At 41.2% G+C, this 72,089-nt stretch overlaps 3 protein-coding genes across 8 annotated transcripts in view; all 3 read right to left on the bottom strand.

The window, feature by feature from the left end:
* Positions 1–17,176: 17,176 nt before the first annotated feature.
* Positions 17,177–36,699, bottom strand: ZNF35 (zinc finger protein 35). 5 transcript variants are annotated; one of them, XR_013448606.1, is made up of 6 exons: positions 36,575–36,683; positions 34,233–34,545; positions 33,123–33,267; positions 25,108–27,432; positions 23,439–23,496; positions 17,177–21,032 (listed from the first exon to the last, which is right to left on the bottom strand). XR_013448606.1 is itself a non-coding variant. In XM_036077001.2 (4 exons), exons 2-4 carry the CDS (start codon positions 34,422–34,424, stop codon positions 26,186–26,188), a joined length of 1,584 nt encoding a protein of 527 aa, XP_035932894.2. In that variant the 5' UTR covers positions 34,425–34,542; positions 36,575–36,699; the 3' UTR covers positions 21,576–26,185. The 5 variants fall into 5 exon arrangements, 2 of the variants coding, with proteins under 2 accessions (XP_035932894.2, XP_035932893.2); XR_013448601.1 differs by having other exon boundaries at positions 23,439–27,432; XR_004912432.2 differs by lacking the exon at positions 17,177–21,032 and having other exon boundaries at positions 21,576–23,496.
* Positions 36,700–37,121: 422 nt separating this feature from the next.
* ZNF197 (zinc finger protein 197) lies at positions 37,122–62,879 on the bottom strand. 2 transcript variants are annotated; one of them, XM_036076990.2, is made up of 6 exons: positions 62,765–62,879; positions 56,071–56,549; positions 54,701–54,860; positions 54,240–54,331; positions 53,831–53,957; positions 37,122–43,103 (listed from the first exon to the last, which is right to left on the bottom strand). In XM_036076990.2, the coding sequence occupies exons 2-6, from the start codon at positions 56,467–56,469 to the stop codon at positions 40,786–40,788; spliced, it is 3,096 nt and encodes a 1,031-aa protein (XP_035932883.1). In that variant the 5' UTR covers positions 56,470–56,549; positions 62,765–62,879; the 3' UTR covers positions 37,122–40,785. The 2 variants fall into 2 exon arrangements, with proteins under 2 accessions (XP_035932883.1, XP_035932884.1); XM_036076991.2 differs by having other exon boundaries at positions 56,071–56,540.
* Positions 62,880–72,000: 9,121 nt separating this feature from the next.
* The window catches only part of ZNF660 (zinc finger protein 660), a 13,025-nt gene continuing 12,936 nt past the window's right edge, over positions 72,001–72,089 (bottom strand). Inside the window, exon 4 of the mRNA XM_078074131.1 lies at positions 72,001–72,089. This exon is cut by the window's right edge and continues 5,924 nt beyond it. The gene's annotated coding sequence lies outside the window, so the exon portion shown is untranslated.

Raw genomic sequence — 72,089 nt, 5'->3', positions numbered from 1 at the left:
TGAGCGCACTGCAAGTGAGTCCAGACCCATTTTCCGTGTGGGACTCAGGCCCCGGCAGAAGGCAGAACACGACTCCCCACTTGTTTCATGAAGCTAGCACTGCGGCCCCACTTTTGCATGGAAGTCTAATAGCAAGCGTTCTTTTTTTTTATTATTATTAAATGTTTTTATTGTTATGTTAATCCCCATACATTACATCATTAGTTTTAGATATAGTGTTCCATGATTCATTGTTTGTGCATAACACCCAGTGCTCTATGCCGAACGTGCCCTGCTCAATACCCATCACCAGGCTAAGCCATCCTCCCACCCCCCTCCCCTCTACAACCCTCAGTTTGTTTTTCAGAGTCCATCGTCTCTCATGGTTCTTCGCCCCCTCCGATTTCCCCCCCTTCATTCTTCCCCTCCTGCTACATTCTTCTTCTTCTTTTTTCCTTTCTTAACATATATTGCATTATTTGTTTCAGAGGTACAGATCTGAGATTCAACAGTCTTGCACAATTCACAGCGCTTACCAGAACACGTACCCTCCCCAGTGTCCAACACCCAGTGACCCCATCCCTCCCACCCCACTCCCCACTCCAGCAACCCTCAGTTTGTTTCCTGAGATTAAGAATTCCTCATATCAGTGAGGTCATATGATACACGTCTTTCTCTGTTTGACTTATTTCGCTCAGCATAATACCCTCCAGTTCCATCCACGTCGTTTCACATGGCAAGATCTCATTCCTTTTGATGGCTGCATAATATTCCCTTGTATATATATATATATATATATATATATATACATATATATATATATATATATACCACCTCTTCTTTATCCATTCATCTGTTGGTGGACATCTTGGCTCTTTCCACAGTTTGGCTATTGTGGACATTAATAGCAAGCGTTCTAACTCGGAGAAACAACACTGAAGAGAAACCGTGCTTTAGCTACCGATGACCTCTGTGTGGGAGTTAGCAGTTTAGGGTGTACTGTGGGTGAGAGCCTGGGGACGGGTTCCGTTTCGTAAAATCGAGGGAGAGACAGGCCGGAGAGAAGGCAGCTCTCAACTCCCCCCATGGTTATGGGGCTAGTACCGTTGCCCCGGGTGTGTGTGCAGGCTTCATGAAAACCTCCTAACTCGAAGGAAAAACTCGATAGAGAATCCATGCTTCAGCTAAAAGAGCCGCTCCTGAAGGTGGACTCATTTTGTTGTGTGCATGTGTGAGAGCACTGCAAGGGAGTCCAAAGCTTTTTGCGAGTGAGACTCAGGCCCCAGCAGAAGGCAGAACACGACTCGCCATGTGTTTCATCAAGCTAGCACTGCGGCCCCACTTTTGCATGGAAGTCTCATCACTAGCGTTCTAACTCGAAGAAACAACACTGTAGGGAAACCGTGCTTTAGCTACCGTCGATCTCTCTGTGGTAGGAAGCAGTTTAGGGTGTCCTGTCAGAGGGTAACGGTTTTGCTAGAAGTGTGTTATTAGCTTCACTGCGGTGATGGTGGTTGCCCGTGGCGTGGCGTGCTTCTGTCTTCTTGGGGCTTTTGTCCTGTGACAGTCTTGGGTCCCCAGACCCGTCGTCCCTCAGGATTAAGCACTGGGGCCCGGGTAGGGCCAGAGCCATGCCTACGGCGAGGGTGAGAATCTAGGAGAGTGAAGGGACCTATCCGACGGCGGTGCGTAGATGTGCCTAGAGGGCAGAGTTGAGGCCTGGCCTTAGGGTGAGTCTCTAGCTTCCGGTTTGGCCTTCGGGAGACACTCTTAGTGTCCCTGGGGTTTCAGCTTTTCACTACAGTCATGGTCTTCATGCCCATCCCAGCGGTTGGAAGTCGCCGGCTTTCCGAATTTTTTCTCGCCTGATCGGCCTAGCACTGCCCAGGTGTCCACAAATCCACTAGACCCTCCCAGCTAGGGTTTGGGTCTGGTCACGGCCACATCCAGGGCCAGGGTTCAGCTTAGAGTCCTGAAGACGTTAGGGGCCAGTTCGATGGCAGTGCAGAGTCCTAGCCTGAAGGCTGAGGGGATGGCCAGCATTAGCGTGAGGCGCCGGATTGGAGTTCGGCCTCAGGAGGACTCTCCAAGTGTTGCTAGATTTGGGGCCTTTCGATACCATCATCTTCTCCAGCACCTTCTGGGGGTTGCAAATGGCACGGTTTCTCTAATCTGGCATCCGTCAGGGGATTCAAATCGCCTGCGCCCTCAGAACTAGGGTTCGTGCACCAGAACTTGCATGGTCACGGCTAGGGATAGGGTTGCCATCTGGGAGATGGCAGTAGGAGACTCTCCGCCTGGCATGATGGTTTCTTGTTTTAGTCTATGGCACTTTCCTCATGCTTCCGCACGCACCTTTGGGATCCTTTCTATCTTCCTGGGCGGGGCGGGGAGGGCTTGCGGTGGGTGGGGCGCACGTGGGGGAAGTGTGTCGGTAGTTGCCCTCTCCTCACCCTTCTTTCTCAGAGTTCAGCCTATGGCACTTCACTTATGTTTCGACACACACTTCTGAAAGTGCCCCTGTCTTCACGAAAGAAGGTGCTAGTGGAAAGTCGGGTTCTCCACAGGGTTGTTTCCTTGCAGTTCTTCTGTGCATGTGGAACTTTCCTTAGGCTTTGGACACGCAATTTTTCGAAAGGCTTCTATCTTCCGTACAGATGATGTTATTGGGAAGACGGTTCACCTCCCGTGTCATTTCTTGCAGTTACATATAGGGCACTTTGCTCACGCTTCCACATTTGAAAACACGTCTCTTCCTGAAACAAGACGTTCGTTGAAAGACACACCCGAAGGAGAACTGTATCTCAGAGTTAAGTATATACGGTATTTTCCTCATGCTTTCAGGCTTGCTGCCGCACATATATTTTGTCAACGCTTCTGTCTTCGTGAGACAGGATGTTAATTGAAACTCGAATTCTATGCCTTTGATGTAGTGCAAGGAAGGGGCACCTGCACCGCAATGGTTTCATAGCAGGAACGCCCACGATAACCGAACTGTGGAAGGAGCGGAGATGCCCTTCCACAGATGAATGTATATAGGAACATGTTGTTCCTCTACACAATAGGCTATTCCTCAGCCATCAGAAAGGAGGAATGCCTACCGTTTGCATCGACAGGGATGGAACTGGATGGGATTAGGCTAAGAGACAGAAGTCAAGCAGGGAACGACAGCTTTGAGGGAAAGAATGCTTTCCCTCCTATGTGCAACGTCCGGAAGAGTGCCAAGGACCACAGGGGAAGGGAGGGAGGGAAAACTGAGTGGGAAGACATCAGAGAGGGAAGGTAAGCGTGAGAGAGTCTGGACTCTGGGAAACAAACAAGGATTCCAAAAGGGAGGGGGTGGGGTACCCGTGTGATGGGTATGAAGGAGGGCACGTGTCGTGAGGAGCACTGGGCATTCCACGCAACTAATGAACCATTGGACAAGACATCGAAAACGAAAGATGGACTCTACGTTGGCTAACAGCCAGAGGAATAAAAAGCACACACAAGTTTCGGCTTTTCACTACAATCGCCTGGGGTTCGACCTCAGGGGGATTCTCCAAGTGTTGCTAGATTTGGGGCGTTTCACTAGCATCATCTTCTCCAGGAACATCTGGGGTTTGCAAGTGGCACGGTTTCTCTAATCTGGCATCCGTCAGGGGACTCAAATCGCCTGCGCCCTCAGAACTAGGGTTCGCGCACCAGAACTTGCACAGTCAGGGCTAGGGATAGGGTTCCCGTCTGGGAGATGCCAGTAGGAGTCTCTCCGCCTGGCATTGTGGTTTCTTGTTTTAGTCTATGGCACTTTCCTCATGCTTCTGCACGCACCTTTGAGATTCTTTCTATCTTCCTGGGCGGAGGCGGGGGCAGGGAGTGCGGGGTGGAGGGCGCGCTTGGGGGGAAGTGTGTTGGTAGTTGACCTCTCCGCACCCTTGTTTCTCAGAGTTCAGCCTATGGCGCTTCCCTTATGTTTCGACACACACTTCTGAGAGTGCCCCTGTCTTCACAATAGAAGGTGCTAGTGGAAAGTCGGGTTATCCGCAGGGTTGTTTTCTTGGAGTTCTTCTGTGCATGTGGTACTTTCCTTAGGCTTTTGACGCGCAATTTTTTGAAAGGCTTCTATCTTCCGTACAGATGATGTTATTGGGAAGACGGTTCACCTACCATGTTATTTCTTGGAGTTACATATAGGGCACTTTGCTCACGCTTCCACCCATACATTTGAAAACGCGTCTCTCTTCCTGCAACAAGACGTTCGTTGAAAGACACACCCGAAGCAGACTTGTATCTCAGAGTTAAGTATATACGGTACTTTCCTCATGCTTTCAGGCACGCTGCCGCACATATATTTTGTCAACGCTTCTGTCTTCGTGAGACAGGATGTTAGTTGAAACTCGAATTCTATGCCTTTGATGTAGTGCAAGGAAGGGGCACCGGCACCGCAATGGTTTCATAGCAGCAACGCCCACGATAACCGAACTGTGGAAGGAGCCGAGATGTCCTTCCACAGATGAATGTATATAGGAACATGTTGTTCCTCTACACAATGGGCTATTCCTCAGCCATCAGAGGAGGAATGCGTGCCGTTTGCATCCACAAGGATGGAACTGGACGGGATTAAGCCAAGAGACAGAAGTCAAGCAGGGAACGACAGCTTTGAGGGAAAGAAAGCTTTCCCTCCTACGTGCAACGTCCGGAAGAGCGCCAAGGACCACAGGGGAAGGGAGGGAGGGAAAACTGAGTGGGAAGACATCAGAGAGGGAGAGTAAGCGTGAGAGAGTCTGGACTCTGGGAAACATACTGAGGGATTCCAAAAGGGAGGGGGTGGGGTACCCGGGTGATGGGCATGAAGGAGGGCACGTGTCGTGAGGAGCACTGGACGTTGCACGCAACTAATGAACCGTTGGACACTACATCGAAAACGAAAGATGGACTCTACGTTGGCTAACGGCACAGAGGAATAAAAAGCACACACAAGTTTCGGGTTTTCACTACAATCGTGGTCGCCAGCTGCATCGCAGAGGTTGCATGTCGCCCAGTTTCCTTCCTGTTGCTTGCCCGATTAGCCCGGCACTGCCCAGGGGTCCACGATCCATCTGACGCACACAACTAGGGTTTGGGTCTGGTCAGGGCCACGCCCAGGGCCAGGGTTAGGGTTCGAGACCTGAAGACGCCGGGGGCCAACAATTCGATGGCAAGGCAGATTCCTGTCCTGAGGGCTGAGTGGAGGGCTAGCATTAGGGTGCGGCTCAGTCTTCAGCTTTGGCCTCAGGGGCATGCTCCCAGTGGGGCTGCGTTTCAGGTGTTTCACTGGAGTCACGTTCTCCAGCAATATCCGTGGGTGCCAAGGGGCACGGTTCCTTCTCTGTCCCTGACAGATGCGTCTGGCATCGACGCAGTGACCCCAATCCACTGCGCCCTCACAACTAGGGTTCGGGCACAAGAGGATGCACAGCCGGGGCTAGGGTAAGGGTTCCGTTCTGGGAGATGTTAGTAATCACTCCGCTGGCAGTGTGGAGACCCACCCGGAGGCCCGAGTTGAGGGTGAGCCCTAGGGGGACGCTCAGGCTTAGGGCTTGGTTTCAGGGACTTGGCACCTTGTGGGTCGGAGGGTCACGGTTTTGCTAGAAGTGTGTTATTAGGTTCACTGCGGTGGTGGTGGTTGCCCGTGGCGTGGCGTGGCATGCTTCCGTCTTCTTGGGGCTTTTGTCCTGTGACAGTCTTGGGTCCCCAGACCCCTCGTTCCTCAGGATTAAGCACTGGGGCCCGGGTAGGGCCAGAGCCATGCTTACAGCGAGGGTGAGAATCTAGGAGAGTGTCGGCACCTATCCGACGGCGGTGCGTAGAAGTGCCTGGAGGGCAGAGTTGAGGCCTGGCCTTAGGGTGAGTCTCTAGCTTCCGGTTTGGCCTTCGGGTGACGCTCCTAGTGTCCCTGGGGTTTCAGCTTTTCACTACAGTCATGGTCTTCATGCCCATCCCAGCGGTTGGAAGTCGCCGGCATTCCGAATTTTTTCTCGCCTGATCGGCCTGGCACTGCCCAGGTGTCCATAAATCCACTGGACCCTCCCAGCTAGGGTTTGGGTCTGGTCATGGCCACATCCAGGGCCAGGGTTAGGGTTAGAGTCCTGAGGACGTTAGTGGCCAGTTCGATGGCAGTGCAGAGTCCTAGCCTGAGGGCTGAGGGGACGGCCAGCATTAGCGTGAGGCACCGACTTGGGGTTTGGCCTCAGGGGGATCCTCCAAGTGTTGCTAGATTTGGGGCGTTTCACTAGCATCATCTTCTCCAGCAACATCTGGGGTTTGCAAGTGGCACGGTTTCTCTAATCTGGCATCCGTCAGGGGACTCAAATCGCCTGCGCCCTCAGAACTAGGGTTCGCGCACCAGAACTTGCACAGTCAGGGCTAGGGATAGGGTTCCCGTCTGGGAGATGCCAGTAGGAGTCTCTCCGCCTGGCATTGTGGTTTCTTGTTTTAGTCTATGGCATTTTCCTCATGCTTCTGCACGCACCTTTGGGATCCTTTCTATCTTCCTGGGTGGGGGCGGGGAGGGTGGGGGGTGGGGGGGCGTGCGTGGGGGGAAATGTGTCGGTAGTTGCCCTCTCCGCACACTGGTTTCTCAGAGTTCAGCCTATGGCACTTCCCTTATGTTTCGACACACACTTCTGAAAGTGCCCCTGTCTTCACGAAAGAAGGTGCTAGTGGAAAATCGGGTTCTCCACAGGGTTGTTTTCTTGGAGTTCTTCTGTGCATGTGGTACTTTCCTTAGGCTTTCGACACGCAATTTTTCGAAAGGCTTCTATCTTCCGTACAGATGATGTTATTGGGAAGACGGTTCACCTACCGTGTTATTTCTTGGAGTTACATATAGGGCACTTTGCTCACGCTTGCACCCATATATTTGAAAACCCATCTCTCTTCCTGAAACAAGACGTTCGTTGAAAGACACACCCGAAGCAGACTTGTATCTCAGAGTTAAGTATATATGGTACTTTTCTCATGTTTTCAGACTCGCCTTTGAAAATTCTTTTCTCTGAAACACTCTTTCTCTACAGTATTGTTTCTCAGAGTTATGCTTGTGGCACTCTCCTTCTGCTTCCACATATATACTTGTAATCACTTCTGTCTGCATGAAACAAGATGTCAGTGTATGTTGCATTCTATGCAGTCTTGTGTTGCCTAGTTAAGTCTATGGTACTTTCCTTATTCTTTCTACCTCAATTTGACAAAGCTCAATATTCAGGGAAGGAGACGTTAGGTGAAATTCAGCTTCTCTACAGTGTTGTTTAGTATAGTTTTATTATATGCCCCTTTCCTTATGCTTCTACACATACATTTGTCAATGCTTCCATCTTCGTGAAACCAAATGTTAGTTGAAACTTGAATTCTGTGTTTTTGACATAGTCCAAATAAGGTGCACCTGCACCACAATGTTCATAGCAGCAATGTGTATGATAATTAATCTGTGGAAGGAGCTGAGATGTCCTTCAACAGATCAATGGATAAAGAATATGTTGTTCCTATATACAATGGAACATTACTCCGCCGCTAGAAGGAAGAATACCTACCATTTGCATCGACAGGGATGGAACTGGACAGGATTATGCTAAGTGACAGAAATCAAGCAGAGAAACACAGTTATTGTAAGCTTTCACTCATATGTGGAACTTAAGGAATAGCATCAAGGACCACAGGGGAAGGGAGGGAAACCTGAATGGGAAGAATTCAGAGATGGAGAGTAACCATGAGAAAGTCTGGACTCTAGGAAACAAACTGATGGTTTCAGAAACGAGGTGGGTGGGTTAACTAGGTCATGGGTATTAAGGAGGGCACGTGAAGTAATGAGCAGTGGGTGTTGCACACAAGTAATGAATTGTTGAACAGTACATCAAAAATGAAAGAGTTAGGACTCTGCCTTGCCATCGAACTTTTGCTCCTGGCGTCTTCAGGACTATAACCCTACCCTGCCCCTGGGTGTGGCCCTGACCAGGACCAAACCCTATTTGTATGTGTCAGATTGATTGTGGATACCTGGGCAGTGCCAGGCTAATCAGGCAAGAACCAAGAAGGAAACCGGGCGATTTGCAACCCCTGGGATGTGGCTGTCAACCACGATTGTGAAAAGCCGAAACTTGTATTTTTTATTAGGTTCATTCAGCCAACGTAGAGGCCATCTTATCCTGAGGGCTGAGTGGAAGGATAGCATTAAGGTGTGGTTCAGTCTTCAGTTTTGGCCTCAGGGGCATGCTCCTAGTGGGGCTGAGTTTCAGGTATTTCGCTAGAAGCATGTTCTCCAGTTCATCCCTTGATTGTAAGGGGTATGCTTTCCCCGTGTTCCTGACTACAGTGTCCGGTTTCAGTCAGGTGACTGAATTGTTTTGCCCCTCCAGAACTCATGTTTGAGAATAAAAAGTTTCACAGCCAGGGTTTGGGTTATCGTTCATTTCTGGGACATAGTAGTAGTCAATCGATGGTTGTGTGGAGACCTGCCCTGAGGTCTGAGTTGAGCGTGAGGTGTCGGGTGAAACTCAGGGTTAAGGTTTTGTTTCAGGGACTAGGCACATTGTAGGGTTGTGGGTTAGGTTTTTGCTAGAACCATGCTATTACCTTCACTGTGGTGTTTCCCATGGCATTGCCTGCTTCTGTATTCTTTGGGTATCATGCAATGGTCTTTTGTCCCTAATCCAGTCATTCCTTAGAATTAGTATTTGGGGCCAAGTAGTGCCAGAGCCAAGTCTAAGGTCTCTCTCTCTTTGGTCCTTTGCTTGGATAATATACCCAACTGTGCTATGATTTTTGGTCTATGGCAATACTAATCCATAATCCAACCCCTGGACTTGCTGTTTTCAGCCGGCTTTTCCTCTCCAACAGTTGGGGACTGTACCACACTGTAGCACCCTCTTTCTTTTTGTGACCCTGGGATTCTAGGACCATGTTCTCCCATCTGGGGTTCCCTCCCACTTCACCACCTGAGGATCTCTCATGCAGACTTCTGAAGGTTCTGATTTAGTGCTCCACTGCTTATAACAATTTCCATTACCCCACTTATAGAGGCTCCCTCTCTCAGTGGTTGATCTTCCAACATATTACCTGGGATTTACTTCTCTGCACCTCCTACTGTGCAAAAAGTGGTCGCTTTTCTTTTCTTTTAAATATTTTATTTGAGAGAGAGAGAGAATGAGAGAGAGAGAGAGAGAGAGGGAGAGCATGAGGGGGGAGGGTCAGAGGGAGAATCGGACTCCCTGCTGAGCAGGGAGACCGTTGTGGGACTTGATCCAGGACTCCAGGATCATGACCTGAGCTTAACCATCTGAGCTATCCATGCGCCCCGAGTGGTCATTTTTCTATTTGTAGGATTGCAGCAATTCTTTTATCAGATCTCGGGCTGATTTCACAGATGTTCAGAATGATTTGATATCTAACTGAATTTCAGGGACCAGATGAAATTAGGGCCCCTTACTCCTCCATCATCTTAACTCCTGCTTGGTTTCCTTTGATACATGCCCATGCTGTCCTCCAACAGGAGCATGGCAGGCCTGTGCAACCAGGAGCCTTTTAATGGTTACAGTGTCTTTTCAAATCCTTCATTTATCTCAGCCTCACACTCAGCTTGGAGGGAGTGAAGGGATGACTGATGTTTGGAATGGTTAGGGTGGCGGTGAGAGGCACTGCCAGTCTAGAATGCCCTCTTACCTACTAGGAGGTTTGAGAGAATTGTCTTGTCCCCAGTAGTACAACCTGGTTCCTGCCCCACCCACCGAAGGCCAGAGAAATCAGCTTGGGCAAGCTCAGGTCTTAAAGGAAGCTGCCCTTGCTCTGGGCTGAGCCTCTCCTTCTCCAACCCCCTACTCCCCAACCCTCCACACCACCCCATCTGACCCCTTTCTTACCCACCACCTCCTCTACGTCTCCACTCTGCCCATCCATTGCTGATTCTCCCCCAGCTGGCCCTAGACCCACCCCCAACACTCCCTCCATCCCCCACCTCAATTGCAGACTACTCTGTCCCCTCACTGACGTCAGGCAGCAGTCCCCACTTCATTTCCTCTTCCAACACGCCCCTGCCTGCACAGTACTGAGTCCTCCCTCCCCCTTGCCCATGAATGTGGCCTCTCCTCTCCCACCCCTAGCACTTCTTTCCCATGTCACCCCCTTCCCTGTTATTCCTGCCCTCTATTAACCAGAGTGCAAGGGGGTGGCACTGGGGCCCAGTGCAGACCTTGGCTGACGTCAGGTCGGGTTGCTGGAATGTACCCCCCCACACCACTGGGAAGGAAGTACCCCGCTGCAGCCTTTCACCCAGTAATTCAAGGAAGCCAGGGGGTGTCTTCATCTTTGTGGTTCTGCAGCTTCGTTCCTCCTGTGGGGCCCAGAGGAAAAGGGGTGGGCAGTGGGACTAGGACCCAATTCAGTCGTTACTCCAAAATGAATTTCAAATGGACCTAACTCAAAGGACTAGGCGAAATCATGGGAGAATGTATAATTTGAAGAGGGGGAGTCTTGGATTTGACTTTAAAACTGAAATATGCAAACATTCTCCAAATTCTCGCCAACATTTGTTTCTTGTTTTAATTTTTGCCATTCTGACTGGTGTAAGGTGGTATCTCATTGTGGTTTTGATTTGTATTTCCCTGATGCCAAGTGATGTTGAGCACTTTTTCATGTGTCTGTTGGCCATTTGGATGTTTTCTTTGGAGAAATGTCTGTTCATGTCTTCTGTCCATTTCCTGATTGGATTATTTGTTCTTTGGGTGTTGAGTTTGAAAAATCCTTTATAGATTTTAGATACTAGCCCTTTATCTGATATGTCATTTGCAAATATCTTCTCCTATTCTGTCAGTTGTCTTTTGGTTTGTTGACTGTTTCCTTTGCTGTGCAAAAGCTTTTTATCTTGATGAAGTCCCAAAAGTTCATTTTTGCTTTTGTTTCCCTTGCCTTTGGAGACGTGTCTAGCAAGAAGTTGCTGTGGCCAAGGTTGAAGAGGTTGCTGCCTGTTTTCTCCTCAAGGATTTTGATGGATTCTTGTCCCACATTGAAGTCTTTCAACCATTTGGAGTCTATTTTTGTGTATGGTATAAAGAAATGGTCCAGTTTCATTCTTCTGCATGTGGCTATCCAATTTTCCCAGCACCATTTGTTGAAGAGACTGTCTTTTTTTTCCATTGGATAGTCTATCCTGATTTTTCAAAGATTAGTTGACCAGGGGGGAAAGATGGCGGAGGAGTAGGGGACCCTATTTCAACTGGTCCCCAGAATTGAGCTGGATATCTACCAGACCACTCTGAGCACCCACGAAACCAGCCTGAGATGTAAGATCTGGATCTCTACAAACAGAATATCACAGGCAGTTGGTTTTGAGGTACGAAGCGGAGAGCCGTGATTCTGCGGGCAGATATCGGAGGATAAATGGAGGCGGGAGGGTGCCTGGACGTGGGGACCCTACACCGCTGGTGAGTGACAGCCTCGCACGCTGCGGACGGGGCACAGACTCGCAGACTGGTAGCGTCAGGAAAGAACTTTAGGGCAGCCCCCGGGGTGGAAAACCAGACCGGCGGGGTCGCGCTTACGTGAACCGCAGGCTCCCCAGACAGAAACCGGAGCGACGGTCACGCACACGCCAACTGCAGCCTCCGAGACGGGAACCCGGTGCGCCAGGGTGGCGCCGGTGAACTGCAACCCCCGGGGGTGGAAACCCCAAGCGGCGGACTTGCGCGCGCGCAAATTGGGAGCGGCCAGCGGTTTTAGAAGCACAAAGGGCAGAGACGTGCCCTGACCTGGAGGCAGGACTGGGAGCACTGCGGAGGGGCGCACAACCCAGGACACTGCAGTTTATAGCAGCACGGACAGAAACGGAGACAGTGTGGCCTGGAGGGCTCACTGAAGAACAGACTGAGGTCTCTCTGCTCTGAGGCAGAGGGTTGGAAATGGTCTCTTCTGCTCTGACTCGCGGAAGAGATGCGGAAAGCCGCCAGGGAAAGGCGCCAGAGAACAAAAGCCCCAAAGACTGATTCCCACTGAGCCCATCCCCCGCCACAGGGGCCCAGGGCAACTCCGCCCAAACAGGGTTGCCTGAGTAACAGCGCAGCAGGCCCCTCCCCCAGAAGACAGGCTGGGAAAACAAGAGGCCAGCAACCCTAAGGTCCCAAGAAAACAGGTGCATCTTGCTTGGGGTCTGGTCAATAATTTCGACTCTATACATTCCCTCAAACACCCATCAACAGAATGACTAGGAGGAGGAGCCCCCAAAACAGAAAAGAATCAGAGATTATGACTTATGCTGCAGATTTACAAATGGATGCAGACATAACCAAGATGTCGGAGATGGAATTCAGGTTAGCAATTGTGAAGACAATGGCTAGAATGGAGAAATCAATTAATGGCAACATAGAGTCTCTAAGGGCAGAAATAAAAAGTGAATTGGCAGAACTTAAAAATGCTATCAATGAGATCCAATCCAATCTAGATAATCTAACAGCTAGAGTAACTGAGACAGAAGAGAGAATAAGCGATCTGGAAGACAGTATAATAGATAAAAAGGGAAAAGAGGAGGCCAGGGAAAAACAACTCAGAATCCATGAAAATAGAATCAGAGAAATAAGTGACACCATGAGGCGTTCCAATGTCAGAATCATTGGAATCCCGGAGGGAGTGGAGAGAGAGAGAGGGCTAGAAGATGTATTTGAGCAAATCGTAGCTGAGAACTTCCCTAATCTGGGGAATGAAACAAACATTCGAGTCCTAGAGGCAGAGAAGACCCCTCCTAAGATCAAGGAAAACAGGACAACACCCCGGCATGTAATAGTAAAACTTGCAAATCTGAGAACCAAGGAAACCATCTTAAGGACAGTTAGGGGGAAGAGATTCCTTACGTACAGAGGGAGGAACATCAGAATAACGTCAGACCTATCCACAGAGACCTGGCAAGCCAGAAAGGCCTGGCAAGACACATTCAGGGTACTAAATGAGAAGAACATGCAGCCAAGAATACTTTATCCCGCAAGGCTGTCATTTAGAATGGATGGAGAGATGCAGAGCTTCCACGACCGGCAGAAGTTGAAAGAATATGTGACCACTAAGCTGGCCCTGCAAGAAATATTAAGGGGGATTCTATAAAAGGAGAAAGACCCCAAGAGTGATCTACAACAGAAATTTACAGGGAAATCTATAAAAACAACGTCTTCACAGGCAACATGATGACAATTAATTCATATCTTTCAATAATCACTCTCAATGTGAATGGCCTAAACGCTCCCATAAAATGGCACAGGGTTGCAGATTGGATAAAAAGACAGGACCCATCCATATGCTGTCTACAAGAGACTCATTTTGAACCTAAAGGTACATCCAGACTGAAAGTGAAGGGATGGAGATCCATCTTCCATGCTAGCGGACCTCAAAAGAAAGCTGGGGTAGTGATTCTTATATCAGACAAATTAGATTTTAAACTAAAGTCTGTAATAAGAGACACAGAAGGACACTATATCATTCTTAAAGGGTCTATCCAACAAGAAGATCTAACAATTGTAAATATCTATGCCCCCAACATGGGAGCAGCCATCTACATAAGCCAACTGTTAACCAAAATAAAGAGTCATATTGATAACGATACGTTAATTGTAGGAGACCTCAATACTCCACTCTCAGCAATGGACAGATCATCTAAGCAGAAAATCAACAGGGAAACAAGAGCTTTGAATGATACATTGGACCAGATGGACCTCATAGATATATACAGAACATTCCACCCTAAAACAACAGAATACTCATTCTTCTCGAGCACACATGGAACTTTCTCCAGAATAGACCATATACTGGGTCACAAATCAGGTCTCAACCGATACCAAAAGATTGAGATTATTCCCTGCATATTCTCAGACCACAATGCTCTAAAACTGGAACTCAATCACAAGAAAAAATTTGGCAGAAATTCAAAGACTTGGAAGCTAAAGACCACTCTGCTCAAGAATGTTTGGGTCAACCAAGAAATCAAAGAAGAACTTAAACAATTCATGGAAATCAATGAGAACGAAAACACATCGGTCCAAAACCTATGGGATACTGCAAAGGCAGTCCTAAGGGGGAAATACATAGCCATCCAAGCCTCACTCAAAAAAATAGAAAAATCCCGAATTCACCAACTAACTCTACACCTTAAAGAACTAGAGAAAAAGCAACAAACGACGCCTAAGCCACGCATTAGAAGAGAAATAATTAAAATTAGAGCAGAAATCAATGAATTAGAAACCAGAAACAGTAGATCAGATCGACGAAACTAGAAGTTGGTTCTTTGAAAGAATTAATAAGATTGATAAACCACTGGCCAGACTTATCCAAAAGAAGAGAGAAAGGACCCAAATTAATAAAATTATGAATGAAAGGGGAGAGATCACCACTAACACCAAGGAAATAGAAACAATTATTAGAAATTATTATCAACAACTATATGCCAATAAACTGAGCAATCTGGATGAAATGGAGGCCTTCCTGGAAACCTATAAGCTGCCAAGACTGAAACAGGAAGAAATTGACAACCTGAATAGGCCAATAACCAGTAACGAGATTGAAGCAGTGATCAAAAACCTCCCAAAAAACAAGAGTCCAGGGCCTGATGGATTCCCTGGGGAATTCTACCAACCATTCAAAGAAGAAATAATACCTATTCTACTGAAGCTGTTTCAAAAAATAGAAACAGAAGGAAAACTTCCAAACTCATTCTATGAGGCCAGCATTACCTTCATCCCCAAACCAGGCAAAGACCCCATCAAAAAGGAGAATTTCAGACCGATATCCCTGATGGGGTTCCAAAATCCTCAACAAAATCCTAGCTAATAGGATCCAACAATACATTAAAAGGATCATCCACCACGACCAAATGGGATTTATCCTCGGGATGCAAGGGTGGTTCAACATTCGCAAATCAATCAATGTGATAGAGCACATTAAAAAGAGGAGGGAGAAGAACCATATGGTCCTCTCAATGGATGCAGAAAAAGCATTTGACAAAATACAGCATCCTTTCCTGATTAAAACTCTCCAGAGTATAGGGATAGAGGGAACATTCCTCAAACTCATAAAATCCATCTATGAAAAACCCACAGCAAATATCATCCTCAATGGGGAAAAGCTGAGAGCCTTTCCCTTAAGATCAGGAACACGTCAAGGGTGCCCACTCTCACCACTGTTGTTCAACATAGTACTAGAAGTCCTAGCAACAGCAATCAGACAACAAAAAGAAATAAAAGGTATTCAAATTGGCAAAGAAGAAGTCAAACTCTCTCTTTTTGCAGACGACATGATACTTTATGTGGAAAACCCAAACTCCATCCCCAAATTACTAGAACTCATCCAGCAATTCAGTAATGTGGCAGGATACAAAATCAATGCACAGAAATCAGTTGCTCTCTTATACACTAACAACGCAACTGTAGAAAGAGAAATTAAAGAAACGATTCCATTTACAATAGCACCAAAAACCATAAGATACCTCGGAATAAACCTAACCAAAGAGGTAAAGGATCTATACTCTAGGAACTACAAAACACTCATGAAAGAAATTGAAGAAGACACAAAAAGATGGAAAAATATTCCATGCTCATGGATCGGAAGAATAGACACTGTTAAAATGTCTATGCTACCCAGAGCAATCTATACCTTCAATGCCATCCCGATCAAAATTCCAATGACATTTTTCAAAGTGCTGGAACAAACAATCCTAAAATTTGTATGGAATCAGAAAAGACCCCGAATCGCCAAGAAGATGTTGAAAAAGAAAAACAAAGCTGGGGGCATCACGTTGCCCGATTTCAAGCTATATTACAAATCAGTGATCACCAAGACAGCATGGTACTGGCACAAAAACAGACATACAGACCAATGGAACAGAATAGAGAACCCAGATACGGACCCTCAACTCTATGGTCAAATAATCTTTGACAAAGCAGGAAAAAACATGCAATACAAAAAAGACAGTCTCTTCAATAAATGGTGCTGGGAAAATTGGACAGCCACATGCAGAAGAATGAAACTCGACCATTCTCTAACACCATTCACAAAGATAAACTCAAAGTGGATGAAAGACCTCAATGTGAGACAGGAATCCATCAAAATCCTAGAGAACATAGGCAGTAACCTCTTTGACACCACAGCAGCTTCTTTCAAGATACATCTCCAAAAGCTAGTGAAACAAAAGCAAAAATGAACTTTTGGGACTTCATCAAGATAAAAAGCTTCTGCACAGCAAAGGAAACAGTCAATACAACAAAGAGGGAACCCACAGAATGGGAGAAGATATTTGCAAATGACAGTACAGATAAAGGGCTGGTATCCAAAATCTATAAAGAACTTCTCAAACTCAACAGCCAAAAAACAAATAATCAAGTCAAAAATTGGGCAGAAGAGATGAACAGACACTTCTCTGAAGAAGACATACAAATGGCTAACAGACACATGAAAGAATGTTCATCATTAGCCATCAGGGAAATCCAAATCAAAACCACACTGAGATACCACCTTACACCAGTTAGAATGGCCAAAATGGACAGGGAAAGAAACAACCAATGTTGGAGAGGTTGTGGAGAAAGGGGAACCCTCTTACACTGTTGGTGGGAATGCAAGTTGGTACAGTCACTTTGGAAAACAGTGTGGAGGTGCCTCAAAAATTTAAAAATAGAGCTACCCTATGACCCAGCAATTGCACTACTGGGTATTTACCCCAAAGACACAGATGTAGTGAAAAGAAGGGCCACATGCACCCCAGTGTTCATAGCAGCAATGTCCGCAATAGCCAAACTGTGGAAAGAGCCGAGATGCCCTTCAACAGATGAATGGATAAAGAAGATGTGGTCCATATATACAATGGAATATTACTCAGCCATCAGAAAAGATGAATACCCAACTTTTACATCAACATGGATGGGACTGGAGGAGATTATGCGAAGTGTAATAAGTCAAGCAGAGAAAGTCAATTATCATATGGTTTCACTTATTTGTGGAACATAGGGAGTAACATGGAGGACATTAGGAGAAGGAAGGGAAAAATGGGCGGGGGGAATTGGAGGGAGAGATGAACCATGAGAGACTATGGACGTGAGAAACAAACAGGGTTTTAGAGGGGAGGGGGGAGGGGGGATTGGTTAGCCCGGTGATGGGTATTAAGGAGGGCACGTACTGCATGGAGCACTGGGTGTTATACGAAAACAATGGATCGTGGATCACTACATCAAAAACTAATGATGTATTGTATGGTGACTAACATAACATAATAAAATTAAAAACTACAAAAAAAAAAAAAAAAGATTAGTTGACCATAGAGTTGAGGGTCCATTTCTGAGTTCTGTATTCTGTTCCATTGATCTATGTGTCTGTTTTTGTGCCAGTACCATACTGTCTTGATGATGACAGCTTCGTAATAGAGCTTGAAGTCCTGAATTGTGATGCCGTTAGCTTTGCTTTTCTTTTTCCACATTCTTCTGGCTACTCGAGGTCTTTTCTGGTTCCATACAAATTTTAGGATTATTTGTTCCAGTTCTGTGAAAAAAGTTGATGGTATTTTGATAGGGATTGCACTGAATGTGTAGATTGCTCTAGGTAGCATAGAAATTTTAACAATATTTGTTCTTCCAATTCATGAGCATGGAATGTTTTTCCATTTCTTTGTGTCTTCCTCAATTTCTTTCATGAGTATTCCATAGTTTTCTGAGTACAGATCTTTTGCCTCTTTGGTTAGATTTATTCCCAGGTATCTTATGGTTTTGGGTGCAATTGTAAATGCGATTGACTCCTTAACTTCTCTTTCTTCTATTATTGGTGTATAGAAATGCAACTGATTGCTGTGCACTGATTTTATATCCTGCCATGTTGCTGAATTCCTGTATGAGTTCCAGCAATTTTGGGGTGGAATCTTTTGGGTTTTCCACATAAAGTATCATATCACCTGCAAAGAGTGAGTGTTTGACTTCTTTGCTGGTTCAGCTGCCTTTTATTCCTTTTTTGTTGTCTGATTGCTGAGGCAAGGACTTCTAGTACTGTGTTGAACAGTAGTGGTGAGAGTGGACATCCCTGCCATGTTTCTGACCTTACAGGAAAAGCTCTGTTTTTCCCCATTGAGAATGATATTTGCTGTGTGTTTTTAATAGATGGCTTTTATGATACTGAGGTTTGTACCTTCTATATCTACACTGTGAAATTTTAATCAAGAAAGGACCAATTCTTAAAAGGCTCAACAACCCAACAGAAAACTGCTAAAGAACATGAACAAGCAAATGACAGAAAAAAGAAACACACGACTTTGTAAACAGCTGACACAATATCCAGTTTCAGTCGTAATTGAACACAAAATAAAACATGAGAGAAGTTTTCACTTATCAGACCAGAAAACAATAGTTTTATAGAAGACTCATGGAAATGGGCATTTTCATACACATATTGGGAACTGCATTTGCAATTTCTATCAAAATACCAAATGTATCTACCCTCTATCAACTTATCCTGCAAAGTCACACACACAACAAGATGGTGTGTCGGGCTATTCACCATGGCATTGTTTGTAAAACAAAAGATAGAAAAGAACCTACATGCCCACCAACAGGATACTGCTACATGAATCATGGTATATCCATACAATTGACTATCACATGGCAAAGAAAAAAAAAAAAAAAAAAGTGAGGTAGATCTTATAGGCTAATATAGAACCATCTCCAAGATACACTAAATGAAAAAAAAGAACAAACAAAAAAACAAGGTGTAGACAGTGCATATCCTAAGCTCCTGTTTGTGTGTTTTAATGGGGGATATGTAAGACTGTAAATGCACAGACTCTCTCTGGAAGGATCAAGAAATTTGCAACAGTTATTTCCAGGGTACTCCTAACCTGGCGTACTCTGGGCTAGGAAGAAGACTTACTCCTCATTGTTTCCTTTTGTAACTTTTGATGAGAAGGGTCTCTGGAGGGACATTGAGAAAGTAGCTTGGGAGAAAGGGGCACAGGCTTTGACCTCAGAATTATTCTAATACTGACTGTGAATACTGCCCTTGAAAATGGGGATTATAAAAGAACTTCCCTCCTCAGGTGAGGACTAAATGGAATAAAGAACATTTGGCATTTAGCCTCCCACACAGGAACCCCTCAATGAATGGGGTGGTTACAACCTTGCTACTAGCCTGCTAGGACTTAGGTTCCTTCTCCCAAACCCCTGCCCAACACCACGGAAGTATTGACCACTGTGAACACAGGGTGGCCCGAGAGGCACAAGGAAACCAGGGCTTCTCAGGACTGGGCCAGGGCCCATTTGTCACAAGTCATGTTTCACCAGGGTGTAGAGGCTGATTTCTGGCTTGGGGATTTGCTGCTTGATCTTTCATGCCCCTAAGGCCTGCTCAGTGCATCTGTCCCTTTTCTTCTGGCCCCCTGACCCTGCCTGGGTCAGAATCTCCCTTGTAGTCTGACAAAAGCTATCTGTATGGTCTCCAGGATTCCTTTCTCCCCTCAAGGCCTAGCCTCCACACTCCAGCCACAACTATAAGTCAGTGTGGTTACATATATTCCCTGACTGAACTCTGTCCACCATTAGGTTCTTGGTAACTGGTCTCTTTATTCCCCAGTCCCTTATTCTGCTGCTAATTTTAGGGGAAGTTAAAACATTAAAAAAAACAATGTTGATATGCTTTGACTTAGCTATCCTAAAAATGAATATTTTGACAGTGATTTGTATACTTGCCAGTGTTACTGTTTAATTAAAAAAAAAAAAAGGAAAACAACCCGTGACTGATGTTTTCCTTTTTATAAAACATGATAATGAATTCTAATGACTTAAAACGTATAAATAATAATGTGATAAGGGGAACAAATCTTTGTAAGATGGAAAATGGATGAAGTGGTAACTGAGAAAGTTGCATGGAGGGAGTAACAGCTTGGAACACTTGCTGAGGGCAATACAATGGAAGGAGGTAGCTACCATACCCTGCCAAATCCCAAAGCAACTTGGGACTTGGAAACCCCAGGTACATTAAGGGTGGGAGGGAAAAGTGAGGCTAAAAATGAGGGCATTAACCAAAAGTCTATAATAACACTTGATTTTCTTCTCTCCCATTCCTACAGAAGCACTTATGGCATCCAAGCCCTAGACAAAAACATCAGAGGATTTCCTGCTAAAGAAGCATATGAGCCCCAGACAAAAGATCTCATCATTCTGGCACTTAAGAGGTTTCCAGGGAAAGAGCTTGCTCCCTACCAAGTACTCTAGAAGGAAGCCTCTTGACTGAGCAAATCCCACCCCCACACACAGAGGTCTCAATTGGACTTTTGATACACACACACAGATTTATTTGTATATGTCAGTAAGAATCACAACATATTTGAGGAAAGTCTCCAATGAGAGTAAACAAAGAGAAAAAAGAACTCAGGGGCAAGGGCATGAAGGGGTGAGTTATCAGGTGACAAGAGAAACCTTTAAGAAAAGGTATCTCTAAAATTAGAATAGTATACTACAAAAAAAGAACAAACAGGGAAAAAAGGCTTTTTAGAAATTAATTATTGCCAAAATAAGAAATTCACTAGACAGATTGAAAAATAACGAAGGTATTCTCCCTGAAAATAGCACAAAACAAGGACATGGTAATAACACAGAAAGTAGTTGAGGATCAATCCACAAGGTTCAATATTTGATTGACAGGAATTCCAAAAAAGGTAAAAACAGAAAAAAAAAATATATGGAAAGGGGGAATTATCACATAACACAAGAAAATTTCCAAGAATAAAAGTAACCTGAGTCACTAGATTGAAAAATTCCACTGAGTACACTGGGGAATCAATTGCACCAAGGAGACTTTAAAAGCTTCCAGGCATGGGGGTATGGAACAGATTACAGTAATGCAAGTGGTATTTATTGACTGTCAAAGAAATAAGAATCAGACTGGAGGGATGCCTGGGTAGCTCAGTTGGTTAAGTGGCTGCCTTCAGCTCAGGTCATGATCCCAGTGTCCTGGGATCAAGTCCCACATCGGGCTCCTTGCTCAGCCTGCTTCTCCCTCTGCCTGCTGCTCCCCATTGTGCTCTCTCTCTGACAAATATATAAAACCTTAAAAAAAAAAAAAAAAAAAAAGAATCAGATTGGAACCAGGCATCTACAAATTCTGGGGAAATTTTTCAATGTAGAATTTCAAAGCCAGTCAAAGTACCAATCAAGCTTGAGGACAGAGAAAGATATTTTTTAATATATAAGCCCTCAATAATTTTGTCTTCCATATACTCTTTCTTGGCAAGTGCCTTGAAGATGTGCTGCAGTGAAATTAAGGAGTTAATGAAAAAAGAGCAACATGTACAATTCAGGACACAACGAAATCCTGTATAGCAACAAAACAGTGGGCAGAAAAACATCAAGGACAGACCAGTGCAGGAAGCTAGAGATCTCTTGAAGAGAAAAAAGGGGACTCAACAGAGTTATCTAATTGGATGGAGAATCTGAAAATCACTCAGAGTGTGCTAAAGGCAACCCGTACAAGGGGAAAAGAAAGGCAACTAAAAACTCCAGTAAAAACAAAATTCAGTGAGTGAGTGAGTATGTGTGTGTGTGTGTAATCATAGTAAGCTACTTAGATCTGCAATACTTACATGGTCATAATAACATTCATGCTGTTTATTTTCAATTTTTAGAACAAATCAATAAAGCATAATAAAAGACTAACTATGGTTACAGAATAGAGTTCAAGATTCAGACTTGACATTGTCAGAGGCAGAGAGGTGGATAGGAAAGGAGAAAGAAATGGCAGGGTATATCCCACATTTTAAAATACAGAATTAAAATAGTGTTTATAGTTAATACAATAAAACTAAGTATGTAAATATAATTTATTTTTTCCTGATTATAAAATTTTTGTTCCTTATAAAAATGTGGAAATTACTTCAAAAGAAAAAAAATGACTTTTAATCACCCATAATTCTATAATCTATAGGACCGGGTTTGAGCCTAAGTTCTGCAATTTACCATTTGTATGGCTGTGAATATGTCACTTAACCACTTAAAACATTTTCTTATATTTCCTTCAGGCAATTTATCAATTACTTTTTAACAGTACATAGTATATGAAACATTATATGAGAACTGTACTATATACACAATTATGAATCCATTTTTTCACTTTAAAGCATAAAGTGGAAACATACTATATGCTCTTCCATACTTCTAAATATATACTTGCTAAAGGGCAATCAGAGGGCTCCCAAAGATGAGACTGGAATCAAACCTTAAAAGAAATCTAAAGCTAGGCAAAGTAGACAGGAGATGGATAAGAAGTGATGATAATAAGCACCGGGGAGAGTGTGAGCAAAGGCACAGAGAAAAGCAAGTATATACCTCCAGGCTACAGTAAAAAGTACATGCAAAGTGGAGAGATTAGGTTGGAAAGAGACTATGAAGACTTAGTAAATCATGTTAAAGGGTATGGACAGGTTTCCTATGAAACATCAGAAGGATTTGGTAGGCCTTGTTTGCCTTTGCACTCCAGGAACTAGCACCATGTTTGCCACAAAGAGAGTGAAAAGTACTGTTGTAGCAAAAGAATGATACACAGAAAGCCAGAAATACCTCCTGAGTTTCCAGTTTGGGTGCTGGATAATGCTGTCATTTGCTTAAGGAGGGAATCCAGGAAAAGCAAGATTTAGAAGGTTGTGTTTGGGCAACATCCATAACTTCTGACCTCATTTTTTAAAAATGCCACCGGCAATTATGTAGTGCATCCCCAAGTGTGACTTTAGGCCCTAGAGGATTCAAGAACTGGTCTCAGGGAGCCTATATGCTCCCACAAATGAGCAAAAAACTGAATGTGCTATCCGCATTTCTTTGGAAGAGGATCTGCAACTTCCATTAGATCCTCAACGGGGCTGTGAGCCCAGGAAGATTGAGCACACTGGATGGAGGAGCAAAGTGACAGATGTGAAAGGACAACTGCCTAGGCAAGGGAGGGAAGGGACCCAGAACACAGAGTTAAGATTAGCTTTGCCCAAGGACCTCTTCCTGAGCTTGGAGGAATCCATGGGCAATTGAGGTGTGTGTGTGTGTATGTGAATGATGAGTCTCTCCTATGCCCCTCAAAGTACAAGATTTTATTATCACTTTCACATCACTGTGCTCCCCTTAATACACAACTGTTGTACTCACTTGAGACTTCCTGGCTCTACTCTTAATACCCATCAATTGGCCTGGCTCTTTTATAACTAAAACTCTGATAGCTCTTGGCAACTTAAGAAACAGGGCTTGAGTTCCCATCCACTTCTAGAAATAACAGCCAAGGGAGAAAGGAGTTGACCTCTAGGAAAAGGAAAACCTAAGCCAACGGTGACAACTAGTAGTAATCACTTCTCATCTACCCGAAACCATACAGAAAAAGGAGGGCAGGTAATCTATTTTGAGGGCTGGAAATGAACTGGAAGTAAGAGTTGTTAGTTGGGTAAGGATCTGGTCTGTCTGGTAATCCACTAGGCTCACAAGATTTGTGCAGGATTGAAGGTCCTGAACCTGTGTGCAGGTTTGTGGAAACCAAGACCTGGAGATGAAATAAAGTACAAATGTAAAAAGTCATTTTGTTGGATGAGGAACATAAATGCATAAAACTTGGTTTGCTCATATATATAAAGTATTTGGTATATTCATTTAAAATACAAATAAAGTTAGGGAACACAATCCTTACAGCCAAGGTACAGGACATCCAGTGCAGCCAATGTTGTTAGCATTCTGTTTTGCTGAAACCACAGAGCACTCTGCACATCCACATCCTTATACTAGGGCTTCCCCACTCCACCTTTGATCAGATGCATTTGTGGTCTGCAGACTTTACTTGACTGCATTGGCCATTACCTTGGTTACACATTGGGTTCCCCTCCAGAATTGAAAAAAAAATACTTGGCCCTGGGAATGAAAAAATTTTTTAAGTACACAAGGTGATTCTAACATGCAGCCAAGTGAATACCACTGTTTCACTGCAAGGTTGGGTCAGTGATTCCCAAATCCAGCTTTGCATCACAATCACCTACGTAGCCTTTTCTGAACTGCCCATGAACAGCAATCTTTAGCCAGGAAATCACAATCATCCATGACAAGCATTCAAATAGGAGGAAGAACATACAATGTGAAGCTAAAACAATTTAACTGCCATAAGAATCCTAACCCAGCTGGTACCATTCAGGAAAGTACACTTTTGGTCTCTGGACAGGTCCAGGTCACAGATTTATCCCCAATCTTCAGACCTGCTCTCCCTCTCTTCTGGGCTTCCTGATCCTGCAGGGGGAAAAACCTAAGCTTGTTCCTCAGCAGACACAGGTGTTATCTTTGGGTCTCTCCACTCCCAGCTGGGGGACAGGAACAGTTACTTTCAAGGTCAGTGAGTACATGAGCATTTTTGATTCTCACTTTTGAATCCTATTAATTTCTTAGAATTGTGTATGATTTAGACTGCAAACTGGGAAAAGGTGGTGCACATGCTTGGATGAAAGACTATGGTTCAAGGGGAGGAGAAAGAGGAAATAAGCTTTGTTTATGCCTTCTGTACATGAAAGTGCTCTGTAAAATACAAAACAAATGAGCCAATAAGAGTCCCAATGGTGGGACTTCTACATGAGTTGCATCAGATAGCTTATCACCAGGTAGGGCATTTATGATATGCTCTTGCTTACTAAGTGGGGTGAAGAGACAGACCCAGAACTTGGGAGACTTAAATTCCAGTCTCAGATTTGCTGCTTATTGGTCACATGGCCTAAGGCACATCCTAAAATCTGTCACCTCAGCTTCCTCACCTGAGAATGACCCATATACCCCTTTCTCAGGCTCTCTGCAGATCTGGGTGGTTAGACACAGCATGGCAGAACAGAGAACCTGGATTTAAGTCCTGGATTTGAATGTAGGCTGTTCTTTGTTGTTTGACCACTCTCAACTAAATGGGGCAAACACTTCTTTCAGTGCTCTAAGGATTAAAGTAAGGATCTATGTGTAAGCCTAAGAGAAGTGCTGGGGATTATGATTCTATACATGAAGGTGTATAAATAAAGAATTAAGTTCTATATTAAATACAAGGCAATATTACATAGCTCTACCTATTGCATAGTTCTATAAATCATTTTTTCCAGGAATAAAGGCTCAATGGTAATAAAGGTTATCTTACCTTAGCCAGTTTCTTCATCTTTCTAAGTTTTCACATTCCAATACCTTTGAGCTTCTCAAAAAAATAAAGACCTTAGGAGTCCCACTCTGCCTCCTTCCTCTCCCTGTATTTCCCTCTTTGGTCCTCTTAAAATTAGGACTCCATTATTTCTTCTAAAGACCAGCCAAAAAGTGAGAATGACACCCAAACTGAGCCCCCTGGCTGGGCCTGAGCAGAATGAGCATAGATAATGTGGGCATGCCTCTCAGCAAGCTTTATTCTTTGACTCCTCTATCTGAGAAGGGGACTGTTAGAGGCATCTCACTCCGATGGAATGCAATGGAAGTTAGGGTCACTTGGAGAGTTGATGTTAGCAAATGAATACTGCCTGGCAGCATGTATGGCCCCAGTGTTTTGTCGCCATCAATCCTCAAGTGCTTGGCCACACAGACTGCAGAATGGAATACTCGAGATCTCCCCAGAGCTTTACCATACCAAGGTTCATGAGGTATAGACAATTAAAAGAAACAGCTGTTGCCTACTTCTATTTTAGGAGCAGCAGATAATGTTTTTTTTTTTTTTTTTTTCTTTTAATGTTCAAATTGCCTAAGGAATGGAAAGCTTATAAATGTTCACAGGTGAGTTGTTGGTGAATTGCTACCTCAGGTAGTTTCCTTAGTCATTACTTCTTAACCCAAAATACTAGAATACAAGATTCAAAGCTCCAGAATTCCACCAAGCAGACCTATACCAATAACCTGCCTGTTGCTCAAGAAATTATGAATTTTAAAAAACAAGATTAAGTTAAAATACCTTTTCTCAAATAGGATCTTTATCACTTAGCCTTGTATGACCCATTTCTAAGCCACATTCCATTTCAAACATGATGACAGTTAAAAAACACAGTCCTTGCCTTTAGGTGCTTAGCTTTCACTTTTTTTAAGTCAGCTTCTGAAATGTTTATGTTCTATGATACACTCCCAAAAACTGTTACTTTTAAGAATATGGTGGGCCTCATTTTTAGAGGAACGTAACAGCAAAGACGTGTCCAATTAGGGTGTAGTGGATTATGATCAATGTCTGGAGTAACAAATACTTGTTACTCAACAAGATGGGTTCTGTGGTGTCGCATGAGGTGCGAGTTAGAAATGAAAGCTGCACCACACTTGGCACACTCATAGGGCTTCTCCCCAGTGTGGGTTCTCTGGTGCACAGTGAGGCTTGACCTCTGCCGGAAGGCCTTGCCACATTCATTGCATGTGTAAGGTTTTTCCCCATTATGAATTCTCTGATGAATAAGCAGGTATGAGCTACACGTGAAGGCCTTCCCACACTCATTACACACATAAGGAAGATCTCCACTGTGAATCCTCTGATGCACAATAAGGCAAGACAGCTGACTGAAGGCTTTTCCACACTCACTGCAATCGTAAGGTTTCTCCGCAGTGTGAATTCTCTGGTGCACAATAAGGTGTGAAAAACAACTAAAGGCTTTTCCACACTCCTTACACTCATATGGCTTTTCACCAGTATGGCTTCGTTGATGTACAATAAGATTTGCACTCTGGGTGAAGGCTTTGCCACAATCATTACAGGCAAAGGGCTTCTCCCCAGTGTGGATCCTCTGGTGGACAATGAGGTTTGAGCTCCGAGTAAATGTTTTCCCACACTCATTACATTCATAGCATTTTTCTGTAATGTGAACTTTCTGGTGCCGAGCAAGTTGTGAGCTATAACTGAAGGCTTTCTCACATTCACTGCACTTAAAGGTTTTTTCTAAGGAGTGGATTTTTTGATGTACGGTCAGATTTGAACTCTGAGTGAAGGCTTTCCCACATTTTGAACAAACATATGGTTTCTGTCCAGTGTGGATTCGCTGATGTACAACAAGGTTTGCACTCTGAATGAAGGCTTTCCCACACTCATGACATTCGAAGGGCTTCTCCCCTGTGTGGATTCGCTGATGCACTACGAGGTTTGCACTCTGACTAAAGCCTTTCCCACATACACTACATGTAAAAGGTTTCTGTCCAGGCTGGCTTTTCTGATTTTTAACAGAGCTAGAACTAAAGCTATATCTTTCCCCAGATTTCTGACATTTCTGATCTTCCTCTACTTTGAAGCTTTCAGGTACATGACAGTCCTTTACTGTCACATGTCTGAAATCTTTCTTTTCCCTCTTAATTGTCTGCCTCTTTAACATGTTCCCTTTTTCACAGGCTTCTCCTAACTCAGGTCCTTGAGGATTAACTTTCTGGATTCTTCCTGATTTTATGAATGGTTTTTCTGCTTCATCACATATCTCAGTTTTTGGAACCAGTAACTGTGGCTTCTTGGTTTCAGCACCTGAAACAACAAACAGAAAGTACAAATGTCAGCTTATTCTGGCCTAGAAAAAGAAAAGGATCATCAAGTGATAAATGTCAGGAAGTATATGACTTCAGTGTACATAAAATGGCTTCATCAAAGGAAAGAATTCCCCTCACGTGTCACCTCTCTCCCCCCCACACCCAGAGCAGAATCCACTGATTTATGGATTTTCCAGCACTTCTACTTACTTCCATTAGACATCCAACCCACTGCCTCATGCCAGGAAAGCCATCTCCAGACAGCTCTCCTGGTTGTGTGATGAATGATCTTACAATTAAGACCAGTTATGAAGGGCACCAATCTCTCCCCAGGCCTCCTTACCTTAGCCACTTAGTGTGGATTTGCTTACAACCCACCAATTAATTAGGGGGATTCCGTCCCTGGAAATGAAGATCTATACAACTTAGACTTTTGTGTATGAGGAAGCTGGATATCAACGAAAGGATAAGAATGGGTCACAGTGATGGATAAAGAAGATGTGGTATATATATACAATGGAATACTATGCAGCCATCAAAAGGAATGAGATCTTGCCATTTGCAACGACGTGGATGAAACTGGAGGGTGTTATGCTGAGCGAAATAAGGCAATCAGAGAAAGACATGTACTGTATGACCTCACTGATATGAGGAATTCTTAATCTCAGGAAACAAACTGAGGGTTGCTGGAGTGGGGGGTGGGGTGGGAGGGATGGGGTGACTGGGTGATAGACACTGGGGAGGTGAGCGCTGTGAATTGTGCAAGACTGTTGAATCACAGATCTGTACCTCTGAAACAAATAATGCAATATATGTTAAGAAAAAAAAAAAGAAGATAGCAGGAGGGGAAGAATGAAAGGGGGGAAATCTGAGGGGGAAACGAACCATGAGAGACGATGGACTCTGAAAAACAAACTGAGGGTTCTAGAGGGGAGGGGGGTGGGAGGATGGGTTAGCCTGGTGATGCGTATTAAGGAGGGCACGTTCTGCATGGAGCACTGGGTGTTATGCACAAACAATGAATCATGGAACACTACATCTAAAACTAATGATGTAATGTGTGATTAACATAACAATAAAAAAATTAAAAAAAAAAAAGAAAGAATGGGTCACAGAGGATGCCAAAAGGACCAGAGCAGCTGAGAGTACCTGAAACATTGAGAGGCTATGCAGCATAGAGGTTTAGAACATGGATTGTGGAGCCAGACTGCTTGGTTTCAAATACCTGCTCTGCCACTTACCAGGTGCATAACTTTGGGCTAGTAACTTAACTTCTCTGTGCCTCAGTTTCCTTATCTCCAAATTAGGTACAATAACAGTATCTAGCCCATAAAACCATGAGAAGATTAACTGAGTTACTCTATAGTAATGCCTGAAAACAGCCTTGGAGCATAGGAAGTGGCTCTGTGAGGGTCTGCAGTGACTTTGAGCTGGACAACTGGTGCTGTGGATCCATGTGTTGGGGCCCAGGAGCAAAGACGAACCTTAGGGCACAGGAGTTGTTATGGTGATAGACGGCAACCCTAGAAGGGACTAAAAAATGTGAACAGAGTAAACAGCTGAACACTTGTGTTGAGCAAACAGCTTCGCTTTGTGTCAAGGAAAGCTGACTTTTCTGAGTTAAGTCTGAGACATTGTATAGCCTGCTCCATTATGCCAATATCACAAAAACACCAAAACATCCTGAAGTTTTAAAACTCTTGACTAGTGTCTGGCTGCTCTACATTGCCTCAGAACCCTAATGGTGTCAGAAAAGGGGTCCTGCAGTCAGTAACATAATTCTTTATGTTTGTCTCCTCTCCACCCCTACTACCCTTGACCCAAGAATGTGCACCCACGCAGCCTAGTGTTGGTAGAGTGAACCTTTCAACAGTATTTGAATTATACCAAGCTCAGGAGCACTACCCAGATAAGGCACAGGAAACAAGGGTGAACAGCAGAGGAAGGCAAGCCTCTCAGAGGGGGAGGTATTCCTACTGGTGTCAGCTTTGAAGCAGGAAAGCTGTGAGCTGCAGGTTATGCAGCAACTGCAGAGGGGACAATGCAGCATCTACAAAACATCCAACCAGCACAGACCAGGCAACTCTCCAACCTAGGAGATGAGTGAGTGAGACAGGGATGTCGGGATACAAAGCATCATGGGGGGCAGGGAAACAGCCCATTATGGCTGCCTGGTTAAGACAACAGTTATATGACACTCCCCTCACAATCATTCAGACAAGATGGGTGATGTTGGAAAAAGGCAATGCCTGAGGGGCTGCATAGCAGAGCACTGAATGTGATAACAACAAATTCTGAAATGTTAGTTTTTTTCCAGTTATTTCATTACTACTCTTCTGTTATCTTTCTCATAGCTATTCTATTTTTCTCCCTGTAGTTTAACTGCCCTTACATCTTTTCTCTTTATTTTTTTAACTGAAGTATAATTAACGTACAATCTTTTATTAGTTTCAAGTGTACAACATATTAATTCAACAATTCCATACATACATTCCATGCTTACCACCTTAAGTATAGTCACCATCTGTCTCCATATATTACTTTTTTCTCCACTATCTCTTTCCCCTACTGCCTCTTCATCTCTCCTCTCTTGGTTTTTATTTTAAAAATCAATGTGTGTGAAATATTCTGATTTTTCCCTTGTAATGGTTTCATGTCTCTTCTGCTTTTCTTTTGCTCATTACTTTGTTCTCTTTTATGTTCTCTACTTTCTTTATCCCATACATCTCACCTAATTTTTCTCCCTTCTAAATCTCCCTCCTGCTTTTTTCCATCTCCTCCTTCTTCGCTTTAGCCCTGCATCACTTATATGGGGGGGTGGGGGGCTCCCATCCCCACTAAGCATCTCTCCAACAAAAACAAAGTCCAAGAATACTTCAGTCTATGACCTCACTTCCATCCCCTGACTTCACTCCTACCCTTTTTACCATGAGATTTAGAACACTAGAAAGACATGAAAGAGAAGACTGGTGGGAATTACTGAACCAACTAGAACCAGTAACAGAAACAACTCTTTTTATTTGCATCATGCTTTCTGTCAAAATTATTACAGAAGCAGGTACAACTGTGGCCTACAAGGGTCTCCATGTAGTGGTTATTTTAACAGTTTCATCACAGGGATGAAGTAAGAGCTAGGATCTTAGCCAATGCCCAGGGTATAAGAAAAGGAAAGAAGGCTCATTCTGTGTACTCGAGCTCAAATCCCCTTGGGTTATTAATTAGCCAATAGTGTAGAACCTGTACCTCTGGCTTGTTTGAGATGGTATTTTTCCTTTTTTGGATCTTGAAGGATTACTGTAACTCGAGTAAAGTACAGAAATAAACTAAAAATGCACTTGTAATCAACCAGAGGATAGGCAAAGTAATAACTTCTGAAATCAATACTTTTCTTTCATTTTTTTAAAAAAGAGATCTGAAATGCTATACAAGCCTGCCATCTTAGCTGGTGACTGTATTATAATATATGAAAGGTGATTTAATTTACTAAATTTGTAAGTCATTACAAATTTATTAGATTTACAAAAGTCGTGTGTTTTTCAAGATTTTATACATTAAGATTAGAAAGTCTGCCTACTTAGGTGTTTGAAATGTTTTACAGAATTAGATATATCATGGGCGCCTGCGTGGCTCAGTCGTTGGGCGTCTGCCTTCGGCTCAGGTCATGATCCCAGGGTCCTGGGATCAAGCCCTGCACTGGGCTCCCTGTTCAACAGGAAGCCTGCTTCTCCCTCTTCCACTCCCCCTGCTTGGTTCCCTCTCTTGCTGTGTCTCTGTCAAATAAATAAAATCTTAAAAAAAAAAAAAATTAGATATATTAAATTTGAAACTTAATACATTTTACTATTTTTATTTGAGAATAAAAATGAGGAAATTTTTATATAAAGAAATTGATATGTAGGTGGAGCAAAATGCTTTAAAAGGTTTAAAAAATTAATCTGTAAAACCTGAGCCTTAACTAACATGAATTAAAGAAAAAGTACAAATATTCTTATTTTTATAAAAATTTTTCTAGATGTATAAGTAAAATAAAAATAAGTTATGTTTAAATGCTTAAAAACTTGGTTTTAAATGTATAAACTTTAATAAATCCAATAGTAATTAATACATAGGAAACTGTAGATAAAACTCTCTCAAATATTACCCACCAGTAACACATCAAAATTTCCAAAACATGTTCATGTATATTATATGATTTTATCATCAAGATAAAACTATTCTCTTTCACCTGTGTGGGAGCTAAAAAAAAAAAAAGGGCAAGACTATGTCTTACTCACCTATAACACTACCCAGCACAAAGAAAGCAGGCCCCCCCAAAATCCTGTATTTACTGAATGAATACATCCCAGTTGACAGAACAGGAAATGGAGGTTGAGAGAGAAAGGACTTGTTCAAGGTCACAGAGTTATCAAAGGCAGGGCAGCAACTACACTCGCATCTTTCTCTTAATTCCTAGAGCTTATGTCATTGCTACCTGCTGCTATGCAAACAGCTGGCAGCACACAAAAGGTAAATTTTGGCTGGGAAAAGGTTCTTAAGGTGTGAGGCAAAGAAGGAAAAGAGTGACCATTCCTGATGGATGGGTGCCACTGCTGGAGTTAAGACAGTGAATGATTGCTAAAGCAAGGAAACAGAAAATAAGTGATAATGCACAGAATGTACCAGAGAGAATGAATAGAGAGCAGAAAAGTGGGCAACAGAAGCTGCTGACAGGGGGAATGATTAAAGAACAGACAAGAAAATGAAAGGTGATAATCCTAACATTTCCCACAATACTGGTTTAAGAAAGCGGTCAGTCTGAGAAATGGGTTAGAGAGCAGACCCAGGAAGTTTTCTTCCTCTTCCTCCTCCTTTTTCACTGTCACTGAGCCCCAGGGGGCTAAGGCCATGGCCTCTCTCAGTTGTGCAGTCATCTTCTTTGCTCAGGACAGGAACTCTTACAGAGTGGTTCAAAATATTCAGATGTAGCTCTGGACCAGGCAGACTTATAGAATGTTCCAGAATGTTCTATAGAATAGAACCAGAAGGAACTTGGCAGTCATCCAGAGACTACTTCTACAACACAGGACCCATGGCTACCATATTCTTGACCCACAGTTACATGTCACTCCTCCATAGGTAAGCTTCTGCCATTGCTAGTCAGACATATCCTGAGTCCCAGCTTAGAGAAAAAACCAGGTGATAAGCCAGCCGTCTGTACATCCATGAAGACCTAGCTTTGAACATCAATATAGTTGACACATCTGCTCAAAATCCTCTGGAATCTGCACAATGATCTATAAAAACAGAACATTTCCAGGACAGTTCCTCAAAATCACCACAAAAATTGACCCTTCTTACCTTAGCTAGCTTCTCTTCCAGGCTCACCAACTAATGATAAACACAAAGCACATGAAGAAGATGTGTCTCCATGTGTGAATAGATATGAAACTTGCTAATCAGTAAATGTGATTAAAAGGTGAATTTGGAGTTCACCTGTGTTTGTCTGGTGTCTTAAGACTGTGCAAAATAAGCCATTTCCTGTGACAAATGCATATGCATCTTTTGGCATCCCTCTATCCAGCTCTCCCTGATAGTTTCAATACCTCAATACTCTATGTTTCTCAACTTAGGAGACCAGACCACCAGTCTCTGAATAGACTTTTGAGAAACCCCAATGGTCAGATTCTGAATCAGGGAGTTAAACTTTACCTAGAGAGGTCATAATCCCATGAGTCTCCAGTATCTCACTCTTGGCCAGAGTCCCTGGTAATGAGTAGCTGCCAATGGCTGAGGCAGCAGGTGCCTCCTGTGTTGCTTTCAGGATGACAGCCATGTCCCAGAACATGTTTGGACCCTAGAGAGAAGAAAGCACAGGTCAGTTTATGAGGCGATTGTTAGTGGGAGGTGGTATGATTAGTTTTCAAGATGAGAACATAAGTACCTATTCCTGCAGACCATAAACGATTTTTTAAAAAAATTTTTTAAACAACAAAAAGGGAAAATAAAGTCAGAGTTTTCTCTGATCCCCCAACATGACTCAGATAGACAATCAAGCCTGCAACTTTCTTCTCTATCACTTTGATTTCACTTCATTGCCCACTCTGGCATCCAAAACTAGCTTGCCAGGGAGTGCATGACAAAAAAAGCATATGAGGAGATTTTCCAGGCTAGAGTTTTCTGAGGTCTAAGGATCAGAGAAGCAAGATCATGATCTTTGGGGAACCTCAGTCTCGTCTGTCTAGTGATGGTAAGGAGCAGTATTTGAAAACATTATGGAGCACAGTACAGTGTATATCCTCACTACTCGAAGTGCAACCCATAGATCACCAACACCTGGGAGCTTGTGAGAAGTACAGAATCTTAACCCAGACCTTCTGAATCAGAATCTGCATTTTAACAAGACCTCCTGGTGATTAAAATTTGAGATACTAAATCATATTAAAATTTGAGAAGCACAGGTTAGAGCCATCAGATCCTGACTGGAGTCACCTGAAGGGTTTTTAAAAAACACAGATGTCTGGGTCCCACCCCAAGATTCTCATTTAATTGGAACCAAGTATGGCATGAGCATCACAATTTTATAAAAAGCTCCCCAATTAATTCTGTGTAGCAAGGTTTGAGAACCACTGGTTTACAGAAAGCACTAAACATCCCCTCAATCAGAAGAGACTGTTTCTATTACATTCCAAAGGCCTAAAGGCCAGAGCCCTAGATAGAAAATAATACTCCAGGTGTGGAAGCAGAGGGACATAGTCCCCCCTGAAACCACTTGAGGTCTTCAGGTCTCTCCTCCCACTTTCTTCCCAGACCATTATTTACCTTTTCCTCCTGTTCTGATATATCAAGGCCTGTCTGAGGACCTTCCCCAGGAGCCCAGACTTTGGTGTTCTCAGAGTGCACTTGTTGGCTGGATGCCTGACCCAGGAAGTTTTCTTCCTCTTCCTCCTCCTTTTTCACTGTCACTGAGCCCCAGGGGGCTAAGGCCATGGCCTCTCTCAGTTGTGCAGTCATCTTCTTTGCTCAGGACAGGAACTCTTACAGCTGGGGGCTGCCCAGCAGAGGTCAAGCCCCATCTAATCTTTAAGTTTCAAAAGCTTCTTCTTGAGTTTCTTCCCAGGGCCAAGACTGTCTACTGAAAAACCAGAAAACATTGTTAGCATCAAGCAGAGGTTTGCCTGGATGCCATTAAGCCCACTGGCCAATTTCACCAGTGCCTAGGCAGCAGCCACTACAGCAAGAGTCTGCTCTACTCCTCCCTCATAGGATGGAGAGGGTTCAACTGCAAACATGTAATTTATTCCCATAATAATCACATTACAAACAGCTTTATATAGTGTTTATTGATTTTTTTCCTGATTATAGAGTTAATGTATTTTTATTGTAAAACTTGAAAAATACAGAAAATGACTAAGAAATATCAGCCCTACTCCACCTCCAAAGAACTATAGCACCGAATCTAAGATATTTCTTTTAAGGGAAAACCTTCAACCACACTGACAATTATGACTTATTAAACTTTCTGTTTTTTAACTATGGGGATATGTATTTTTACAATTATCACCATTTTTTTTTAAGAAGGAATATTACAACACAAAGAGGTTTTTTTTATCGCCAGAGATACACAATAGCATAAAGTAAAGAATCTCAAGAAAAAGACTGAGAGTCTAGACAGCATTTAGGGGTGGTCATCTCTAGGTGATGTATTTATTTACAGGTAGTTTTGAGCTTCTTTTTGTTTGTTTATTTTTTCCATTTCTTCCAAATGCCTTGTATTAGTCTTAAGATAAAAAAAAAGGTGTTTTATGTTGCCATTCTTCATGCTTATCATTTTTAGTAGCTATACATACAAAAACCTATAGTATTAATTCTCCTAATCTGTCATTCTCATCCAAAAAGGATCAACACAGAAATACGTATAAGTAAATATATGTCCTACACACACACACACACAGTAATTATCCGTCATCAGTGTTTTCTCTGCATTTCCATACAGATAATGTACACCTTTACATATATTGCTTATTTTCCCAAAAGAGATTAGATTACACTCGTGCATTTTTCAGCATTTAAACTCAATTTCTGTATTTCTCACACTATTCCATAGTCTTAGATAAATCTTTCAACATAAGTACATACAGAGCTACCTCATTCTGGCATAGTATTCTAAATTGTAACTATATTATAACTTAACCAACCCTATCTATGAGCCATTGCTTTAGTAAAAGTTTTGTTTCCAGTTCATATTCTTAACAATGTCAAAATTTTTTCTGTGCAAATAGTTTTTTCTTCTGCTGAATTATTCCTTCAGAATAGAGGGATTACTGGTTTAAGGATTTCATGGTTGATATACAGTGCCAAACTGCTTTCTAAAAGGATCACACCAAATCACACCACCACCAACTTAACAACACCCTTTTTATCATAGCCAAGCCAGCGGATCTTTGTTGTTGTTTTTGTTGTTTAATTTGTGAGTAAAACGATCTTACTAGTTTAGTTTATTATGAAGAAATTAAGATTTTTCTATTCCCCTTCAGATGTTTTATTGGGGGAAACAGTGCTAAATTTTATTAAGTCCCCTTTTACTATTATTGAAGTAATCACATGCTTTCTCCTATGTCAACTTACTGTGAATTTACTGTACACACTGAATTTCTTAAATAACAATAGCACTTTCACTCCTGCAACAATTCTCAATCCTGGAGGATTATTCTTTCCATGATTGGCTGAATTCTACCACGTACGAAGGCCCTTAACACTCATCTCACCTGTGTACAGGCAAGACTGCCTACTTCGAGCCTTCTTACCGGACTGCTGACAAAACTCACATCGCCTCCACCCCAGACAGCACCGAGTTCCCTATCAAGGGCTTCCCTTTCAGTGTCCTGTCCCTATTTCCAAATGTGGCAACCCACCTCCTCCCCCTTCATACCCCAAACAGCCCTGTTCCCGGGGTGAGCCTGGCCCCTGGTGTTGTCCGTCTCCAAGGTCCCCCAGGCCAGACCCCCGGTAGGCGGCAGCCGTGTTTCTGAAGTGGTGGGACGCGGAGCCGCCCTAGGGACAGACAAGCCTGGACCTCCGACGGGAGGTCGCGGCAGTCCGCCCCTGGGATAGCCCCTCCCGCGCCCGCAACGTCCGTGCCCACCACGGCCAACCCCACTGACCGTGTTCATAGAAGACGCCGGCCGGAGGTCGCGGGCTCTACAGCGAAATGCCGGCAGCATCCGACGTCCTGCGCCTGCCGGCGCGAGAACAATGAGCGGACAGGAAGTGCCTCGAGACGGACTTCCGGCTTCCCAAGTCGCCAGGCCGGCCTCTCTAGGAACCTCGGAGGTGCTGTCTTCTCGATGGGTGTCCAATATCGCCGCGGACCAGGGATGGGAGCAAAAGTGTTTAGGAGGGTGCAGGTGTACTGTGGCCCTGAGCTTCAGGGAAGGGTACATCCCCTGACTTGGCAGTAGTTACGCGAGGCGCATACGCAGCAGCCTGAAGCCAGAAAGCATCTGTCTGTAGAAAGCCCTGACAATTTTGCCTCAAACGTTTTATTTTGAAAATACAAACGGTACAGAAACGGTGAAAGAATGGTACCATGAATACCTGTATCCTGCATCTGGACTCATCACTTGACTACGTTTTCCTTCTCTATATATACTGAAAAATATTTTTTTGAAAGTTGTAAACATCAAACCACTTCATTCCAAACTCTTCAAAATGCATCCTTTAATAATAATATTCTCCAAACGTTGTAATAAATACCATTACATAATGGTAAGAAAATTAACAATTTCCTAATATCATCTAATATCCAGTCATATTCATATCTCCCCAACTACCCTAAAATATGTATTTTCATCATTTTGTTTTCAAATCGGTTTCACACTGCATTTGGTTATGGCTTTTTTAGGGTCTTGTTTTACCTTTTACTTTGAATTTAACAATTCACAGGAAGTTGGAAAAATACCCTTCCCCCAGTTTCCCTCAACAGGTACAATTTACATAATTATCATTTAATATAAAAATCAGGAAGTTGACACTGGTACAATGTTTGTGTAGACTTCTACCTCATTTTATCACATGTATTTGTGTAACCACTACCACAATCAAGATACACAACTGTTCCAACATCACAAAGACCTTCCTAAGTGCTACCCCTCTCTCTCCCTCCTGCCCCCTCCCACCATCCCCAACCTCTGGCAACCACTAATCTTTCATCTCTATATAGTTTTGTCATTTTAGAATATTATATAAGTAGAATCATACAGAATACCACCTTTTGAGATTGGATTTTCACTCAGCATAATTTTCTTGAAATTCACTTGTCATTGCGGGAATGGGTCATTCCATTTTATTGCAGAGTAGTAAGTATTCATGGTATAAATAGAATACTGTTTTGGCCACTTGTTGAAGCTATTTTGGGTTACTTACAGATTTTGACTATTACAAATAAAACTGCTATGAACAGTCATGTACATATGTTTGTCTGAATTAAGTTTTCATTTCTCTGGGGGTAAACGTTCAGGAGTACAAATACCGGGTCATATCGTAAGTGCATGTTTGGTTTTGTAAGAAACTGCCAAACTATTTTCCAGAGTGGCTGTATCATTTAACATTCCCAGCAACAGACAAGACCCAGTTTCTCTGCATCCTTGCCAAGATTTAATAACACAGTTTTTCTTTTTTTAAGCTATTCTGACATGTGTGCATTTTTTTTGACTTGTATTTCTCTACTGGCTAATGATGGTGAATATCTTTTCATTTATTTGCTCTCTGTATTTTGGTGAAATGTCTTTACATGTCTTTTGCCCATTTTCTAATTGAATGAATCTATTATTGTTGAGCTTTGAGATTTCTTTATGTAGTATAGATACAAATCCTGTTGGATATATGATTTACAAATATTTTCCCCAAGTCTGTAATGTCTTATCACTCTTAAAAAGTTTTTGGTTTTTTTGCAGAGCAAATTATTTTAATTGTGATGAGGTCAAATTTATCATTTTTCCTTTTATGGAGCCTGCTTTTGATGTAAATCTAAGAGTTCTTTGCTTAGTCCTAGCTCCTGACTATGGATGGATGGATGGATGGATGGATGGATGGATGGATGGATGGATATTTGCCTATGGATATCAAATTCCACCAGCAGCATTTGTTGAAAACGCTATCTTTACCGAATTGTTCAACCTTTGCCAAAAATCAACTGGGCATTTGTGTGAGTCTATCTCTGGCTCTTAGTGTCTTATGGTTCTTCAATATCTTTTAAAAACAACCTCCCTCACCCACTTTTTATACCTTTCATTCTGGAGAATTTAACACATATACAAAAGCAGAGATCAGTACAATGAACACCCAATATTCATCCAGCTTCAACAATTATCACCCCCTTCCTTTTTCATCATATTTTTGAAGAATCCAGTGCAGTTTTCTTATACAATAGTCCCTGCTCTAAATTTGTTTCTTGTTGTGTCATTTATCTTGTTCGTCTGCTTCCTGTATTTCCTGTAAACTGGCGATTAGGTCTAAGAAGCTTGATAAATTCAGGTTACATTTCTGGCTTATTGCATCACATGAGGAGACAGATAATGTAGGTTGTCTTGGTCTTAGTGATGGTTAAGAGGTGAATGCCAGCTTCTCTGTTAAAGTACATCTTTCCCTTTGTAATTACATAATCTGTAGTGATCCTTCTATAGCACAGATACAAAGCATCTCCATATTCATTACCTCATAACAACTTTGTGAGGTAGATATTCTTCCTCCTGTTATACAGATGAGGAAATCAAGGCTCCAAGTAATAAAAGCATCTGTCCAAGGAAAGTGGCAGAAGCTGACTTATACCCAGGTCTCAAGACTTTAAATCTTGAGCCCTTCCATTTTTCACTCTTGTTTACCTTTCAGTCTAATGAGGAACCAGACCTCAAGGAACTCTGAGGTTGAATTAGTAACATTTATCAACACATCAGTTCAATGCTACTATTAGAAACACAATCTGGATATTAAGGTATTTATAGTCCAGCTGCAGAATTGGGAGTTTTGAGAATTACAATATAAAATTAGCAACTCAAGAATATAGGATGAATTAAATCTACAAATGTACAAAAGAGAACAGACTGAATGAATGATTGGTTCACAGGCAGTAATGGGCCTGACCACTCAGGGGTGGATTCTGAATCGATTTAATCAGAGCTTTAAGGACTTGGTTCTTGTGAAACTTATTATTAAGTTGAGTACTGGAACAGAATGTTGCTTCTTGAGTAACAAGCTTTCATATGTCAGCAATGGTGAAATGTTGATTAGAACTGAGAATAAAGTGGCAGGGATCATTAGCTCAGGGGTTGGAGTTAAGGATTTTTCCCTATGAACAAGGAAAGCAACACAGGACTGTCCTTCCATTTTGACATTCTACATCTGCCAGGTTTCAAATCTGAAGGTTGAAAAATAGTTTTCCTTGGCCTCAGTGTTAACAGCTGGACATAATACTGCTTTTCCATAATAAGCCAGCATTTTACCATCAAAACAAACTAGGCATATTATCTATTAATCCCATCAAATTCTGAAAGCTATCTTTTTAAAAAGTCTTCTAGACTACTAAATCCAAAGTAAGCTATCCACCATACTTCCTCTTAAAATGAGTATTTTTGAAGTTCCCAGAGTCCTAATATTGACGTAATGAACAGACATTACATTATGCCATGTTCTAGATTTTGACCATACCTCTTTTACCCAACTTTATTGACAACTAAATTATTTCACAAAGTATGTTCACAACCATCCTTTCACTTAATCCTCAAACCCTTTTAAGAAAGCATTATGTCAACACTTGACTGACAGAGAAACTGAGGCCTAGAGGCTGACTTACCAACATCACATAGCTAGTAAGAGAAAGAGCCAGGACCTAAACCTCAGTCTTCTAATTCCAAATCTAGTACTCTTCTTAAGTTGTCCTCAAACAGCAGACTCTTGCCCACTCAACTCCATGTCTGACATGTCTCAATCATATGGTCAATAGAGACTTTTTGTAGCAGTGATGCTATTTTTAAAATGTACAATATACACATTTCCAGAAACAATGTCCATTTCTTAATACAAAGATATTTTTGCTATCATTTACAACTACATCATTACATGTCGTAAGGTTCTTCAGAGCCTTCAAGTGCTCTAAGGCTCCTTTCCAGAGTCATAACAAATGGGCTGGGACATAATATTCTTTAACTAGAATTTGGTTTATGTAGTCTTGAAAGTCTAGATTAACTTTCTTTCACATGCAAATCATTTGTCTACAAAAGGGTCAATCATGAATTTTTTCCTTGCAAGGACCATACACTGCCATTTGTCTAATAGTTACTTAGGTAGGCAGGGATTTTATCCCCTTTTACAAATGACACTAGAATTTCTGAATCTCTGTCTTGGACTCACTGGCATTTTGGAGCCAAGAGAATTCCTCCACAGTATGGATTTCTTGTTGAAGATGAAGGTTTGAAGTTTGAGAGAATTCTTTTTCAGACTCATCACATTCACAAAGTTTTCCATCTGTATGAATTTTCTGATGTACAGTAAGGTTTTTTCTCTGCCTAAAAACTTTACTACAATCATTACACCCATACGGTTTCTCCCCTGTATGGATTCTCTGGTGGCCAACTAAATTCCTCTTAGAAGTAAAAGATTTTCTACACTTCTCACACTCATATGGTTTTTCCCCAGTGTGCATTCTCTGATGTACAACAAGGTTTTTATTCTGACTGAAGTCTTTTCCACACTCATTACATTTATAAGGCTTCTCTCCAGTGTGGATTCTTTGATGTACCATAAGATTTCTACTAGAGGTAAGAACTTTTCTACATATATGACATTCATAGGTTTTTTCCCCACTGTGAATTCTTTGATGTTCAATGAGGTTTCTGTTGTAAGTAAAGCCTTTCCCACACTCATTACATGCATAGGGCTTCTCACCAGTGTGGATTCTCTGATGGGCTATAAGGTTTGAGCGGTAACTGAAGACTTTCCCACAGTCACTGCATTTATAAGATTTTTCCCTTGTGTGAATCCGCTGATGTCCAATGAGGCTTTTCTTCAAAATGAAGCATTTACCACACTCATTACACTCATAGGGTTTCTCACCACTGTGGATTCTCTTATGTTCAATGAGGTTTCTGTTAGAACTGAAAGCCCTTCCACACTCACTGCATTCAAAGGGCTTTTCTCCGGTGTGGATTCTCCGATGTACGAGCAGGCTTGAATTATAACTAAAAGCCTTCCCACAATCCTCACATTTGTAGGATTTCTCCTGTGTATGTAGTTTCTGATGGACCATGAAACTTTTGCTCATGATGAAAGTCTTCCCACACTCTCGACATTCATAGGGCTTCTCCCCATTGTGTAGTCTTTCGTGGTCAATGAGGTTTCTGTTAGAACCAAAGACCTTGCCACAGTCTTTACATTCATAGAGATTCTCTCCAGTATGGAACCTCTGATGTAAAATGAGGCTCTTCTTTAGAATGAAAACTTTCCCACACTCATTACATTCGTAAGGTTTCTCTCCATTGTGGAGTCTCTGGTGGTCAAAAAGGTAAGCACTCTGAGTGAAGGCTTTCCCACATTCAGTACATTTATATGGCTTCTCTCTGCTATGCATCCTCTTATGGTCAATGAGGTTTGACTTTGAATTGAAAATCTTCCCACATTTTTTGCAACCAAAAGTCTTCTTTTCTGTGTGTACTCTCTGGTGTAAGAGGAGGCTTTTGCTTCGAATGAAAACTTTTCCACATTCTTTACATTTATATGGGTTCTCTGTACTGTGGAGCCGCTGATGGTCAACAAGGTAAGTGGTCTGAGCAAAGGTTTTTCCACATTCATCACATTTATAGGGCTTTTCCCCAGAGTGGATTCTCTGGTGCAGAATGAGGCTCTTCTTCAGAATGAAAGCTTTCTGACACTTGTTACATTTATAAGGCTCTTCCCCTTTGTGGAGCCTCTGATGGTCAATGAGGTAAGCATTCTGAGAGAAAACTTTCCCACATTCATTACATTTATAAGGTCTCTCCCCAGAATGGCGCCTTAGATGTATAATAAGGCCTGAATGCCTATAGAAGCCCTTTCCACACTCCTTACATTTATAAGGCTTCTCCCCAGTGTGGATTCTCTGATGGTTTAGAAGGTAAGCACTTTGAGAGAAGGCTTTCCCACATTCATTACATTTATAAGGTTTCTCCCCAGAATGGTTCCGTAAATGCATTAGAAGGCTTGAGCGCTGAATAAAGCCTTTTCCACACTCCTTACATTTATGAGGTTTCTCACCAGTGTGGATTCTCCGATGGTTTATAAGATGGGAGATTTTATTGAAATGTTTATAACATATATCACATTTATAAAACTTCTTTCCTTCAGTACCTATTAAACTTTCAGAAAGAGCTGAACCTGAAGTCAAGCTTTCTCCAAATTCCTTCCACTTTTGGCCTTGTTTTTCTGGTAGAGTCCTTTTCTTCTTATCTCTTTCACAGACGGAAACTTTCTTTAGGGTATCTCTTTCCCCTGTTTTAGTTCCCCAATGACTTGCCAAAACTTGCCATTCACATGCTTCCTCAAAATCTAGGGTCTGAGGAACACCTCCCTGAAGTCTTTTGGATGTTCCTTTTTGAGAATCGGCTCTTTGAGAAATGCTTGGCTTTGGTGTCACCTCCTCATTCTCAGTCATGGTCTCCCATTCTGGTAAAAGGAATTAAAAATGCAAATGTTACCATGTCCCTGTGTTAGTAAGAATAAGATCTTCAAATGACTTTAAAATTTTATATGAATACAAAAAGAAGACACTTTTCATTAAATGAAAGTACAAAGCAGAATCCTACACTGACAAGGTTGTGTTTTAACACAGAACTCACTCGGACACTTTTAAGCTCCTTGTCTTCAGGGAGCAGATGGAAAAATATAAATGATGTTGAGTAAACAGATATAAGGAAGAACCAGACAGAGAACATGGGATCATGCATAGGTGGTTCAGACATGAGGCTCAGGAAGCTGGATGGAACAGGGAGAATCATTTGGCTTATGAAGAATTGTCTCTTTATTTTCTTCTTGCTAGGAAGATGGGAACTCTAATGGAGAGAAAATATATGTCAGGACCCTAAAATAATCTTTAATTTTTGAAGAGTCAAGTGCATATTTTTTAATTACTTGAAAGCAAGTAACCTACAGGGAAAAAATCCACTAAAAAGCAACTTAATGCTTAGAATTTATCTATAACTCCCACTATTCCTTTTAAAATTGAGAAATGGAAAACATCAGGACTGAGTTAGATTCAACTAAATATAAAAAGGAAGAGGGGCGCCTGGGTGGCTCAGTTGGTTAAGCATCTGACTCTTGATTTCAGCTCAGGTCATGATCTCAGGGTCGTCAGATTGAGCCCCAAAGGAGATTGAGCCCCACATCAGGCTCTGCACTCAGCATGGAGTCTGCTTGTCCCTCTCCCTTCCCCTGCTTGCTCTCTCTCTCTCTAAAATAAATAAATGAAAATCTTAAAAAAATATATATACATATGTAAGAAGAAATACAGAATGAAAAAAAAAAAAACATAGAGACATCTTAAAAACATAATACATCTATAAAATGATGTGGCTGAACTAGTAAACTGCCAGTCCCTTTCTACTCCAACATTCTCAAATATTGTAAAATGTGAAATTATCTTTTTGAAAATGTTTTGGCAACTTACTTTCACCATCCAAATGTAAGGAGAAATCATGAACTTGTTTCCCAAATTATCTAGTAAGTAAAATAATGTGAATAATAGTAATATGATCTTCTATTAGAGGATAACAACACTGTTCTTCTACCCAAATAGAGAGAAAAGATATAGGAAAGAAATAGCTATTTTATTTCATTATAAATTTAACTTATGAGAGGGTAAGGATAGAAAATACCTAATAAATGTCAACCTGAACTACATTCTTAGGTCAGATTTACATATCTCAACTGCCCCTTTCTCCAGGATTCAGGCAGGACTGCCAATCACACTACTTCACCTGACAATAGGGATGGGCATGTGTCCTATCCAATACTGGTACTCCAGTTTCCTAGTCCACAGTGGATTGGTTTCAAGGTTTAAGCAGGATGCTGGTTTCAGGAAGATTCTCTTTAAGGAAGTAGAAGTGTTTTAAAGAAGTAGAAGAGTTTTTAAGAAGTGAAAGTGTTGCAAGTGGTTTATTGATATGAAAAATGGTTAAGAAATTAGCAATTCTTGGGGCACCTGGCTGGCTCAGTCATAAAGCATGCAAAATCCTGATCTTGGGATTGTGAGTTTGAGCCTCACATTGGGCACAGAGTTTACTTAAAACAAAAAACAAAAACAGAAAGACAGAAATGCCTTAAAATACGTATTCAGTATTCTAAATGTCTTGAAAGGAAAAAAAAATGATTAAAATTCTTAAAAAAAGAGGGCGCCTGGGTGGCTCAGTTGGTTTAAGTGTCTGCCTTCGGCTCAGGTCATGATCCCAGGGTCCTGGGATCTGAGTCCCACATTGGACTCCCTGCTCAGTGAGGAGTCTGCTTCTCCCTCTCCCTCTGCCCCTCCCTCCTGCTTGTCTCTCTCAAATAAATAAAATCTTTTTTTTTTTTAAAGATTTTATTTCTTTATCTGACAGAAAAAGAGAGAGAGAGAGAGAGTTCACAAGCAGGGGGAGGGGCAAAGGAAGAGGGAGAAGCAGGCTCCTGGCTAAGCAGGGAGCCCAACGTGGGGCTCGATCCCAGGACCCTGGGATCATGACCTGAGCCAAAGGCAGCTACTTAACCGACCGAGCCACCCAGGCACCCCTCAAATAAATAAAATCTTTAAAAATAAAATAAAATTCTTAAAAATAGAGAAATTAGCAATTCTTGTATACACAGTTATTAGCTGGTTACGCTATTTTAACCAATTTTAGTATAGAAATTTTATTATAGAAATCAGACAATGTGTAGGCCTATTGAGCTTTAGCAGACTTGGTAGAAAAATGTCAGATTGATAGAGGAAGCTGGTTACTTTCTGCAATCTTTGATGAAGCCTGCAAGAAACAAACAGGCTTCCCTACTTCCAACCCTCTCCTCTTCTTTAATCCATGAGCATTCCATTGCCAATTATCTTTCCAATAGGTAAATTTGATCATGTCACTCACCTGCTCAAAACAAATGATCTTCACTGCCTAGACAATAAAGCACAAGTAACCAGCATAGCCCAAGAGATGCCCTCACCTGCTGTCTGCCTATCTTTCTGGTTTCACTTCTTGCCAGTATTCTTTATGCCCCTAGACTCTAACCAGAGAGAACTACATGCAGATGCCCAATGTCATGTTTTTGCTTGCTTCTCTATCACTGTCCATGCTCTCTTCTCTTCCTGAATTGTTCTTCCTTTTCCCAAGTCACTACAAGCCCAATACCCACACCCTTAAAAATAAGCCCAAAGTCACCCCTCTAGACATTACCAAATATTACAGAAATAAAAAGGATTCTAAGGGAATGCTACAAATGATTCTGTGCAAATAAACTGGACAATTTAAGATGAAATGGGCAAATTCCTAGAAGGACGCAAATTACTAAAACTGACTCAAGAAGATATAGAAAATATCAATAGATCTCTAAAAAATAAAGAAATTGAGTCAGTAATCAAAAAACCACCCACAAAGAAAAGCCCAGGCCCAGAGTGCTTCACTGATGAATTCTACCAAACATTAAAAGAATACCAATTTTTCACAAACTCTTCCAATAAACAGAAGAGTTGGGAACACTTCACAACTCACTCTATGAGACCAGTATTACCCTGATAACCAAAACCAGACAAAGACATGACAAAAAGAAAAAAGAAAAAAGAAAAGAAAGAAATCTACAAATAGACCTTATCAATATAGACATGAAAATCCTCAACAAAATACTAGCCAGCAACACATGAAAAAAAAATTATACACCATGACCAAGTGAGATTTATCACAGAAATGCAGTTTGGTATAATATTGGGAAATCAATTAATTACATATCAATGTAATGAATGACAAAAATCACATAATCATCTCAATAGATGCAGAAAAAGCATCTGGTAAAATCCAATACCCCTTCATGAATAAAACACTTGACAAAGTAGGAATAGAAGGAGAACTTCTTCAATGTGATAAAGTTCTTCAGCCAAAAACTACAAAAAAAATCCAAAGCTAACATCATACTTAATGGTGAACAATTGATGATTTCTCTCTAAGAACTCTCAAGAAAAAGATTTCTGTTCTTGCCACTTCTATGCAACATAGACTGCAGGTTTCAGCCAGGGCAATTAGGCAATAGAAAGAAATAAAAGTCACCCAGATTGAAAAGGAAGAAGTAAAACTACCTCTTTGCAGATGACAAGATCTTATATGTAGAAAATCCTAAAGAATCTACCAAAAAAACTGTTAAAACTAAGTAAGTACGGCACGGTTGTAGGACACAAGATAAATAAGCAAAAAAGTGGGATTTCTACACAATAGCACTGAACAATCTTAAAAGGAAATTAAGAAATAACAGCATAAAAAAGAATAAAAGACTTAGGAATAAATTTTAAAAAGAAGTACAAAACTTATACTCTGAAAACTACGAAACACTGTTGAATGAAGTTAAAGACTAAACAAATGAAAACATATTCCATGTTCATGGATTGGAAGATTTAATACTGTTAAAATGGCAATAATCCCCACATTGATCTATAAATTCAGTGCAATCATCCCTATCATAAATCCCCTGGCCTCTTCAGAAATTGACAAGCTAATACTAAAATTGATATGGAAACTCAACAAGCCTAGAATAGCTAAAATAATACTGAAAAAGTAGAACCACAATTGAAGGGCTCACACTTCGTGATTTTAAAATGTACTTCAAAGCAACAGTAATAAGACAGGGTTCCACTGACATAAGGATAGACATATAATCAAAGGAACAGAATTGAGAGTGCAGAAATAAGCCTCCACATTTATGGTTAACTGATTCTCAAAAGGGTACCAAAACAATTCAGTGGGGGGAAGATGCTGCTGACATAATGGAATGGTGCTGAGACATGATGCTGAGACATGGAAAGAATGAAGTTGGACCCTTACTCACACCACATACAAAAACTAACTCAAAATGGATCAAAGAACAAAACTAAGAACTGAAACTATAAAACTCTTAAAAGAAAACACATACATAAATCTCCATGACCTTGAATTAGGCAATAGTTTCTTAGATGCGACAGCAAAGCACAAGCAACAAAAGAAAGGATAAATTGAAATTCATCAAAATTAGTAACTTTTGTGCTTCAAAGGATATCACTGAGAAAGTGAAAAGACACTCACAGAATGGGAGAAAATACTTGAAAGTCCCATACCTGATAAGGTATTTGAATCTAAAATATATAAACTCCTACAACTCAACAATAAAAAGACAACCCAATTAAAATATAGGCAAAGAATCTGAAAAGACATTTCTTCAAAGACATACAACCAATAAACACATGAAAAGTTGCACAACATCTTTAGTCATCAGGGAAATGCAAATGAAAACCACAATGAGTTATCTTTTTAGATCCACCAGGATGGCTATAATCAGAAAAATATAAATTATTAAATTATTATTATTATTATTTTTTAAGATTTTATTTATTTGACAGAGAGAGATGCAGCGAGAGAGGGAACACAAGCAGGGGGAGTGGGAGAGGGAGAAGCAGGCTTCCTGCAGAGCAGGGAGCCCGATGCAGGGCTCGATCCCAGGATCCTGGGATCATGACCTGAGCCGAAGGCAGACGCTTAACGACTGAGCCACCCAGGCGCCCCAAAATTACTAAATTATTAAAGATTGTAAATGCTGGGGAAAATCTGGAGAAACTGCGGGACGCCTGGGTGGCTCAGTCAGTTAAGCATCTGCCTTCAGCTCAGGTCATGATCCCGGAGTCCCAGGACAGAGCCCTGCATCGTGCTCCCCTCTCAGCAGGGAGTCTGCTTCTCCCTCTGACCCTCCCCCTTCTTGTGCTCTCTCTCTCTCATATAAATAAATAAAATCTTAAAAAAAAAAAAAGATCTGGAGAAACTGAAACCCTTATATACCAATGGTGAGAGTGTAAAATGGTGCAGCAACTTTGGAACAGTCTGTCAGCTCCTCATATGATTAAACATAGAGTTACCATTTGACCCAGTGGTTTTTGTTTTTTTTTTTTTTAAAGATTTTATTTATTTTATTTATTTATTTGACAGAGACAGAGATAGAGCAGGAACACAAGCAGCGGGAGTGGGAGAGGGAGACGCAGGCTTCCCCTCGAGGAGGGAGCCCAATGTGGGACTCGATCCCAGGACCCTGGGATCATGACCTGAGCCGAAGGCAGACGCTTAACGACTGAGCCACCCAGGCACCCTGACCCAGTGTTTTATAAGGATGGATGTTTCTGTGATTTGTCTTGCATAACCAACAACCTAGACCTGAATGTATGCAGGCAGGCTACAGAATGTTGTTTGTGAGACTCAGGCTATGTGAATAACCTTGGAAGCCTCATTATTTAAGCTATATTATCTGGCCTCCAGGTCAGAACTGACCCTTCTGGGCGCCAAGAGTTATAAATCTTGCCTCACATCCCCTCCTCCTACAAAGCAGCGCTGGCTCCCCAGAATGTAACCCGGGAGGGGAGGCAAGTAGCCTCCTTGAAAATATAGCCCAGGCTCCTTGAAAATATAAAAACATGGTAACATAGAAACGCAGCTCACTCCAAATTGCACATAGGTGAACAAATGTTTAACTTCAGACCCCATCATTTGCCCTATAAATATGGCCCTTATGGGGATGGTCAGTTGGAAGTCTCACCTGAGTGGAGGATGCTCCGCCCAAGCCTCTCAATCTGGACTCCAGCCAGGCTGTCTCCATGGGGCTTCCCCAGCTAATGAGGTTGGATGTTGTGTACCTGACTAATGTAACATTGTCTTATTCTCATTTATTGCTTACTATTGCTCTCATTTATGTGTAGATTCCTTTCTTCTGTTTCTATTAGGTTTCTATAATAATAAAGTTTTCTCTCCTTTTAGAAACCAAAACGCAGCTGTTGTGAATATTTTCACAGAAAACCCAGGTATTCCACTCCTTGGTATATATCCAAGAGAAATGAAAACATACATCCACACAAAAACTTGTGCACAAATATTCACAGCAGTGTTATTTATATAGCTCAAAGGTGGAAACAAAATGTTTAAATGTCCATCAAATGATGAATCAATACAATGTGATATATACACACACAAGAGAATATTATTCAGCATTAAAAGGAATAAAGTATTCATACATGCCACAATATGGATGAACCTTGAGAACATTATGCTAAGTAAAAGCAGTCACAAAAGACCACATACTGTATGATTCCATTTATATAAAATGTCCATAGAAAAGGCAAATCTAGAGAGATAGAAAGCAGATTAATGGTTGCCTAAGGCTGGGTTGGAGGGTCAGTTGGGTGAAATGAATTTGACTGCTATATGGTACAAGGCTTCTCTTTGGGGTGATGAACTATTCTAAAATTAATTGTGGTGATGGTCACACAGCTCTGTGTATTACTAACAACCACTGCACTGTAACCTTTAAATGGGTGAATTATAAGGTATGTGAATTATAGCTCAATAAAACTGTTATTAAAATAAAAAGTCACCCCCACGTAAATCTTTCCCTTAGCCACCCACCCCTGCCCCCACTCTCCTAGTCCTACTATCCCAAGCTCCTATGGGCTCCCATACTTGTGCACGCTTTTATTACATAGCATTTGTCACACTGTATTGTAATTATTAGTATAAATGTCTACCACTCCAACTTGAATGTTTGAAGGCAGGGGTTAAGCTTAACATATGGGAAGTACTCAATATTTCCTGAATTTCCTTCAAATTCTATTCCAATCCCTTAAATAAAACATATACAAATCTTTTACATACTGAAACAGTGTGTGCAAGCCATCTGAGAATCTGCTTTTCTACCAAATAGTTTATCAATGCATGGAAATTGAGCGCAGAATTGTCATATTCGATAGTGTCACAGTATAACTCCAAGTCAAACACAATGGTTTGCTTAGTACTTTCTCTATCTCGGGGAATTACGTTGTGCCCAACTTTTAACCATTTATAAATACTTTGCTGGTACTATCCTTAGACATGTTAGTTATTTTCCTCTTTCTGAACCATTTCTTTAAGGTATCATCCTCAAATGAAAATCACTAGGTCAAAAGGCATAAACCCCTGGGTATCTGCTTGCTAAAGTCCTAACAATATTGCAGTTGAAGCATATCTTATTTTTTGTTTTTTTTAAAGATTTTATTTATTTGTCAGAGAGAGAGAGAAAGAGAGAGCACAAGGAGAGGGAGCGGCAGAGGGAGAAGCAGGCTCCCCGCGGAGCAGGGAGCCCGATGCGGGACTCGATCCCAGGACCCTGGGATCATGACCTGAGCCGAAGGCAGGCGCTTAACGACTGAGCCACCCAGGCATCCCGAAGCATATCTTATTTGTTAAAATTGATTCAAACTTCTCTTTCCTCAAAGAGCTAGACTAAATAAGCAATTCCATTTTCTTCTCTTTTTTTTTAGTTTAACTCTTAGACCCATCTAGAATTTATTTTGGCTTATAGCAATGAGTTATATGGATCCATGGTGAGTGTTTTTCATAAAATTCACCAATTTACTCATAAAACATATTTTTAAATTCTAGAAAAGATGGATTATTGAGTAAATAGCATTACAACTACTAAAAGCCACTTGGGTTAAAAAACAAAGAAACAAATTGGATTCATATGTCATTCTATATATCAAGATAAATTTTAGATAGAGTAAAGCTTAAAAATAAAAAGGAAACAATAAAAGTATCTGAAAACAATACAAGTGATTTAAAAAAAAATAATAATTTTACTGGGGCGCCTGGGTAGCTCAGTCGGTTAAGTGTCTGACTCTTGATTTTGGCTCAGGTCATGATCTCAGGGTCATGGGATGGAACCCCAAAATGGGCCCTGTGCTCAACATGGAGTCTGCTTGAGATTCTTCCTCTCTCTCTGCCCCTCCCCCTCCCCTGCTTGCACACACTCTCTCTAAATAAATAAATAAAATCTTAAACAAATAAAAATAATTTTACTGAGAAGACCACAAAGACCATAAAGGAGGGGCGCCTGGGTGGCTCAGTTGGTTAAGCGACTGCCTTCGGCTCAGGTCATGATCCTGGAGTCCCGGGATCGAGTCCCGCATCGGACTCCCTGCTCAGCAGGGAGTCTGCTTCTCCCTCTGATCCTCCCATCTCTCATGCTCTCTCTCTCTGTCTCATTCTCTCTCTCAAATAAATAAATAAAATCTAAAAAAAAAAAAAAAAAGACCATAAAGGAAAATACTGCTAAATTTAATACTACATAAAAGATTTCCTAAGGCTTAAAAATAATAACTCATAAATAATGCTGAAAGGCAAACAAATGGGAAAAACATATGCAATACTTGACAAAGGGGCAGTTCTCATAAATAAAAGAAATATGTAGAAAGGCTATGAATAGGGGTGAAATGACCAATAAATGTGAAAAGATTTCCACCACACTTAATAATCAAAGAAATGAAAAACAAAAAATAGTATTTGTCATCTACTTAGCAGAGATTTAAAACACTGACCAAATCATAAGCACATATAAGGGAGATGGGCCCTCTTTTGCTCTTTTCATGGGAAAATAAGTTGATACATCATTGGTAGAAAGCAGTTTGGTAACATGTATCAAAATATAAAATCTACAGAATGTTTGGCCCACAATCGGCACATCTAAGATAGTAAAAGATATATTCTCATTAAGCGTAAAAATTTACAGTATAAATTACTGTAAACAAAATAATAAGGTTGCAACATACCAAAAAAAATCAGTATTTTCATATATGTACACTATAGTCAATTAGAAAACATCAGAAGATTCTAATTCCAAAGAATCAACGTTATCCTGAACTATGCAAGATCCAGATGAAGACAATTTAAAAACAGGCCTGAAACATAAAAGCAGTGCTGAACAAATGGAAAGGCATGTAATGTTCTTGAATAGAAATTCAGTATCATAAAGCTGTCAATGTAAAGCATGATACACAAACAATGGAATAGTATGCAGCTATTTAAACTGATACTATAAATCTGTATTTCAGGTCAAATTAGATCAGTGCATTAGTTGATTCCTCAATTTTTAATGTATATTTGTCCAAACAAAATCTTACCCTTTTCTTCAAAGTCCAGCACAAAGCTACCTCCTTTATGGCCTTTCCTAATCTCAGGAATGGTATTGGTTGCTTTGTCCTCTTCATTTCCATCTTAAAAGGTTTATCACACTCTTATACTAATTATTTTACTCTGCCTTGTTTATTCTTTCTATGCTCATCTCCCAAATCATGATAAGCTACTTAAGGGCAGAATCATTTCCACAGTTGCTATCACATGATAGATATTTTCATGTTTGCTGGAAGCACAAATGGCTACTAAATATTTTTTAAATGTTCTTACTTTAGGGGTGCCTGGGTGGCTCAGTCATTAAGTGTCTGCCTTAGGCTCAGGTCATGATCCCAGGGTCCTGGGATCAAGCCCTGCATCAGGCTCCCTGCTCGGCGGGAAGCCTGCTTCTCCCTCTCCCATTCCCCCTGCTTGTGTTCCCTCTCTCACTGTGTCTCTGTCAAATAAATAAATAAAATCTTAAAAAGAAAAAAGTTCTTACTTTATTACTAGTCATAAAAATCCACTAGAGAATAAAGATATTACAACTTTAAAAAACCATATCAGCAACAATTTAAGATTTTATTTATTTATTTGAGAGAGAGAATGAGAGAGAGAGAGCACAAGAGAGGGGAATAGGAGAGGGAGAAGCAGACTCCCCGCTGAGCAGGGAGTCCGATGCAGGACTCAATCCCGGGACTCCAGGATCATGACCTGAGGCGAAGGCAGTCGCTTAACCAACTGAGTCACCCAGGCGCCCATATCAGCAACAATTTAAAAGAATGGGATTACGCAGTACCAATAAAGGCAGAGCAAAAGGAGTGCTATGTATCTCTCCATGAGGACAGAGATCACCAAGGAAAGCAATATGGCAGTATGAAAGAAGAACCTTAAAATAATTCAAACACTTAGGCCTAGTAATTCTACTTCTAAAAAAATAATGAGAAATAAAGAAAGACGTTAGGTACAGAGACAGATGATTATTACAGAAATTATCTAAAATAAGGAAATGGCTGAATTACGGAACAAACTTTGTAGCCAATAAAAACAACTCAGGAAAAAACAGAAAGGTAATATGTCAAAATTTTGATAGTAGTTGTCTACAAAGAGTGGGTTTAAGTTGTATTCTCTTCTTTCTAATATTCTATGTTTTCCAAAATAAGTATATACTACTTTCATAATCAGAAAACAAAGGCTAATGAAATAAAGGTAAGAATGATGGGAAGAAAGAGTCCTTACCTAGGGAGGTCACATTTCCATAGTTCTCCAACATCACATCCCAGTATAAAGCCCTCTGAATCGGGCCCAGACACTCCCATTCCTCTGAAGTAAAGCATACTGACACTTCCTCAAACATCACCAACTCCTGAAATAACAGGTATGTGTGAGATTATCCATGCCCAGGAGCTCCCCTACTGAAAAGTTCCTTTCACTTCTGGGTAAGGACACATTATGAGGCCATGAGGCAAGCAAGGGCTATCAGAGAGACATAAGGAAACCCCACACAAAGTCTACCTTCCAATCACATGGACTGTGATTTACAGATAGGAACTGATTGGGCCCCAAACACTAGGATGACAGAGGATACCTCAGCCATAGTTTGGTAGTGCAGAGAGGGCCTTAGGAAGGAAAGAGAATGAAAACCTACCTGGGGCTGGGCTGTTAGGAGCATGAGGGCCATTAATTGATTTCTTGGGTTCTCTTCCTGGGAAAGGGCAGAAGCTTCAGGGGCAGGAGAATCTGAAGGAGCAAAAGCTGCACGTGAAATTACTGCTATTCCTGACCACTAATCCAAGTCCCATTTCTTCTACAAACAAGGAATTCAGAAAGACCCAGAACTCCCAGGACTAGACAATGATGGCTATAAAATGACTTACAAACCTCTTCTGAGTAACCCCCATGTGAAGGACTGGAATAATAAAAGAACAGCAATAAGAATGGATAAAAGGTCATAGGGACCCAGGAAAGGATAGGTGGGGGAATAACAGAAAGAACTTGGTACCATAAGGGTTTCATATACAAGACAGGAGAGGAGGCAACTAACTGCAAGTTGGAGGAGGAGCCATAATAAAGATCCTGAGAAAGTCCAAAGCCAGGATCACTAAGTACCATGTTGTGGATCCTGAAGATTGAACATCACTGGGTCAGTAAAAGGATTTTGGCAAATTTCAGTTGCTATGCGGCTGCCAATGGGTGCATGAGGAACTGCTGTTCCTGGAGTGTTCATCCCTTCCTGAAGAATGTCCTGGTGCTGAACAAGAACTGGAACCTAGGAACAAGCAAAACAAAATAAGCTGACTTTTCTTGTACCTCCAGAAAACGGGCTCACCTAACCACTATGGACCTCTTTCTGCCCACAATCTCAAACTGTGAGATCAGAGACCCACCTCAAGTATGGAGCATCAAAACAGCAGTAAAGCTTTGCCTTGAGAACAATGGAGCTGGCCCTCTAGCCCCACTCATGGCACTGGTGACCTCTCCCACTGAGACTGAACAGAACGGTGGAAACAGAAGCGAGATCTGGGTGTGGGCTAGGAGGGAATGGGAAGTAACAAGTAATAATTAAGAGTATGGGTTTTAGCTTCAGACCTGGTTTTAGATTAGACTTGGGTTCAATACACTCTTCTACTTATTTACCCCTTTATTATCCGTTCTTGCTCCAATAGAAGGAACACCAGAGTCTAGACACATGGTTTTGCTGCTACCTAGATATCTGACATAAGACAATCCAGCAAACCTTTCTCTGCCTCCACTTTCCTATCTCTCAAATAAGGATGGATTAGTGACTTGTAATGAAATATATAGCTCTAAAAATCTTCATTTTTATGATTAAAATAAACAAGCCCATCCTTGGTGCCACTCCCAAGTTTTAAGTTAGGTTTCAGACTTCTTATATACAAATGTTTCTGGTGGACTACAGAGTGACAGAAAGAGATCTCACACACACTAGGAAATATATTAAGATCCCAATTTAATGGTCAAGGATATAAAATCTTTCCAGAAGTAAATATCTCAACCCAATCCCTTGGCCCACATAATCCCCAGTAGGGGCACACATGGGGAGGTCCTGCCAGATTTAGAAAGCTTCATTCTTGCTGTCCCATTGCCGTTTATACTCCAAGCTTACATCATCATTCCTAACAAACGTATACAAACAATACATATGCTTCTGTTTAGGGGAACACTTAGAAACATTATGTTCTTCAGGTTATTCAACCAAACTCTGCATTAGCAAGCATCACCCAAAGGGATAAAGTGTACTAATTCTGAATTAGACCCAAGATGCCAATCATAAATCCATTTCTCTGCAGATATTCTATGATCTGAAATAGCTCATGAACCTGCTGTAATAAGCATTACAGTTGCTAATGAGCTATTAATTGTTTACAAAAATTACAGGATCACCCTCCAGCTCAGCTTGCCCTGCCTCAATTCTCTCCTTCCTTCCATCCCAAATCTCTCCCCTCCCCCTTTCTCACTTTTAGTGCTGGTCCATCGAGGTCTTTCTGTAGCTCCTCTACCAGGGCCACAGCCTCCTCACCACTCCCAGGGCGATGGATCTGCACCCAGGTCCGAATCTCCCCAGGCAGAATGCTCAAGAACTGCTCCAGGACCAGCAGTTCCAGGATCTGGGCCTTAGTACGTGCTTCTGGCCTCAGCCATCGACGACAGAGCTCCCGGAGCCGGCTCAGTGCTTCCTGGGGTCCAGATGTCTCATGGTAACGTAACTGTCTAAAGTGCAGGTGGGAGGTCTCCCAAACAGAGGAGCTGCTTCCTTGGAAGCTGGTTCCCCATTTCCAGGTATCATCCTTCCCTTTAACAAGACCCTCTTGTCTCAGAGCATTGTGGGCCCAATTTTCTCTTGTCATTGTCGTCATTTAAGAAAGGCTCCTCTCCAGGCCCCTTCAATCCTTGCTTGACTTCTTCCTTAAAGCTTGGAGAATATCATCTAGAAGACCTCAAGAAATCATTGATAAAGTTAACCCAAAGCAATAACCAAGATTTCCAGACCCCAGTGAGTTTCCCGTAATGAAGAGAACCTTCCTAAGTGCAAGGTTCTAGGTTCCGGGCAGTGCCTCCTCTGACAGAAGCCCCTGCCCAAGGCTCTAAGGACACAGACACTCATGTTACCCAGACCACTGCTGCAACCAAAGTAATGAAATCCCTTTAGTCTTTATTCACAATATCTCCTCCACCTAATTATAATAAATCTTTATCTACCACTCTAACAATGGGCATCCTGGCTACTCCTGTGTGACCCTGAACAAGTTACCTCACTTCTAAGTCTGTTTCTTAACCTGAAGAATGCGGTAATAATAGGTCCTACTGTATAGCCTTGTGTAAGAATTTGGTATTTACATACATTTCCCCAAGTTTTGAACAGTGCCTGGTATATGGGCTCAAATGTTAGTTATTATCTTTCTATAACTAGAACTCTTTCCTATGTTCTGTACAGTCAATAAGTAAGGTCTTAATCCTGATACATGAGACAAAATCCTAACACCTCAATTAACAAAGAAAGGCTGAACTCAGTTAGCTTTACTATACATACTTTGAATTCTCTGAAAATTGTTCATTACATCAATCAAAATATTTAGATAAATTTGACTTTTATTATACAAAACTTAGGCTTGTGGCTAAAAATCTTTTTTTAAGAAATAACATTTATTTTTCCTATTACAAAACATAAAATTTGTAAAATCAGAAAAGACAAAACCAGAGGTGTCCTTCTGATCTTCTGCACAAATTTGGATCACAAGATTGGAACCAACAGTACATCTCTCTAACTTGCTTTTCACATGTTATCTTGTAAACATATTTAATATAATCCTCATCGTTATTTTAAGAGTATATGAGCCCATTCATACTTAAGCACTCCCCTGTTGTTAGACATTTAAATTATTTATTATTTCCTCCTATTATAAATTAGGCCACAATGACTATCCTTGCTAATGAATTTTTGGTTACATTTCTGCTTATTTTTTCAGGAAAAATTCCCAGAAAAAAAAAATTGTTGGGTTGGAAGGTACAAACAGTTTTAAGCTTTTGAGATTATAACAGTTACATCATTGTCAGTGACATGAAAGCACCCTCACTAATTTCATTTAAAACTTGGACTCTTACAGAGCATGTTTATAACTAAGCAGAGGAGGCAGAAATATAAACACAATTTCGATATAGTATATAAATAAAATTAATAGGAGATCATATAAGCACAGAAAGAATTCATGAAAGGTTATTCTGGATTGGACTTTAAAGAAAAAGAAAAAGACCACTGGAGTATTAGGCAAGCCATTCCAGGAAGAGAGAACTATATTTTCAAAAGCATGGGAATAATAGCACATATAGCTCTATTAGAAATGCACTTTACAAGGAAGGAAGGAAGGAAGGAAGGGAGGGAGGGAAGGAGGGAGGGAGGGAGGAAGGAATATGCTTTGCAAACCAGAGAAGGGAGGTAAACTCTGGAGGCAAGGCTGTAGGTGTAGAGTCAAGAGGTAAACAGAAGTCAAATTCTAAAGGCTCTTAAGAGGCAGAACAAGAGGGTGATCATGTACTGTATGCGATACGTATCCAGTAAAGAGATTTTACTTTATATTTTTCCTTGTTATTTTTTTAAATAGGTAATACTGGTTCAAAATTTTAAATTATAAAATGCATACTGTGTAAAGTTTCCCTCTCCACATTAGTTTATGTACCTTTCCAGCTATTTATGTTTATACAATTAAGTATAATATATATTGTTTTGTATTTCCTTTTTTTCACAAAACACCATGAATCATGCACTGCATCTTCCTTTTTCCAATTAACAATGTATCTTAGGGCCGCCTGGCTGGCTCAGTCAGTGCAGGATGGGACTCTTGATGTCAGGATTATGAATTTGAGCCCCACATTGGGTGCAGAGATTACTTAAAAATAAAATCTTTAAAAAATATATATCTTAGAAATCTTTCCTGTCACAAATAGCCCCTCCTGTCTTTTTACTGATGCATGGTATCACTATACGGGCGTATCTTAATTTATTTACCTACTCCATCACAGATGGGCAGTTTTCAATCTTTTCTTTTTTTTTTTTTTTTTAAAGATTTTATTTATTTATTTGACAGAGAGACACAGTGAGAGAGGGAACACAAGCAGGGGGAGTGGGAGAGGGAGAAGCAGGCTTCCCACAGAGCAGGGAGCCAGACGTGGGGCTCGATCCCAGGACCCTGGGATCATGACCTGAGCCGAAGGCAGACGCTTAACGACTGAGCCACCCAGGCGCCCCTCAATCTTTTCTTATTAAAAACAATATTATCATTAAAAACCTTGAGCATACATCAATTTGCATGTGTGTAGGCATATACATGAAAAGTTCCTCAAAGAACTGCTGGATCAAAATTTATGTGACCTTATAATTTTTTTTTTAGATTTTATTTATTTATTTGAGAGAGAGCGAGCGTGCATGCACAAGCAGGGGGAGGGGCAGAAGGGAGAGGGAGAAGCTTAGCAAGGAGCCTGACATGGGGCTGGATCCCAGGACCCTGGGATCATGACCTGAGCCAAAGGCAGACACCAAACCGACTGAGCCACCCAGGTGCCCTGTGACTTTATCATTTTGATATTGCCAATTAGTCCTTCTTTGGGCCTAAACTAATTTACAATTTACACTCCAAGCATGAGCAGTATGGGAGTGCCTTTATCCTCACTACTTCACCAAATCTAACTTATATTTTTAAGAGTCATTTATATTTTATTTTCTGTTACCTATTCATATCTTTTGCTCATGTTTCTATTGGAATGTTTGGTCTTGTTAATGTGTACACACTCTTTACATTAAGAAAATTAGTCCTTTGTTACAATGGGAGTGGCAAATTTTTCCTTTTCTCATCTCTTTACCATACACCTCATGTGACTTTGCTTATATTTGTTTTGCCACACAACCCAATCTTTTTCTTAATGCTCTATGTTTTGTTTCATATTTAGAAAGGCGTTTCCTGCTCTGAGCATGAATGAAATATTAACTAACAGGGTCAAAATTCTATATGGGAGGAATGATGGGGGAGGGAGGACTAGATCTCAGGAAGGCCAGTAAAGTTTTTACAATGGTCTAAACAAATGATTAAGTTCTAAACTTAAGTAGCACTAGGGATAAAATAATTGAGAAAAACTGAGCAGTTCTTGATAACTGATCTGGGGGTGATGGAAAGGAACTTTCAAAAAGCATTTCTATCCCATGTTCACAGACAGACTCAATATTGCCAAAGTGCCACTTCTTCCCTACTTTATCTATAGTTAAGTGCAACTCCAATTACAACCTCAGCAAGTTATTTTGTGGATACCAACAAACTCATTCTATAGTTTATAGTAGAGGCAAAAGACCCAGAATAGCCAACATGACACTGAAGGAGAAGAACAAAGTTGAAGGACTGACACCACACATGAAGAGTTATGATAAAACTATAGTAATCAAAACAGTGTGGTATTGGCAAAAGAACAGATAAATTAATAGAACAGAATACAAAGCCCAGAAATAGATCCACACAAATAAAACTGTTATTTGATAAAGGAGCAAAGGCAGTACAGTGGAACAAAGCCTTTTTGGCAAGTGGTGCCAAGATAACTGGACATACACATGTAAAAAAAAAAATGAATCTAGACACAAATCTTACACCCTTCACAAAAATTAACTCAGAATGGATCTCAATGTGAAATGCAAAACTATAAAATTCCTAGAAGATAACAGAGGAGAAAACTTAAATGATCTTGGGTATGGTGATGACTTTTTAGATACAACACAAAAGGTGTGATCATGAAAAAAATAGTAAGCTGGACTTTGATAAAATTTAAAAACTTCTACTCTGTGAAAGACAATGTCAAGAGAATGAGAAGACAAGCCAGACTGAGAAAAATATTTGCAAAAGACATACACATCTGATAAAGAACTGAACTCTTAAAAATCAACAATAAGAAAACAAACAACTCAATTTAAAAAATGGCCCAAAGACCTTAACAGACACCTCACCAAAGAAGATATACAGATTCTAAACAAGAACATGAACAGATGCTCCACATCATATGTCATCAGAGAAATACAAGTTAAAACAGTAAGATGCCACTACATACCTATTAAGATAGCCAAAATCCAGAATACACCAGAACACATCCAGACAACACCAAATGCTGGTGAGGATGTGAAGCAACAGGAACTCTCATTCATTACTGGTGGGAATGCAAAATGGTACAGCCAACTTTGGAAGACAGTTTGGCAGTTTTTTGCAAAACTAAACATACTCTTTACCATACAATCTGGCAATCGTGCTCCTTGGTATTTATTAAGAGGAGTTAAAAACATATGTCCATACAAAAACCTAGACACAGATGTATAAACATTATAAACATCACGTGTATAAACAACACTTCGCATAACTGCCAAAATCTAGAGGCAACCAAGATGTCCTTCAGTAGGTGAATGGATAAACTGTGGTTCATCCCAACAATGGAATACTATTCAGCACTAAAAAGAAAAGAGCCGTCAAGCCATGAAAAGATATGGAGGAATCTTAAAATGCCTATTACTAAGTGAAAGAAGCCAATGTGAAAAAACTATAGACTGTACAATTCCAACTACATGGCATTCTGGAAAAGGTAAAACGTTGGAGTCGGTAAAAAGGTCAATAGCTGCTGGGGGTTGGGAGGAGAGAGAGATGAATAGGCAGAGCAGAGAGGATTTTTAGGGCAGTGAAACCACTCTGTACCATACTATAATGGTGGCTACATTATACACGTCATTTTACATTTGTCCAAAGCCACAGAATGTATAACCCCAAGAGTAAACCCTAATGTAATGACTATGGAATTTGGGTGATTATGACATATCAATGTAGGTTCATTGACTTTAACAAATGTACCAGTCTGGTGGAGGATGTTATTAGTGAGGAAAGCTATGCATGAATGGAGGTAGGAAGTATATGGAAAATCTCTGTGTTTTTCTGCTCAATTTTGGTGTGAAACTAAAACTGCTCTAAAGAATAAAGGTTTTTTTTTTGTATTTTCTTTCTGCCTTTTATTTATTTACTTATTTTTTAAAGATTTTATTTGACAGAGAGAGCACAAGCAGAGGGAGAGAGAGGGAGAAGCAGGTTCCCTGCTGAGCAAGGAGCCTGATGTGGGACTCGATCCCAGGACCCTGGGATCATGACCTGGGCCAAAGGCAGCCGCTTAACCGACTGAGCCACCCAGGCGTCCCAAGAATAAAGTTTATTTTGAGATCAATAAAACTTGGGGAAAAAAGGATTTTCTATAGTAAATTATTAGAATTCTATTTACTCTTACTTCACAGATACAAAAAAATCCTAAAACATACAGTTTGTTTCTCACCAAAGGCTTGTGAGCTATAAGTAATAACAAAACAAGGCTCAGGCAAGCTAAGCAGTTAAAGGCCACTGGACTGGTTAAGTTGTGGGAGCAAATTCTGAAATCACGGAACCGAATTCCAAAAGTCCAAAATACTTCCATCTAGAGACTTCTGAAAGCCAAACAACATTCATTCTAAAGCAACAGTTTCCAAACGCTAGTTCATTATAAAGATTTAATCTGGCAAACTGTAAAACGAAAAATACAGTAACTGTACACAGTCACTGATAGAGGTTGGCAATGACCTTTCTTGCAAAGAATGGCATTTATTCTGAGTTTACAGTGTCAGTACTTAGCGTTAAAATATACTCCCTTAAGTAATGGTGGTACGGGTGGTGTAAGTTTGTTTTTTAAATACCATTATAATACAAAATTAAAAGATGGAAATTATTCCATCCCTATCAAAAAAAAAAAAAAAAAGAAGTCCCTAGGAGTCTGGTTGCCACCGCTCTAGAAAGTCTCAAGCTGTCTCTACCAGCCTCAAAAAAGAATGAGGAAAAGCAGAAGGGCCTGGCTACTGAGGCAGCTGTCCTCATTGTTTGACTCGAGCACCACAGACACACACGGATTCAGACGTGCTGCCCTCACTACCTTCCCCAAACCGGCATCTGCCCAAGTCGAGCCCAGGGCGTCCACGCCAATACCGAGCTAAGGAAGGACCGCGCTGGGGGTCAGTGCCGGGGACCGGCCGGCGAGGGTCGCGCAGCCCTACGGAGCTTAAGCCCCTACCCCGGGCCGCCCTCCGCGCCTGCCCTCCCGACCCGAGCCCACCCCGCTCACCGGGGATTCCCACTGCGCCTCCGGCATTGGGTATCGCCTTCTGGGCACCAGGACGCCGAGAGATGATACGGGAATCAACGGCAGCCGAAGCTCAGAATAATGGCTGACCTGTGAGTACCGCTACTTCCGGTTGCTCAGCAACCCCTCCCATCCCTGGCTCTCTGGGAAGCCACATCTCTATGATTCCTTGTTTTCGCCGGAGGAGGCGAGAACGGCTGAGATTCTGGGCCCTTCGGTTTTCATTTCTCCCAACGAACTGGTGGGAGCTGTTGCATTCCAGACTTGAAGGATGCATAGATGAATAACATGGCCCAGGCCCTCAGGACGCTTGTTACCTCCTCAATGAGTTGGACCTACTATCTTAGCTTGTACCACCTAGACTTATATATAGAAGGTCATGGCTCTTGAGTACACTATGCTTTGGAGAGGCCCAAAGGCGGTAGTCCTGAAATCAATCTAGTATCTCCTAGCCTTAGAAGTGGCTGGGAAGCAGAACAAAATGTAACTGAGGCCTCCCCAGTCCAAGAGATTGTGCAGATACTTCTTTTGGGGGTACTGGAAAATAATGGAAGTAGTTACTACACAGGTGAAGGGATTATTTCTTGACACTAAATTCTTTGAGTCAAATATTAAAAGTAGCTTTTGCTTGTTACCTGAAGAATATGCCATCTGTGTTCTATACCACAGTCACCTCTGCTGACCTGTAATTTTTGTGCAACTCTTGAGGAATGGTTCTATCCATCCTGACAGCCTTCCATTTGTAGTGTGCACTATGACAACTCAGTCTATTTTGCTTCAGGGCTTTCTCTTCCAGCCAGGTCTCAGGTACTGCCTGGAAGAAGTGGGTGAGAAAAACAGCCCCAAGGGCAACCCTAAAAGAATGACCGATAACAATTGGTGCATAAATGCCCAAGCTTCCCATGCTTTGGCAAGAAAATTCTCAGCTATGTCCTACTTGGATCCTTAGGGGGCACCAAGTGAGATTGAGCCTTAGTTGCTCACAGTAGAATCACTCAATAATTCACACTTTATTGGCTTGTCCTCTATTGCTTGTCTTATTCTGCCTGCTGCCTCCCTTCTGCTTCTTGGGATCACCTCCCAAATTACCTACCTATCCCTAAGGCCTTGTGTCAGGCTCTGCTTTTGGAGAAACCTAAACTTACAATCAACATTTTATATTCAAATAAGAATGTGTCCTTCCACAATGCCCAATTTTGTGATCACTCATGTATCAGTCTGATTAGAGACTAATTATCTTGTTCCAGAGGATCCAGGAGCCAATTCTTTAACTTCTAAGTTAGATAGGACTTTACACAGGGCACATATTATCAAGCTTTATTAACACATCTCATCCTCCTAAATGATACAATAATGAGGAAAAGGAAGCATCCCTAGTCAAAGAGGGGTCTATGGTTATAATTTCTTACCACTATGAGAAGGGATCCAAGCTCAACCAGCTAGAAGAGACTGTGAGAAACAGGTACTAATGGAGAATGCACCTCAATGGATGGCATTCTGGGAGCCTCAAGAACAAAAATAAATGAATCTTTACCCCAGTGTTGCACTGTGAATGTAACTTAGTTGCTCCATATATATGTTTTCTTTCTACTTTTCTCACTGCTGCTCAGCTGTGAAGAAGAATCTTCTGTCCCCCTCATAGCTTCTTCATTTCAATTTCTGTTCCATCATACTTTATTTGCTGTGGCTCCTAATGGCTTAGCTTCTTCCCATACATCATTCCACCTTCAGTTCTGCTTTTAACTATCTTGTTTTTGCCCTACTTATAATTCAAAATTTCCATAGAGAGATATTCCAGTTGGCTCAGCCATTAAATATCATCTCTGGGCAGAGTTTTATCCCTGCCCCCCACCACCAAGCCATAGCAGAGGATGATAACTAACCTAGATATCAGCTACACATGAGGCTAGTGCCTGGCTCTGGTCCAATCACCTGTGGCCCATTATGGAATAAGTAGGGTCACTTGGCAAAAAATATAGTTACCTCAGCTTCCCCCTCAGCTAAAACTGGGTCAGGAAAGCCTCCTGGAAGAGGCCTTTGGCAGTTTCTGTGATTGACTAGGCGAGGACAGTAGTCAACTGTGGAGAAGGTGGGCTTAACAGTCAGGGACTCAGACATCTTCAATTTCTCACATACTAAAATGGCATGATAGTTTATGGTCCTGGTTAAAACTAGATTGAAAGGAATCAACATTTTCATGCTTAGTAATCATGACCATGATTACTCCGTCATCTTGCATATTTGACTTGAAGTGTTTGCCACCTCTTTGTCTCCCCAACATCTTCTCTGAGAGCCATGGTACCATATGATGTCATGGTTGGGAAGGACCTTAGAGTTAATCATTTTACCAAGGATCTTACTTCTGTAACATAACACCACAAACTTGTCTCTTCCTTTTCAATTGCCCTTCTAACTTGACTGGGATGGTTCAACATTTATCTGTCCTGATATCTCTTCTACTCCCCTGAATTGATCAACTTCTCCTTTTCTATTTTTTTTTTTTCTGTCCTGAAGAAAAAAAAATGAGCTGTTTCCAATTTCCCCTCCTGTTCTAAATATGTCACCTCATTCCTTACCCATAATATGAAGGCTTTTGTTTTTGTTTAGAGGTATAGGTTTCTTGATGATCCTGTTTCCACCACAGGACAAAAATTAGTAAAAGTAGTTTTCTTCTTTCTTTTGGCAGCAGATGGGAACAGGATGCAGAGTTCAGAGTTGACTCCAAAGAAGGAAATTTCTAAAAGATCAGAATCATCTAGTGGTACATCAGGAGGACTCTGTGGGGGTGGTTTCTGGGCGATCAGAAGCTAGATGCCCATAAAGATACTTTAGAGAAACTAGAAGCCAACCCTCACATGAAGAAGGAATTAGATTGGAAAGTGATTTCTTAGAAGTAATAGACAAGGAATCTTAAAAACACACAAAAGGGTGGATGTGCTGAATATAAGGAACTTTGGGAACCTCCTAATATGTCCTTCGGAACATCAAGGAGTTCTGAAGGTGTAGAAATTCTATCCATGTGGTGAATGTGGCAAATCTATTAAGCAGAGCTCACCCCTCACTGGGCATTAGAGAATCCACAATGAAGAGAAGCCTTATGAATGTAATGAGTGTGGTAAAACCATCAGGCAGAACTTTCAGTCCAATGTATTTTTTATCTCAAACATTGTAATTTTCATGTCCAGAAGTACAGTTTGGATCTTTTTTTATTTCTTCTAAGTCTGAAAGTTCAATCTTTCCTCTGGGTTTTTGATTATATGATATATCATTATAACTGTCTTAATATCCTTGTTGGTTGATTCTAATACCTGTGTCAGTTCTGGGTCAGATATTTTGAATTTTACTTTGTTCAGGGCTGGATATATTTTGTTCCTATAAATATTCTTGAGGTTTTTTTTTAGAGAGTGATGCAGTTAAGTTACATTATGGTCGGAGAACATACTTTATTATTTCAATCCTTTTAAAAGTATTGAAGTTTGTTTTATGGCCTACTATATGGTCTATTCTGGAGAATGTACTGTGTGCACTTGAGAGAAATGTATATCATGCTGTTCTTAGGTGGAGTGTCATAGAGATGTATGTTAGGTCTCTTTAGATAAAGTGTTCAAGTCCTCCATTTCCTTGTTGATCTCTGATTTTTCTAACTGCTCTTGAAAATAGGATATTGGTGTTTCCAGCTATTGTTGAAGTGTCTATTTCTCCTTTCATTCCTATCAGTTTTTCCTTCATATATTTTGGGGGCCTTTTATTAGATGCATATATAACTTTTATCTTCCTGACGGATTAACTCATCTCATTTCATATCATTATGAGATGTACTTCTTCATCTCTAATGACTTTTTTCCTGTTTCAAAGTCTATTTTGTCTGATATTAGCATAACCAATCCAGCTTTCTTATGGTCTTTGCATGATAGATACTTTTTTATCCTTTTACGTTTAATCTATTTGTATCTTTGAACCTAAAGTGTGTCTCCTGTAGAAATATATACATATATTGTTTCTTTATCCAATCTGACCTCTCTCCTTTTTTATTTGATTGCTTAACCCATTCACATTCAATGTCATTATTGGTGTGTTCTAGGTATTTATCCAAAGGATACAAAAATAGTGATTCGAAGGGGCACATGCATCATAATGTTTATAGCAGCAATGTCCACAATAGCCAAAATATGGGAAGAGCCCAGATGTTCATAAACAGATGAATGGATAAAGAAGTGGTGTGTGTGTCTGTATGTATATAATGGAACATTAGTCATCAACAAGAATGAAATCTTATCATTTGCAACAGTATGGATTGAACTAGAGGGTATTATGCTAAGCAAAAGAAGTCAGTCAGAGAAAGACAAATACCATATGATTTCACTCATGGGGAATTTAAGAAACAAAACAGATGAACATAGGGGAAGGGAAAGAAAAATAAAATAAGAGGAAAACAGGGAGGCAAACCATAGAGGCTCTTAACTGTAGGAAACAAACTGAGGGTTGCTGGAGGGGAGGTAGGTGGGGGGACGGGGTAATTGGGTGCTTAAGGAGGGTATTAAGGAGGGTACTTGATGTAATGAGATTTTATGTCTTTTAAAGAATCTGAAAGACAACAAGGATGTCTTATGGACCCACCCAGGGTGGGTGAGTACATCTTAAATGACAAATCCACTCTGAACATTGCAATCTCTCTAAGCCTCTAAATACTTTCCTTTAAATTAAAGAAAGGGAGGTTGGACATTTCCATATCACATTCATGGGGTGGGGGGGGGGGAGAAGGGATACCTTTTGGTTTGTGTTTCATCCAGTCAACCAAACTGTCAGAACCCTTCCTAACTCCCAGAGCTTACCAATTCAAATGCTAATCTCTTCTGGAAATAACCTCAGACGCACCCAGAAATATCACTATCTGGCATCTCTTAGCTCTGTCAAGTTCAATATAAAGTTAACCATCACAACAATTTATTGGTGTAGAATCTCATCTAATTGATATCATCTCTTTCAATCCCAATATTGGTACTTTGTGTCTTCTCTTTAATTAATCTTACTGGAGGTTTATTGATTTTATTGATTTTTCTAAAATTTTGGAAGTTAAAAAAAAGGTACAATGAGTTCCTGTGTATCTTTCACCCAATTTCCCCCAATGGTCACATCTTGCATAACTAGAGCACAATATAAATTCAACCAGGAGAGTGAATGGTACAATCTACAGAGCTTATTGAGATTTCACCAATTTTGCATATGCTAATTTGTGGATGTATAATTCTATGCAATTTTATCTCTTTTTGTTATTAACTATAATTGTTTTGTTATTTTAATGATTGTTTTGGGATTTATAGTATGTATCTTTATTAATCTTTCTTTTTTTTTAATTTTATTTTATTATGTTAATCACCGTACATTACATTAGTTTTTAAAAAATTATTATTGTTATGTTAATCACTATATTACATCATTAGTTTTTGATGTAGTGTTCCATGATTCATTGTTTGCATATAACACCCAGTGCTCCATGCAGAACGTGCCGTCTTTAATACCCATCACCAGGCTAACCCATCCCACCCCGCCCCAGAACCCTCAGTTTGTTTCTCAGAGTCCATAGTCTCTCATGGTTCGTCTCCCCCTCTGATTCCCCCCCTTCATTTTTCCCTTCCTACTATCTTCTTTTTTTTTAACATATAATGTATTATTGGTTTCAGAGGTACAGGTCTGTGATTCATCAGTCTTACACAATTCACAGCGCTCACCATAGTACTTACCCTCCCCAATGTCTATCACCCAGCCACCCCATCCCTCCCACCCCCCACCACTCCAGCAACCTTGTTTGTTTCCCGAGATTAAGAATTCCTCCTATCAGTGAGATCATATGATACATGTCTTTCTCTGATTGACTTATTTCGCTTAGCATAATACCCTCTAGTTCCATCCACTTTTAAGTGACATTATACCACTTTCTGTATACCAGTGATTTTCAACTTGCTTTGTACTGGTTCTCCCCTGGGGGCAATACCTAGAGATATTTTTGAAACACCAGCATCTAGTGGGTAGAAGCCATGGATGTTGCTAAATGTCCTATAATGCACAGGACAGCCAACACAACAGCCCAAAATGTAAATGTAAGACAGGGGCACCTGGCTGGCTCAATTGGAAGAGTGTGCAGCTCGTCATCTCAGAGTGGTGAGTTCGAGCCCCACACTGGAGATTACTTAAATAAACTTTTAAAAACATGTAAGAAAAAGGTTGGAAAAAAAACCATTATTTCCATCTGATGTCATTTTTCTTCTTCCTGAAGGACTTACTTTAACATTTTTTATAGTGAAGTTCTGCTACTGATGAATTTTTAGTTTTTTTTTTTTTTTAAGATTTTACTTATTTGAGAGAGAGAAAGCAAGAAAGAGAGAGCACAAGCCAGAAGGAGAGGCAGACTCCCTGCTGAGCAGGGAGCCCGATGTGGAACTCAATCCCAGGAACCTGGGATCATGACCCAAGCCGAAGGTAGACGCTTAACTGACTGAGCCACCCAGGCGCCCCTCTTTTAGCATTTTAATGTCTGAAGATGTGTCTTGGTTTGTGCTTGAATGATATATTGACTGGTCTAGAATTCCAGGATGGCAAGTTTTTCTTTCAGTAGTTTAAAGATGCTGCTTCACTGTCTTCATGCTTGCATGGTGTACAAAGAGAAATCTGTTATCCCTATCTTCTTCCTCTGCACATGTTTTTTCCTCTGTTTTTATAATTTTCTCTTCTTTACTGGTTTTGGGCAATTTGTGATGTACCTTGTAGTAGTTTTCTTCAGATTTATTCTAGGCTTATTGTTCTCCACTACTGAGGCAAGCCTCTTCTGAGTACTTTACCCAATGCACAAAGGAATTGGATTTTTTCAGTCTGACTTGTGGGAAGACACAATTCCTGGCCTTGCTTTTGTGCCTAGAACTGTTCACTCAAATCCTTTGGAATGTTCCCCCCGCCCCGCCCGGGCCTTAGATAAGTTTCCTCATATAATGTGCCCATCAGTACTCTGCTGAATATCCTGGGGGCGGGGGGAACCATTCACAGATACCAGAAATCTCTGTGTAGTTCTCTCTCCTCCAGTACTATTTTGTGAACCCTACCTGCCTTGGTCTCCTTGGATTCTCAGCTCTCTCTTCAACTCAAGAATTTCACCAGACTCTACTTGGCTCCTCCTCCCTATGCTACTGCCTGGGGACTTTCTTAAGGCAATAAACTGGGGCACATAAAGGCTCATTTCACTTGTTTCTATCTATCAGGGATCCTTGTTTTTTGTTGCTGATATCAATGTGTTAAAAATCATTGTTTCATATACTTTGGGATTTTTGTTTCAGGCAGGAATGTACTTCTGGTCCCTCTAATTCTAGTATGGCCAGAAGAGGAAGTCTCTCCTTCAATTTTATTCATGTCTAAGTATTTTCTCATTTTCATTAAGTTTTCTTCAACCCATGATTTAGAAATGTTGTGTTTAATTTCCAAATGTATGTGGTTTTGTTAGTTAATTTCTTTTCTAACTGCATTATGATCAGTGTAGAAGACATTTTGTTGCACTGTCTGGATTTCCCTGGATTGTCCCCTTGCCTTCCACCCACTAGAGGGGCAGGCTGAAAGCCCTCAACTGTAAGTTCTCTCCAGGAACTATCCTCAGCTGAAGAAGTCTACCTCACTCAAGATCATGGTTCCCTTTAGGGTGGTGTGATGGAGCTTGTATTCAGTGATTGATTGATGAAGGGGTATAAGGGCCTAGACCTCTCACCTCTGGTCTACACAGTTCTGAAAGGACAGCCCGGTCTGACCAAGTTTGAAGCAACTCAGATGACTTCTACTACTAATCTAGTGTTCTCCCTGCTCTATAGGTGTTTATCACAAGAATACTCTCCAATAAATTTGCTGCATATTATCCTTTGTCTATGTACACTTCCTGAAAAGCTCAAACTAAAACAACTAGATAACTCAGTTTTTAAAAAATTTGTTGTTTTAAATAACTGTTCCATGAATACTTGCAAATGTGCATACCTAATTTTATATTACTTTCTTGGTTTAGTGTTTCCCAAATTTGAACCTTAAGGTTCATGAGTGGTGTAAAGGAGATGGCAGACTCCTTTCTAGGCAACATAGGTAAGGACCTGACTAGTTCCCACTCTTCCCACTGACCATTTAAATGCACGTGGTACAATTTGACCACAGGGATTATAGACATGCAAAAGCTATAACCAGTTTCTGAAACTAAGACCAGTGGACTCCAAATTTGGGAACCACAAGAGGTAACAGCATGAGGATTGACTCATGACTACAATTATTAGCGAGACTTTTATTTGCCACTTAGAGCCCATGACAAATCTCACAACCTTCCTTGATGTACTCCTCTGCTCCTGGTTGACTTTTTTCTAATGCATGCTTTCACTGAGGGTATAGCCCTTTAACATCTGGGCTTCTTGTGGAAATCTCACTTCCAATTCTCCACCTCTTACAAGCCCACAGATTCAAATCCTGCCCTTGCAGCAGATAAAATCTATGTCCCTTGGTGACCAATATCACCAAACTGCCTCACAGCACCCAAGGTATCACCACCCACTTACCTTGCTGGCTTCCACCTCCTCTTAATTTTAGGTTCTGTGAATTTATTTCACCTTCTCAAAAGTCCTTTAAAAGGATGTTTAAATTTTACCCAGAATTTCTAGGTTGTTTTGTAGCCAAAGGGCTTTACAATTATCTAGTTTGCCGTATTGTTCTATTATACCTTTTAAAGACATGAATATCTGCTCAATTCCGTGGTAAAACAAACACTGCAAATGTGACAGCATTTTATTTCATACTCTGTAAACTGGTTGCTAATTTGTCATGATTATACAAACTTTAGTATATGTCTCAATAATTTTGTAATTTATAGGTTCTTCTGAAGGAAAAATGGACAATCATCACAGTAGTCATGTAGAGTCTAGGATCCTAATGAAAAATTTTCTTCAATTCCCACTGCAAAAGTATTGTTTTATATAGATCCCTGGACCCTGGTCCAGATTTGGTGGGCCTCAGAAATTGATCTGTATGTGTGCTGTTACCTCTTGTGGTTCCCAAATTTGGAGTCCACTGGTCTTAGTTTCAGAGACTGGTTATAGCTTTTGCATGTCTATAATCCCTGTGGTCAAATTGTGCCATGTGCATTTAAATGGTCAGTGGGAAGAGTGGGAACTAGTCAGGTCCTTATCTATGTTGCCTAGAAAGGAGTCTGCCATCTCCTTTACACCACTCATAAACCTACCTTCTGGAGCAGAAACGGAAGTCAGGGAACATGGCTAGTTTTATATAGCCGTCTGAG

Source organism: Halichoerus grypus, chromosome 1 (assembly GCF_964656455.1).
Source record: "Halichoerus grypus chromosome 1, mHalGry1.hap1.1, whole genome shotgun sequence".
NCBI classification, from domain to species: domain Eukaryota; kingdom Metazoa; phylum Chordata; class Mammalia; order Carnivora; family Phocidae; genus Halichoerus; species Halichoerus grypus.
This window is presented reverse-complemented; position numbering and strand designations above follow the sequence as displayed.

Bases quoted from the DNA above. Each gene is read 5' to 3' on its own strand.
- ZNF35 (XM_036077001.2), bottom strand. From the start codon at position 34,424: ATGACTGCACAACTGAGAGAGGCCATGGCCTTAGCCCCCTGGGGCTCA. The intron at 33,268-34,232 runs GTAAATAATGGT...TCTTCTCTCTAG, and splicing joins TATCAGAACAGGAGGAAAAG to GGTCCAAACATGTTCTGGGA. The intron at 27,433-33,122 runs GTAAAGTTTAAC...TTGTTGTTTCAG, and splicing joins TGGGATTATGACCTCTCTAG to GTGCTGAAACCAAGAAGCCA.
- ZNF197 (XM_036076990.2), bottom strand. From the start codon at position 56,469: ATGACGACAATGACAAGAGAAAATTGGGCCCACAATGCTCTGAGACAA. The intron at 54,861-56,070 runs GTGAGAAAGGGG...GCTTGTTCCTAG, and splicing joins TCGATGGACCAGCACTAAAA to GTTCCAGTTCTTGTTCAGCA. The intron at 54,332-54,700 runs GTACTTAGTGAT...TTGCTCCTTCAG, and splicing joins TCTTCAGGATCCACAACATG to ATTCTCCTGCCCCTGAAGCT.